Raw genomic sequence first — 71,100 nt, forward strand, 5'->3', positions numbered from 1 at the left:
ACAAAACACAGGCTGGAGGGATGGCTCACGCTTAAGAGCACTGGTTGCTCTTCCAGAGGACCCGAGGTTCAATTCCCAGCTCCCACATGGCAACTTACAACTGTCTGCAATGCCAGTTCCAGAAGATCTCACACCCTCACACAGACATACATGCAGGCAAACCATCAACGCACATAAAAATAAATCTTAAAAAAAAAACAAAAACACAAAAGCAACAACCCTCCCCCACTCCTGACATAGGCCTCTATGGTGATTTACTTCGTTAATAGTTTCAGCAAATTCGTATGGGCCAGCAGACCCAGACCGTGACCCTGGGCGGGCCTAGGAATTCTGTCCACACTCACTCTCTCTACCCCCACCCTAGTCACATTTAGCCTCCAGCCTCTTTGCCAGTTCCTGAAACTCTGTGGGATGTTATTTCCCTGCAGGCCCCTGCTCCTTCATTAACAAGCTAATGGCTGTTTTCACTGGGAATTTGACAAACAGAATTTACTCTGCATACACCTCTAGTTCCCGGTCGGGGTTTGAAAGGACAGATTCCTGCATACAGACTGGCATACTGAAAGTGTGAGGAGGAATGGTCGAGGGATTAGGAGGAGACCCCATGTGTTTCTGTGTGGTTTATGTTACTTCTCTACCTGTGCAGACATAGCAGGAATTATTTTATCACTGATCCCAGCAGGACACGTTTCTACAGTGTCTTCCCTTGCAAGTATAACTTGGGGACACTTGAGGGCGTATCCTGGTAAATACTGAGCACTGAAATTGTTTGCTTAATTCATGCATGCTTCCAAAATGTTTTCCCAGAATCCCACCCTGTCCCTTTTCTTGCTTCTTTTACTGCAAAACTATGTAAAGAACTCCTCTCCCTGGACTTGTCCATCCTGGCTGCAGTTAACATTCGAAGATTTTTTTTGATTCCTGAAAAATAGTATTTTGGGCTGGGCAGTGCCTTTACTCCCAGCACTTGGGAGGGAGATGCAGGCTGACCTCAGTGAGCAAGTGATCTACAGAGCAAGTTCCAGGGCATCCAGGACTACACAGAGAAACCCTGTCTCGGAAAAAAAAAAAAAAAAGTATTTTGTTGTTTGGATTTGCATATTTCACTGTTTCTGGGTGTTTATATTTTGTTTCCTATGCCCTGGCTGGTGGTTCTTACAGTGCCCTTGAATTGGCTTCTCTGGGCTTAGTCTGAATGTCATTTGCTCTGGGAGGTCCTTCCTGGCACTATTTGTCCCCAGCCTGGCTTCCAGCTGGGGCCCTGAACTGAAGAACAGATCCTGGTATCCATTTCCCCCGCCCCAGAGTTTATTTTGCTAACACTGGATTGTAAACTGCTTATTTTCTTGTCTTTCACCCCATTACCCCTGGTTCCCACCTTGGAGGTCTAAAGCCTGTCTTCCAGAACTCCCAGCTTCTACAACCCTGATAGCAGTTTCTGTCTGAGCCAATCAGGAAAACCCCATCCATGGGCCACCCAGTGGCCTACAGAGCATTAAGTCTCAGCCCCATTTTCTAAAATAGGTGCCAGAGCAACACCCTTGAGAAGCCAGGAAGACAGTATTTCCCCCCAAAACCTGAGCCTGGAAAAATAACAAGGAACATTGCTTTCCTCCAAAAATGAAGGAAAGAAACCCCAGTTTGTAGTCATTACTGATATGCCCGGTGCCTTATTCTAAAAAGTTAGCCATGCATAAGACAAGATGATTTGGTGCAGTTTCAGAAGCAGTGGCAGAGGAGGGGTAGTTTGATTTACACTTTAGGAATGTGTGTGTGTGTACACGCATGTGCTCTTGTGCACATGTGATTTTTTTACAATTCTATTGTTTATATTTTTTAGTGTGCATCTATGCGTGTGTGCACATTCCCAGCATGTGTGTGGAAGTCAGAGGACACCTTGCAGGACTTGGTTCCCTCTGCCTTCCACAGTGTAGGTACGCCAGAGAGAACTCGGGTCCATAGGCTTGTTGTGCTCGCAAGCTCCTCTGCCCACTGAGTCGCCTCACTTGCTCCAACTTTCTCCAGCTCTTTTGCACAGATCTTTCCTCTGCCGGTCAAATCGATTAGCTCTTTACTAACCAGGCACCTGGGCTGTGCTTTGCCCAGTGGGGCAGGCCTTGGCTTCCTTTCCCCATTCTGGATAAGACAAGCCAAACACCATTTTAGTTGCATTCCCAGACTCTGGTGAGGGGAAGGGAGAGCTCTGTCTTCACTGCTCACGGACATTGTCAAAGTTAATTGGTCTCAGCAGACAAATGGGGAGACAGGCCCCTAGGAGACAATCAGAAGGCAAGCTGGGCTGCATTCACAGGATCTAGAGGACTTCATTTAAGAGAGTCTTAAGTGGATTTGTATGTGACTGCTTCCAGTGTTCCTCACGGCTCTCAAGGATTTGAAATGGATGAAATGCAGATGAAAGGTGGGAAGCTGGGTGCAAGCCCAACCTGCCATCAGAAACAGATTTAAAAGTCTGTCCTGGTGGTGAACGGCTATCTTTCATGCAAATGCCCAGGCACAGTGACATATGTCTTCTCCTGTAAAAAGTCAGTTGAGCCGGGCTGTGGTGGCGCAAGCCTTTAATCCCAGCACTCCGGAGGCAGAGGCAGGTGGATCTCTGTGAGTTCGAGGCCAGCCTGGACTACAGAGTGAGTTCCAGGAAAGGCGCAAAGCTACACAGAGAAACCCTGTCTTGAAAAACCAAAACAACAACAACAAAGTCAGTTGAGTCGGGCTTCTGACTTAGGGAAATGAAGTGGGAACTGTTTTAAGTGATTGAGTTGATAAGAATTTATAACTTAGCAATGTAGAACTAATGTAACATCATCACTTTTTAAAAATGATTATTGCAGTGCTGGGAATTGTGCCCAGAGCCTTTCACATGCTAGGCAAGCATTCTGTCACCGAGGTATACCTCTAGCCTTTGCAAACGTTTTAGATTAAAATTTTTAAGGGGCTGGAGAGATGGTTTGGAGGTTAAGAGCACGGGTGTTCTTCCAGAGGTTGTGGGTTCAGTTCCCGGCAACCACATGGTGGCTCACAGCCATCTGTAATGAGATCTGGTGCCTCTATTTGGTGCCCTCTTCGGGCACACAGGCATGCATGCAGGCAGAACATGGTATCATGGTATACATAATAAATAAATAAATAAATAAATAAATAAATAGATAGATAGATAGATAGATAGATAGATAGATAGATAAATAAATAAATAAAACCAAAAAAGGTGCATGCCTTTAATACCAGCACTTGGGAAGCAGAGGCAGGTGGATCTCTGTGAGTTCGAGGCCAGCCTGGTCTATTTATTTTTATTTTATGCATATGGGTGTTTTGCACCATATGCATGCCTGCTGCCCAAGGAGGCCAGAAGATGGCATTGGGTCCCCTGAAATTGGAATTACAGATGGTTGTGAGCTGCCATGTTGGTGCTGGGAATCGAACCTAGGTCCTCCTTAACAAGTGCTCTTCACTGCTGAGCCAACTCTCCAGCCCCTCCACCTTGTTTCTGAGATGGGGCCTCCCACCGAACCTGGAGCACACTGATTTGCCTAGACTGGAGGGCTGGAGAGCTTCAGAGATCTCTGCCCCTCCACTCTCCCGCAGAGCTGCGGTTACAGAAGCACTGTTACTCCTGGCTTGTATGTTGTTGTTGAGGATCAGACTCAAATATTCATGCTTTCATGGCAAGCACTTTACTCTCTGAGCTCTCTCTTGTCCCCTAAACTTACAGAAAAAAATTCCAAAAACTTGAAATACCTATTACATTTGCAAATATTTACAAATAAGATTGAGTGGTGCATGTCTTAATTCCAGCTCTCAGGAAGCAGAGGCAGGCAGATCTCTGTGAGCTCAAGGCCAGCCTGGTCTATAAAGCGAGTTCTAAGACAGCCAAAGCTGTTACACTGAGAGACCCTGTCCTGAAACCCACTCCCCCCCCCACACACAAAAGAATAGGGGTTCTCTAATCAGTTAAACACCTTCGTAGACACCCCCTAAAAGAATGTTTCCTAAATCCAGTCAAATTGACAAGGAAGATTAACCATTCAGTGCTCAACAGCTGTGGCTGCTGGGTCGCACATTTGCAGCACGATTCAGGAGTGTGGCTGATGGCCTGTGAGGACCACCATTAGCCCAGGGCGCTCTCCCTGGACTTTTAGCCTGCAGATGTGAAGCAGCAAGTCAGCAGCCCTTGCTACTTGCTACCATTCAATAATTGAAAGGCAGTGTATAACATGCTTCGTTCTTCTGCACACACATCATAATGGGAGGGAAGTCAGGTACGAGACATGGGGGGGGGGCGGGTTTTCCTGGAAGAAAGCTTTGAAATGCATGTGACTCATGTTCACATGCCACAGTCTCAGATGACCTGAGTAAAGGTTTGGTTATCTGGGTGTGGTAGAACCCTTTGGAAGGGAGATAAGCATGCTGGGGCTGAATGTCTAAAAGCAGTGGTTCCTAATGCTGTGACATGTTGTGGTGACCCCAAACCATAAAATTATTTCGTTGTTACTTCATAGTTGTAATTTTGCTACTGTTATGAATTGTAATGTAAATATCTGTGTTTTTCAATGGTTTCAGGTGACCCTAGGAAAGGGTCTTCTGGCCACAAAGGGGTCAGGACCCACAGGTTGAGAACCATTGCCTTAAACGGTGCTGTTCTCTTGGACCCCAGCTAGGAAGCTGTGTATCAGTATATATGTTAGGCTGTTTATGGTTTCCAGGGCACTTGGGGAAGTGAGTACCACAGGGCACAGGTCTCCCTGGTGCATTCAGGGAGCTCAGAAGCGGCAAGCTCTGTGTGTGTGTGTGTGTGTGTGTGTGTTGGTGGTGGTGGTGTTTTCCTCCACAGGGTCTTATATAGCCCAGGCTGGCCTCAAACTTCCTAAATAGCTTAGGATGACTCTGAACCTCTGACTTGCCTACTCCACCTCCTGAGAGTAGGGATCACAAGTGTGCACTGCCACACTTGTCTTTTTGGATGTGCCCAGCCCAGAGCTGCAGCAATCTGTACATGTGAGTTTAGTGCATTACCAACAATTCCTTACACAAGAGTAAACACATTTTGTGTTTTAGAGTATCTCCTGGCTGTTTGTCAGAGGCAACCTCAGCACGCGTGTAAACCTGACCCTGTGACTCTGCCCAGAAGTTAAGACCTCCTGGGGCACTGTTGGGTCAGTCCTACCAGCCAGGAGCTGACCTGGCTACCGCTGCACCAGACTGTGCTAATTCCCGCTTCTTACCATGTGGTCACGAGCCAGCAATGCTGGCATCAGGTAAGGCTTGTTAGAGATACGGCTCTCTGGCTCTGTAGTTGAGCAAGATCCTGCCAGCTCAGGTGTAAAGGCTGGCAGACAAAACAAGGCAATCACTTAGACATAAATTTCAGATTGATGACAATTTTTTTTTTTTTTTTTTTTAGTATAAGTGTATTCTCAAAGTAGTATTCTTATTATAACATTAGGGATTGAATCTAGGGCCTCATGCATACCAGGCAAGAACTGAGACTAAAGGGCACGAGACTCCACACTCAGCTTTCAGGGTTTTTGTTTGAATTTTGAGACTGTGTCTCAAGTAGACCAGGCTGGCCTTGAACTCCATATGTAGTTGAGGATGACCCTAAACTTCTGATCTCCCTGCACCCACCTCCAGAATGCTGGGATTCCATGTGTGTGTCACCTTGCTTATTAGTTGAGGAGTTGGCATGGGGTATTAGTTGTTCTGGGTTGGACTTGAATCAAGTGTAGATAAGGATGACCTTGACCTCCTGACTCTCTGCTTCCCAAGTGCGGGGATTTTGGGTACACTCCAGGACTTCAGATTCAAACCAAGGTGTGTGAGGAGGCCTTGCTGTTATAATGGCTTAGAATCCTGGGCGAACACTGGAGTTCCTTTACTCACTGGGTGTCATTCCAGTGTCTGCCATCGGTAAGACTATTTCCCAAGTAGCAAACGTTTAAGGATACAAGGAACAAGCAAGCAAACAGACAAAAAAAAAAAAAAAAAAAAAAAAAAAAAAAAAAAAAAAAAAAAAGGATGAAATCAAGACTTTCAATGTATTGCTTCAAACATCGCAAAAAAAAAAAAAAAAGTTTACATAACCTTGATCCCTTCCTATGCGCTTTCTAATCATGTCTCGTGTTTGGCTTGTTGCCAAAACCGAGACCACAGAATGCTTACCCCTTAGCTCTGTTTTCTTCTGTTCGCAAGGCTTTCCTAGCTGGAAATCGCCAGCCCTCTGTGGAGGCGTTCAGGGGATTCTGCCTGCCGAGCTCGTTCAATAAGCCTGCTGTGCCCGGGTGCCAAGCCCTTCCCTACCAGATCTGTTTTGTCTCTTGCTAGGCTGAGTCACATAGAATAGATAGATAGTTTATCAGCACATGTCCTCCAGATCATATTATCCGCTTACAAATATAGCCTGTTAGCGCACAGGCACGGTAGTCCTTCCGCTGGGGGTGTTGCTCTGAGAGTGTAAACAGCGCCGAAAGCGGATTACAGGGTGGCAGCCGCGGCCGGGGACTCTCAGCACCACCCGCACAGGGAAGGTGAGTGGCGGGTGGTCTCGGCCCCAGCGGCGGAGGGGTGTGAGCTAGCAGATGGGAGCGCCGGTCCTGCGACTGCGCAGAAGCTGAGTGGGGCGTCGCGGCTGCTTGGGGGACCCGCCACCGCGCCTGCGTTGTGGCTTTGGCTAGTGAGCTCCGGCCAGCAACCATCCAAGCACACGGAGGGGACCAGGCTTTGATCGGTGCTTAGTTCAAGAACCACAACTGAGTGGGGCGACAGAAATCACGTCGGGATGCACGGGTGCCCTCAGGTGGGCTGCAGTCGGGACAAGGTCCTCAGGAATCCTCCTGGTTCTTTCGGGAGGACCATCACGGTGCCCAAGACTGAGTTTCAAAGTGCTGTCCAGGGGGTGATAAATCATCTTTGTTTGTGCCCTCTTCTGATCCTTGGAAAATAGGCTTGGCATCTAACTGGGAGGGAGGGTTGGGGGCGTGGTCCTTTCTTTCACAAAGCTTCGTGCGCCCCCTGGTGTGGGTGGGGCAGGGGTGGAGGCAAGGGAGACAAAGTGATTGGAGACCCACGAGAGGATTGTCCAGCTCTGTTAACAGCCCAGGTGCTGCGGCTTCTTGGCTGAACAGTCACCAGGGCCTGGGGCGTCCTCTAGTCGCCGGTCCGTAGAACCGCCTAACCCAGTCAAGTGGGGAAAAATCCCTTGATGCCCACGGACCTCTGGTGTGTCAGTTTGGTTTCTTGTTTTTAAACAGGGTCTCATGTAGCCCAGGGTGGGGAAGGAACCTAAGGATTTTCTGCATGCCAGGCAAAAATTCTACTAACTGAGCCATACCTCAGCCCTCACCTTTTGTTAACATCTTACGCTTAATTGATGACCAATGGTCTGTCTTGATTTCTTTTCTTTAGTTAATTGACACCCCATCCCCATCCTTACTGGGTGACAGGCTCCATCCTCCCCCCTCCTCCCCCCGGAGCTGAGGACCGAACCCAGAGCCTTGCGCTTGAGCGCTCTACCACTGAGCTAAATCCCCAACCCTGACAGGTTCCATCTTAAGCTGCACTTGATCCCGTGGTCACAGGATCTCTCACCAAGCTGGGTGCTGTGGTTGTATCTTATCCACATGAAAATCCAGCAGCTCTGTCCCCAGGGATTTGTAGCCAGTCAGCCAGGAGGCAGGGTTCCAGCCTGGGCCATCTGACTCAGCCCCTGTTCTTCTCTTAATCCTTTCTGTACCCTCTGTCTCTCCTGACTTGAGCTTCTAGTTTAACAAATTACCCTAACAATAATCAAATGTCCCAAGGGAAACTCAGAGCAGGCTGCATAAAATGAAATTCAGTTTAGAATTCAGCTGAAGTGCAGTGGTGGCTGTTCTGACCTTACTTTAAACTTTAGCCCCTGGCTACCCCACTGTTCTATCAGAAAACCCATTCTGCCTTCCAGCTGTGGAGTGTACAGCTGTGGAGTGTACAGCTGTGGAGTGTAGGGCTCCCCACCCCCCACCCCACCCCCACCCAGAATCCTGGTCTCCTGAGCAGTTCCTATTGGCTGTAGCTATTCCCTTGGAAGGAGCTGGACTGATGATATCTTCCCTTACAGGATACACCTAGAAGGAGCCCAGGGGAAGGCTGGGAACTTGACCCTCAGGTGTTAGGGAAGGAAGGGCAGGTGGGATGATGTTGTTAAGAGTTGTTAGGGGCAGAACCTGGGCGCCAGCTGCGGAACAAGCTAGGCCCAGCTGGCATCCTTGATAGGCCAGTTAAACAGACATCAGCACAGAGCGGAGAGCTGGGTGTATTCAGTGTGGCTGTATTGGAAATGGAACAAAGAGGCTTAGAGGACCCGGTCCACCTTCACAGTCCTGGCATGGGGTTAGAGTTTAAACAGAAGGTAAGAGATACTGCACAGCTAAACTCTCCTGGTCATGTGACCCTGCCCATCACCTGGGCTCCAATCTCTGCTGCAACATGATCTGACCAGTGGCCAGAACTGTGTGAAATCTTCTGAGATACAAGTTTCTCCTTTTCGAGATACAAAGAAAGGCTAGCTGAAGTTTCAGCCTTTTCTTTTCTTTTCTTTTCTTTTTTTTTAAAGATTTATTTATTATGTATACAGTATGTATGACCAGAAGAGGGCACCAGACCTTACCACAGATGGTTGTGAGCCACCATGTGGTTGCTGGGAATTGAACTCAGGACCTCTGGAAGAGCAGTCAGTGCTCTTAACCTCTAAGCCATCTCTCCAGCCCCCAGCCTTTTCTTTCTCCCAGTGTGAGGTTATTGGGGGAAATTCCAGTTTTAGGGAGCAGGTCCGCTGTCTCAATAGTATGATAGTCACAGGTAAGAGGCAAAAGTATCCCTTCAGGATATCTTCATTGCAGTCAGATGGTCACAGGGAGCCAGGTCCGTCCCTCCGTAGCATCCAAGTGTTCCCTGGCCCCTGCTTTCTCTCTCCTTCCTTTGTTCTTGCCTCTCTCTGTACCCACAACGGGAGTATCAAAATGGCGTGGCATCAGTATGGGAGACTTTGCTGGGTCGCTTCCAAGCTCCTCCAGATCTTTCCCATGATGCTCAGAGCTGTCAGCTTGGTACCCACTCCACACCTCCAGCCTCCTAAGCCCTTGACAGCCCAGCTTATCAGTTGACAAGGGAGAGGACTAGGTGACCTGAATGTTCCCCTCCAATCCCCTGGCATATGACTGAGTGGACACCAGAGCTCTGGTGCCAGGGGACACATTTTTCCAGTCATGCCCTTGGCTCCAGGAAGCCAATGCCTTTGTAAAGCGGTTCTGCCATAACTGAGCTGAGGTCGGGGGGGGGGGGGGGGGGGGGGGGGGGGGCGGGGGAGGCATGGAAAGTTTGTCAACTAAATCTGCATTGATGGCTGTGCCCCCTGTCACTCCCAACCCAACTTGCCACACTCTCTGCAAGGCTTCCCTCCTCTTGTGGCTCCGTGACAGTTGGTTCAGCCTCAGATATCTGATTCTCTGATTCAAATGCTGAGCCGAAATATGTCCCTGCATGCAGACGTTTGGAGTTCTCCCTGATAGCCTGTGGACTGACGTGGGAGGTGTGGAAGGGACCTCAGTCTTCTTTCTGTTTCTCTGGCTTCCGTGGGCACTACATGCACATGGCGCACAGATGTAGATACAGGTAAAACACTCACACACAGAAAAACAGTACATTCAGTTTAAAAGTCTGACCTGTCCCTCCAGCCCTGTGCCATTTCTCACCCACTCTGCACCTCCACCCTAGTAAACTGCTCCTCAGTTTCTTACTCTGTAGATGCAGTCAGCTTTACTTGGGCATGTTGGTTGATTTTTATTTCAATTTAAGATGTTATTCGTTATTGTTTTTGTTGTTGTTGTTTTGCAGTGTGTGTGTGTGTGTGTGTGTGCGCGTGTGTGTGTGTGTGTGTGTGTGCGCGTGCGTGCGTGTGCGTGTGTGTGTGTGTGTGTGTGTGTGTGTGTGTACAAGTCACATGTGTGCCATGCCATGAGTCTGAAGGTCAGAGAACAAGTTTTGGGGAGTTGGTGTTGAGCCATGGACCCTTTGGGGTGGAAGAATATAATAAAGGTTTTACGTTGTTTTTGTTCTTAATGGCTTTTTGCCCCCAACAGTAACTTCCTATTTCTTGAAATGTAGATCATTCCTCCTTGTCTTTGTAGCATCTCCCTGTACCTGTCACATAAGACATAGAGGTGACTGAGGTACTCACTCTTACCCCAGTCAATCAATAACTCAGTTATTTCTTTAGAGAAATTGAACTTCTATAGAGGATCTGAGTTTGGTTCCCACTACCCATATCAGGTGTCTCACAACCATCTGAAACTCTGGCTCCAGGGCAACACAAAGTGTCTGGCTTCCCTGGATACTAGCACATATCTACATGCACACACACACACACACACACACACACACACACATACACACACACACCCCATACATATACACTTTTTTTTTTGTTTTTTTGAGACAGTGTTTCTCTGTATAGTTTTGGTGCCTGTCCTGGATCTCGCTCTGCAGACCAGGCTGGCCTCGAACTCACAGAGATCCACCTGCCTCTGCTTCCTGAGTGCTGGGATTAAGTGTTTGTTACCAGACCCGGCTTGTGCGCATTTGTTTGACAAAACACAGTCCATGTGCATATGAAGCTGACATATGTATTTTTTATAGGTAACTTTATGCTGCTCCCCAAATGGGACACAAAGTGGTGGTGTTTGACATTTCTGTCGTCAGAGCCTTGTGGGAAACTCGTGTCAAGAAGCACAGAGCATGGCAGAAGAAGGAGGCTGAGAGGCTGGAGAAGAGCGCACTGGAGAAGTACATTTTGATGCCTGTTATTCCAGCTTGGTGGGAGTGGGGACTCAGGCAGGGTGCTGGTTGCCGGGAGGAAGGAACTCTTCCCTCTGTCCTCCCCAGAGGAAGAGGAGGGTTTCTCACTGTCAAGGCCACTTTCCCCCACAGACTTCCTAACCCGTGTGGTGCTGTACTGCATCCCTTTAACGGTGACACCCAGAGCTGTGAGGAGTTACGTAATGTCCAGACACTGTAGGCACAAGGAGGACAGAGATGGCACAGAAATCCCTCTATGCTCAACCCCACAGAGGCCACTTGCTGCCCTTCACTGAACTCACTAGACCACCTGGTGCTCCTTTGTTCACACATTTTGTCCATCTACTTGAACTTGAAATGATGCAGCCTGACTCTCAGAAACGCATGAAATGGGAGTAAAAGAGTTCTCTTGATGGCTCAGGAGTTAGAACACTTGCTGCTCTTGTGGAGGACCAGGGTTTGACTCACAACCACCTGTAGTTCCAGCTCCAGGGTATGTGATGATGTCCTCTGGCCTCTGTGGGCACTACATATACCTGGCGCACATAGACACAAGTACATACACACACACACACACACACCACTAAGTTGCAGAGCTGGAGAGATGACTCAGCAGTTAAGAGTGCTTGCTGCTCTCCCAGAGGACCTGAGGTCAGGTCCCAGCACCCAGGTCGACCTGCTCATAACCTCCTGTAACCTAGCTCCAGGGAATCCAAAGCCTTCATCCATGGATACTCATATGCAAACATGGCATATACGCGTGCATGTACAGGTACACACACACACACACACACACACACACACACACACACACACACACACACAAATAACAATAAACTCTAAAAAACAAACAAACAAAAACAATACCACAAAACACACAAAGTTGAGGTCATGCTTCTAAAAACTCCGTGGTAAATGGGAGCATACAATCATATCAACACCGTCCAACATAACACAAGGATGGTAAGCCAAGAAGGCTGTAGACCCAGGAGGCTTTACATACGTCTATAACTTTTATTCTCTGTGAAGAAACCAAAACCAGAATTCTTTTTTTTAAAGATTTTTATTATTTATTTATGAATATGAGTGCTTTATCTGAATGTACAACTTTATGCCAGAAGAGGGCATCAGATCCCACTAGAGATGGTTGTGAGCCATCATGTGGTTGCTGGGAGTTGAACTTAGGACCTCTGGAAGAGCAGACAATGCTCTTTTTTTTTTTTTTTAAGATTTATTTATTATGTATACAGTGTTCTGCCTGCATGTATGCCTGCAGGCCAGAAGAGGGCACCAGATCTCATTACAGATGGTTGTGAGCCATCATGTGGTTGCTGGGAATTGAACTCAGGACCTCTGGAAGAACAGCCAGTGCTCTTAACCGCTGAGCCATCTCTCCAGCCCCAGACAATGCTCTTAACCACTGAGCCATCTCTCCAGCCCCAAAACCAAATTCTTGAGGGGTACATTGTGGTTAAAGGCGAAATGGGATTCCAATTGGCTAACTCATCTCAAAGGCAGTTCCTGACCCTACATCCAATTGGCAAATGATGGCGTATTTGTATTAGCTTTGTTTATTTGTTTTGTTTTTGTTCTTCAAGACAGGGTTTCTCGGTGTAGTCCTAGCTGCCCTGGAACTTGCTCTGTAGACTAGGCTGGCCTTGAACTCATAAAGAGCCACCTGCTTCTGCCTCCCGAGTGCTGGGATTAAAGGCTTTCACCACCACGGCCCGGCTGTTTGTTAGCTTTAAGTTAGCAACAAAAGTTGTAAAGTCTCAGTGGTAGAGCGCTTGCCTAGCAAACGCAAGGCCCTGGGTTTGGTCCTCAGCTCTGGGGGCGGGGGGCGGGGGGGGGGGAGAAAAAGGTGTAAAGTATGAATCAGTCAATCAATTTATCTATAATCTATTTTTAAAAAATAATTTATAATTTTACCTTTTTATTTTATGTGCATTGGTGTTTTGCCTTCATGTATATCTGTGTGAGGGTGTTAGATCTTGGAGTTACAGACAGTTGTGAGCTGCCATGTGGGTGCTGGGAATTGAACCCGGGTCCTCTGGAAGAGCAGGTAATACTCTTAACTGCTGAGCCATCTCTCCAGCCCCCTACAATATTTTTTTTTTAAATAATTTGTTGTATGCACTCATGAGTACTCCTGCCACTGCACACCCGTGGAGGTCAGAAGACAACTTGTAAGAGTCAATTCCCTCTTCCATGAGGGTTCTGCGGGGTCAAACTTAGGTCATTAGGCTCGGCAGTGAGTGTCTTCACTGCTAAATCATCTTATAAGCACCACTTGTCTTCAGACCAAATCAGCCTGAGTAACCCAGGGTGGTCTTGAACTTGTGTAACAAGAATGAGCTTGAACTTTTTTTTGTTTTGTTGTTTTGCTTTCAAGACAGGGTTTCTCTGTGTAGCCCTGGCTGTCCTGGAACTTGCTTTGTAGACCAGGCTGGCCTTGAACTCACAGAGATCCTCCTGCCTCTGCCTCCGGAGTGCTGGGATTAAAGCCATGCGCCGCCACCACCACCTGGCTGAGCTTGAACTACTTTTTTTTTTTTTTTGTTTGTTTGTTTGTTTGTTTTTTTGGCGAGCTTGAACTTCTAATTGTCCTGCCGGCACCTCCCGGTGCTGGGATTACAGGCTGTATTTATATGGGTTTGTAATTTGTGATATAGGAAAGATATAGTGTAATCTTCACACTATGTTTCCTGGATCTGCCTTCTGATTTGGTTTCAGAAGCACAAAAAGCTGAGGCAGGGGGATGTCTCAGCAGGAGGAGGCCTTTACTGCTGTGTCTGTGGATCTGAGTTTGTTTCCTGGGACCTGAGTGATGGAAGAGAAATGACATTTTCAGGATGTCCTCTGGCCAACTGTGTTTCAGAGGCTGGCCTTGAACTCCTGGCCCTGCTTTCACCTCTCAGGTGCTGGGACTACAGGCCTGCACCAGCATATGGAGCCCTGCTGGGTGCCTTTCCCCAGAGCGCTTCTTCCTGTGATTGAAACTTTGGAGCTGTATTAATTATTAAGTGTTCCTGATCCCTCAGTCTAATGCCAAGCACGAAACCTCCACGATATCTAACGTGGCTTCTTGTCAGCAAAAAGTTGTACCGGAAGGTGATGTTTACAGAGCAAGGCAGCAGCACATGCAAAGCTGCCTAGTGAGTTCGAGGCCAGGCTGGGCTATAGGAGACTCTGCCTTAATAAAACAGACAAAAAGAAGGTGATGCTTGCAGATAGAGCTGGGAACCCGCTACAGAAATGTGGGGATGTGGAGTCAAAAGCAGACACTGTAATATAGTTTTAAAAGAAACCACACTTAAGCGAATGTGTCGATAATTTTGGTAGGAGGTTTAGCCAAAGATTCCATCTAACTCAGCTCATCTTTTTTAGTTGTGGGAATTAGTGATTCACAGAAGGGTCTCAGTGTTCCCAGCATTCCTGGCGGCAGGAAAGTAAGATCAGGACAGGCCTTTGGCAGCCAACAGTGGGAAACCAGGTTCCAGGGAAGTGGAGGACCAAGCCTGCTTGTTTTCCCAGGGAAATAACAAGTCTTCTGCTTCCTGTCTTAGGATAAAGGAAGAGTGGGACTTTGTGGCTGAGTGCAGGAGGAAGGGCGTGCCCCAGGCACAGTACTGCAAGAACGGCTTCGTGGATACCAGCGCAAGGCTCCTGGAAAAGATAGAGAGGAACTCCATCACCAGGCAGAGTGCATGGGTCAAGGACAGAGACAAACGGAGCAATCCATTTGTGTTTGAACTTTCAGGGGCACAGTGGAAGGTGAGTGTCTGTCTGTCTGTACAAAGTAGGCACTCAGGGTTATGTTATTGCTGAGGTTGAGCCTTAACTTTGGCCAAATGAATGCTCTGGTCTGTGGAGGGCTTTCCAGTGGATGTGAAAGAGCCTATCCTCTACTCTGAGCTGGGTCCTCCTGTCCTTTCGCTGTTGTTTGAGACTGGGTACAATGTAGCCCAGGCTGGCCTTGAACTTGCTGTATTGCTGAGGATGGCTTCAGTCTGACCTTCTGGATCGTACTGCCTCTGTCTCCCAAGTGCAGGGATTCCAGGTGTGCACCGCACTTGAGACTCAGAGGTCATCTTTTAGAAGCCATGTGACCTGAAGCAGTAGCTTATTTCATTTGTATGCATTTAAAAAAATGTGCTCTTTTTTTTTTTTTTTTTTAACTGCTGGGGATTGAGTCCATGGCTTCACACATGTGAAAAGAGCTCTGGGCTGTGGTGAGAATGAACCAAGTGAACATTCTGTGAGCTATAGTTCCCTCAGAATGAGATTGTTCCATAAAGCCTCCTTGCTCTTTCTTTTTTGCATTTCTAATGAAAGCTTTTCGGGTGCCTGCCCGAAGAACTTTCTCCCAGAGTCCATGAAAGAATCTACAACCAGCTAGGAACCTAATCTGAGGGATCTCAAATGAGTCTACGCACGCCATGCTCTTTCAGTCCATCCCCTTTACTGTTCTGAGTAAGCTTCTGATCTCTGCTGTTCTCTCCTTGTTCTCCTGCTTCTCTAACTCTACAGCTTCTTTTCAGCTCTCATTCTTAGCTCCTCTCTTGCCTGACTCCTTACATTTCTAACAGGAGACTCCTCGAAATCCTGAGAAAAGTTTCCAAACCCTCAAGGTCATAGCACGTTCCTAGAATAGATGGTAAGGAGCAGAGCCATTACCATGGTAATGCAAAGTTCCAAGGTCTCAGGACCAGAGGGAGGGGGCACAGTGCCCGGTGCAACAAACTCTGAGACATAGCTTTTTATCAGCAGACTTGGCAAGCGAAGAATTGGCAGGCTTTTCTTAGGGTGTTTTGTGTTAGTAACCTTGGTGAGACACCTGGGACTCAGACCTTGTGCATAACTGTAAAGTTTTAAACTTATGATCTATTTACAAAAGCCTTTAGTCTAGTTTGAACTTGCTCTGAGGTAAAAATGAACTAAATGTTAGGCTGAGGAGAGATTATTATTTTCTGTGTTAGTCTGAGCAAAAGGAACAAAGCAGGCTTTAAGAGTCTACAGTCCACGTGGGACAATGGATCTGGCTGTGAAGCATCTCCTAGTATATTTTCTGTATATCAAAATCACACAGCTAAATGACAAGTCTTCTTCCTGACCACCCACAGATTTATATGCCCATAAGACTGAGATGTAATCATGAGATTACATATACGTATTCTATAAAAATGCATGGTTAATGGGGAGACATCATAGCTGTAATTGCATAAGAAGTTTACAACAAGAAACAGCCAATTCATTCAAAAGGCAATAACTCCAACATATCTTGAATATGGCTTAGTCCTTTACCAGAACCCTTGGTTCTGATAGGTTGATCTTTTGAACACTAGTTGTTAACTGCTGTATACTTTCATGCCCTTTTGCTATGAGCAGCTCTCAATACATTTCCATCATTTAGATCAGTAGGTACACAGATAGTGCCTATTTACTGAGCTCAGGTTATCAGGCTCGGTTGCAAGTACTTGTACTCAGTGAACCACCTTGGTGAATCAGAATGTGTGTGTGTGTGTGTGTGTGTGTGTGTGTGTGTTTGTGTGTGTACATGTGGAAGTTAGAGGACAACTTTGGGGAGTTGGTTCTCACCTTCCCCCATGTGGGTCCCAGGGATTGAATTCTGGTTGTTAGGCTTGGTGGCAAGCACCTTTACTTGGTAAGCCATTCTACTGGCCCTCTACTTTATTATTATTATTGTTGTTTTGTTTTGTTTTGTTTTGAGAAAGGGTCTCACTATGTAACTTTGGCCAAACTGGAACTTGCTATGTAGGCCAGGCTGGCCTCACACTCAGAGAGATCCACCTGCTTCTGCCTCCTGAGTACTAGGATTGAAGATGTGCACCACCACACCCAGCTCACTTTATTTTTTTGAGACAAGGTTTCTTACTGAATTGGAAAATCACCTTTAAGAAATTGTTTTGAAATTTTGCTTTTTATTTTATGTGTATGGGTGTTCTGTCTGCATGTATGTCTGTGTACCACATGTGTGTCTAGTGCCCATAGAGGCAAGAAAAAGATGTCAGATCCTTTGGAACTAGAGTTACAGACTGCTATGAGCAACTGTGTGGGTGCTGGGAACTGAACCCAGGTGTTCTGCAAGAAAAGTTAGTGCTTATAACAGCTGAACCAGCTGTCCATTTCTAGAAAGCCGTCTTTTACTGCCAGGGCTGGCCAGCCCCCAGGAACTGCCGTCTCCATGGGAGATACAGGCATATGTGGGGACTGCACTCACTCTTGCTTTCACAGCAAGTGCTGTTGCCCCCAAGCCGTCACCCTGACCCACTTCTTGTCTTTTGGTGAAAGACCATTGGTATATCATTCTCATGTGCTGTCAGCAGACACAGCCCTGGCCACATATCCACATCAGGGGAGTCTCTGTCTGGTATGTATATGGGTACAGTGTGTGTGTGTGTGACAAAGGTCAACCTAGGGCGTCTTCTCAGTTCCTCTCCACCTTGTTTTTTGAGATAGGATTTCTCACTTTTACTTAGAACTTGCCCATTGGACCAGGTTGGCAAGCTAGTGAGGTTCCCAGGATCTACCCACCACCTCTACCTTTCCAAGGCTGGTATTAAAGACATGAGCCACCACACTTGACATTAAAGTGGGTTCTGGGGAGCAAACTCAGGTCCCCAAGCTTGTGAGGTAAGCATTTTCCCAACTGAGCCATCTTCCCAGCCTCTAGCTTTCCTTCAAATACACCTTGGTGATAATGCCCACTTTACCTGTCTCACAGTCTTTAATGACGTAATACCTGAGTGTAAGGACATTGGTAGGTAAAGCTTGACCACACACAGCAGCGGTGATCGTGAGGTCAGTTATAAGCACAGAGCTGCCACTCTCCATACAGTGCTGCACCACACATTGCTGATGGGAAGGAACATTATGTTCACCTTCATGATGTCGGGGACCCTTGTCTCTCCCTTTACTGCCAAGTACCTCCCACGTAGCTTGGGCTTGGTGGTTTGGATTTCTTCAGTGGGACAAGCTGCTGCTCAGAAGTCTTAAGCACCTTTCCATACCATTATGTTCTTAGCCCAGCACACTTGAACTAGGGAGGCTGTGGCTGCCACTGCCCTCATCATTATTCCTTCAGAAGCTAAAGCCAGGTCTAGTGGTGTTTGTCCTGCCCATGACCTTGGGTTATAGGGCCTGAAGGAGGCGGTGCTTCCTGCCTTTGTACCGGACTCTTAAAAGGAACAGGAAGAAGGGTAGGCCCTATAACCCAAGGTCATGGATGGAGCAAATACCACTACATCCAGGGATATAGTGCAGCTGAAAGAAAGTGGAGGCTGGGTTGGAAGGGGTTTACTGCACACTGCCTGTTTTTCAGAAGCTCTTGCTTCTATTATACTCAGAAACATAAAAGCACTTGAGGGTTTGGTATGGAAAACACTAGTTATTCATCAAATATTTCTTTTCTTTTCTTTTCTTTTTTTTTTTTTTTGAGCCTGTCCTGGAACTCACTCTATAGACCAGGCTGGCCTCAAACTCACAGAGATCCACCTGCCTCTCCTGAGTTCTGGGACTAAAGGTGTGTTGCACCACCGCCTGGTTCAAATAGTTCTAAAAGCAACTACAGAGTAATAGAGTATAAATGTCTAAAACAACCAGGTGTGCCCAACCTGCTCCCTGCAGGCCAAATGCGTCCCGGAATGGCTATAGATGCAGACCAACAATACATAATCATAAGCTTATTTAAAATAAGGGATTTTTTGCAGGTTTTTAAACTCAATTTGTGCAGTTCTCAAGAATGAGCTTTGTAGATGTCAATGTCTGTCATGATGTCAAAGTTTGTACATGCCAACATGGAATATATAGGGCAGATTTTATTTTTAGAAGATGTTAAATGTATGCTGTTGATAAATATTGTGAAACTGGTCATCTGTGTTCACTAGGCTTTACACACACATACACACACACACACACAAACTATTAACTACATGAACTATATATGAGGTGTGTGTGTATTTGTGTATGTGAGTATGTGTGTGTACGTGTGTGTACCTATGCTTGTATGAGCTCAGAGGCCAGAGGAGTATGTTGTGTGTCCTGCTCAATCACTCTTTCCCTTATTCTGATAACTGTGCATGTTAAATAGTTAATATAATTAATTATATTTGGAGACAGGCTCTTGCTAAGTTGTCAAGGCTGACCTTGAACTTGTGATGCTTCGCCTTATCCTCCCAAACAGATGGACTTCCAGGTCTGCACCACTAGGCCTGGCTAGGATTTGATTTTATTGTCACATATCTGAAATGAAGCTGCTCTGCTATTGTAAAATTAATGACAATCACCATGGTGATATTTTATTTGTGCATCCCAATAAAGTTTATCTGAGGATCAGAGGAAAAAGCCAGACACTATATTAAACATAGAAGTCAAGCAATGGTAGCACACACCTTTAATCCTAACATTTGGGAGGCAGGAATCTGTCTGGATCTCTGTGAGTTCAAGGTCACACTGGGAACAGCCAGGCATAGTAGCACACACCTTAAATTCCAACACTAGTTAACCATAAAGGTTTGGAGGTCTGTATAGACAGACAGGAAATGACAGAGCTAGGCAGGAAGAGGAAGTGATGTAGCTGGACAGAGAGAGCAAATGAGATAGCAGAACAGAAAGGCATATAGGCGTGGGTATACCGGAAATAAGGGGTCTCTTTGGAAGCTGAGGTGTCGGCGAGGTGAGGTTGGCTTGTGGCTTTTCCTATTCCTCTGATCTCTCAGGTTTTAACCCCGATATCTGGCTCCGTGTTTTTTATTTAATAAGACTATTTAACAATTCGTCTACAAATCACCACTGGCTTCTGCAGAAATGGCCCCATGCTCTCACATGCCTTTTATATTTTGAATAAATCCTTGGTCTGTTGAGGCTTGGGTACCACTGAGGAACTGCCTCTGACTAACGCTGTTCATTCTGTTTCAGGAGCTGCCTGATTCGCTGAAGGAGCAGACGCACCTCAAAGAGTGGCACATTCACAGCACCCTGATTCAGATCATTCCTACATACATCGAGCTGTTTCAAGCAATGAGAATTCTGGATTTGCCGAAAAACCAAATCACGAGTCTCCCAGCTGAAGTTGGTAGGTTCCTGGCAGGCCTCTTCAGCCCCTGTGTGGTGAGCAGGCAGGTGTAGGGCAGGTGGCACAGTGCGAACACCCCATTTCCTCTTCCTCCTGCTCCTGGATGTCCTCAGTTACTTCCCTGTTCCCAGAGCCACGGTTCAGTGTCCCCTTTGGGACATGAAATCTGCCTGCAAGACTTAGCAGTGATAGAAATTTCACAGTTGCTCAGAAACCTGAAGGCATGTGAGTGGGCAACACTTTAAGAATTTTCTGAGCCAGGAAGCGGAGGTACATACTTTTAATCCCAGCACTCAGGAGGCAGAGGAAGGTGGATCTCTGTGAGTTCAAGGCTAGTCTGGTCTACAAAGCGAGTTCCAGGACAGCTAGAGCTGTTACACAGAGAAACCCTGTCTCAAAAAACCCCCCCAAAAAAAAAAAAGCCGGGCGGTGGTGGCGCACGCCTTTAATCCCAGCACTCGGGAGGCAGAGGCAGGCGGATCTCTGTGAGTTCGAGGCCAGCCTGGGCTACCAAGTGAGTCCCAGGAAAGGCGCAAAGCTACACAGAGAAACTCTGTCTTGAAAAACCAAAAAAAAAAAAAAAAAACAAAAACCAAAAAAAAAAAAATTTTTTTTTTTTTTTTTGCTGGGTGTGGTGGTACACTCCTTTAATCCCAGCACTTGAGCTACAGAGGAGTAAAGACACGCTAGTAACAAGATTATTGACGGGTTAGAATAAAATATATTGGTAAGTTTAGCTTAGCTTCTGTTGTTTTGATTAATCCACATTTAATAATTCTTGGTCATTTCATTGTCTGGTTGCATCATCTTAAAATGAAGATGACAATGATTACCGATGTCTTTCTTTCTCTTGGGGTCTGAGGAACTAGCATGCATGTGTCCAACTTGTGGCCTCTGGGCTACACCAGGCCCAGAGAAGCTATGAATGTGGCCCAACACAGAATGCAAAACTTACTTAAAACCCTATGAGATTTTGTTGCTTAATTTCAGTGCTTGACTCTTGAACTTTGCAGATGACAATGCCGTGTCATAATGTCAAAAGTCTGACCATGCCTGGTACAGGCTCTCAAATGTCCTAGGACACTGGATGGGAACATTATTGGACAGTTTGTCAGAGGCCTTGTCTGGCCTGTTTCTTTGTTACTCCTAGTGTGGCAAGACTAGGTGCTCTGGTAAGATGAGTCAACAGGTAAAGGTGCTTGCCCCCAAGACTGGCAACTGGCTTCAGTCTGCAGTACCTGTTATGATATACTGCACAGTGGACTCTGAGGGTACCCTGTCTGTGCAGGGAAACATGCCGGCATCTGGGCAGATGCAGTGGTGGGCTGGCAGGTGACCCATGCCATGTGGGCATGGTGGCGGGACAGAGGTAGACAATCATTTACAATCCAGACACTGCATCCGCACGGAAATGGTTTATTATAATAGAGAGATGAAGAGAAAGATAGTAAAGAGGAAGAGAAGAGAGAGAAAGAGAGAGGGAGAGGGAGGGAGAGAAAGAGAGAGGAATGGGGGGTCAAGGGTGCACACCTTGTGGGAGGAAAGGCAGAAGAGAGAGAGAGGAAGGAAAGGGGTTTTTCCTTAAAATGAGCCTTTTACGTCAGGATGCTGGGTAGCTCCAAGGGCAGGTCAGAATCCTAACACTGGTTTCCAAGGGTTGAGTCAGAAAGTCAGAATATTAACATTCTTCCATTTTGATTATTACAAAAAGGTGAGTTATTCATAGTAAGTTGAGGAACAAGGGTGCTGAATTCCTGAGACTGCTTCAAGCTGACAAGGGGTGAAGTGGGGAAGGGGAAGCCCGGAGTCACACAGGGCGGGAGGAGTGAGTGAAGACGCATAATTGGCTATCATCGTGGAGGTCTCAGGCGTCTGTTCTGTGAGGTTGCTAGGAGAAAAATTATTATCATTGGCCTTATGACCTGAGCTAGCCATGGGAAGAGTGATAACTGCCGGGAAGAATGGAACAGAGAAGCGCCCTGGTTGTACAGAAGAGGCAAGGGTGAGTGAGTGAGACGTGAGAGCGAATGAATATGCCCTTTACTGGGACATCTTGGAAAACCAGGTTCTGGTTGCTGGGCACGTGCCCGTCTGAGCCTGGAGAGGTGGCACCGGCAGTGAATTGGGGATGATGTGTTCTTCAGGAGTGCAGGAACCATCACATCTGCCGTTTCTCTGGAGGTGGGGGTGCATCCATCCCGGTTGGCATCCTTGGAGCTGGTGCCAGCTGGTGCAGGGGCTGGCGTGTCTGGGGAGCCCCTTGGCCCAGGCAGGAGGAGGGAGACTGCAAAGGGTTAAAAATCCATTTAAGGACTCTTAAGAACTCTTTGTAGTCAATGTTGTAGCAGTTTATCAGGGCTGCATTTATCAGTATTAAAGCTTTGAACCTCTGGAGTTATATCTGAAACCAGTCTGGCCTATACCATGAAGTCTGTGAATGAGGCATTGCCTGTCTGTAATTGGAGAGCATATATATATATAAAATCTTGGGATTGGGGCTGTTAAACTGATACACCCTTGTCATCACACGCCATCAGATCTGAGAAGGATAAATTTAAGAAGTGAGACAGCTTTCCAGCTACCTAGGCAGCAATCCCAAGTCTCTCCATGGTTGTTGGGGGGACAGAAGCCCCAACGGCAGCACTTGTTCAGCTGATAGGCCCAGGAGATCTGACAGATTTTTTTCTGTGTAGTAGAAATTTGGAGAGGTCATCCTACCTGTCTTGGCAGAGAGGACAACCAATCCCTGTTGCTCCTCTTATTTACAGTCTGGACAGGATCTCAGCTTTTCGCTGTGTGGCCAACCTTGGGTAGAAGTTCTTCTGCGGCCATCTGTCTTCTTGGAGGAGATACAGGATGCTGCCAAGAGCTGACATGTCTCTCTGTCATCAAAAGCTTTTATATTAAATGCCGTATTTTCAGATCTCTACAGGTGTTTGAGGACCGGGGGAACAAAATCTGTTAGATGTATAACCTAGACACTGCATCCATGTGGAAATGGTTTATTATAATATAGAGACAAGGAGACAGAAAGATAGGAAGGAGAGAGAGGAAAAGAAGAGAAGAGATGGAAAGCAGAGGTGTGCGTACCTAATGGCGGGGAAGAAAAAGAGTGAAGAGAGAGAGCAAGGGGAGGGTTTTTTCCTTAAAATGAGGCTTTTGTGTCAGGCCGCAGGGCAGTGCCAAGGGCCAGGTCAGAATATTAACAGTACCCACTTGGTGGAAGGAGAGAACTGACTTCTGCAAGTTGTCCTCTGGCTTCCACATACCTGCTGGTCCTCCTGCCTCAGCCTCCTAAGTACTGAGATTGCCAGCAGGCACCGCCACACCTGAGTTAGGCACTGGTGTTTAGAAACTCCCTACAAAGACCGGAAGTAGTGGTGTATGCCTTTCAACCCTGCACTTGGGAGGCAGAGGCAGGCCCGGTCTACAGCCTGGTCTACAGAGTGAGTTCCAGGACAGCCAGGGCTACACAGAGAAACCCTGTCTCACAAAACCAAAACCAACCAAACAAACACCCAATTCTCTACCAGACTCTCATGTGCAGGCAGCACTGATGGGCTCTGACAAAGGAGTGCAGGAGGAGAAGAGAGCCCCAGTCCAGGGCAACTTGGGGGGCCCCTGTGTGAGTTGGGGCAATCACTCCAGACGGCCCGTTTTCCTGTTTCCTTATCTGTAGCATGGAGATCATCGTGTCCTTAATTCACTTAAGTGTAATAAGGCTGGTAGATTGTATTGACTGTCTCACTTACAAAGTGGCAGGAGATGTGAGGATTGAGTGGCTTCTGCAGAAGTAAGCTGTCAGTTTTGGTTTACTAATTTAAAATTAGCTTCAGAATGGTAAAGTATCCGATTCCTTAGGATGTGTGTGACAGGATTTTTCGAGTATTATTATGTATTTATTATTGCACTAGTTTTTAGGTTGCAGCCGGTTGTATATACTGTCAGGCAAGAATCAGAGCTAAGGAACTGGAAGACGACTCAGCAGCTAACGCTCACTGCTCTTGCAGGGGCCCCAGGTTCAATTCCCAGCACCCACGTGGCAGATCACAACTGCCTGTAACTCCAGTTCCAGCGGGGATATCTGTTGTTTTCTGACTACAGAGGTTCCCTGTGTGCATGTGGTACACATACATATATATACAAGTAAAATAAATATTAAAAAAGAATCAGAGACAGGGCTGGAGAGATGGCGCAGCAGTTAAGAGCACTGGCTGCTCTTCCAGAGGTCCTGGGTTCAATTCCCAGCACCCACATGGTGACTCACAACCATCTGTAACAGGATCTGATGCCCTCTTCTAGCATAAAGGCATATGTTCAGAAAGAGCTCTTGTGTACATAAAATAAATAAATACATCATTTAAAAAAAAAAAAGAGGGCTGGAGAGATGGCTCAGAGGTTAAGAGCACTGGCTGCTCCTCCAGAGGTCCTGAGTTCAATTCCCAGCAACCACATGGTGGCTCACAACCATCTGTAAAGAGATCTGGTGCCCTCTTCTGGCCTGCAGGTAGAACACTGTATACGTAATAAATAAATAAATCTTTAAGAAAAAAAAAAAAAAAAAAAAAAAAAGAATCAGAGCTAGAATACAGTATTTTTCAGTCATTTCGATAATTTCCCGTTCTCTTGGATGTGTTCCCATCCTACTTGAGAAAGTCACTTATATACTCTTTGAGAAGCACGACATATCAAGTTGGAAGAACGCAGATATAAAAGGTGGTCTGCAAACAGTTCCCTTCAATCATTTATCACGCATATAGAGTGTTGTACATATCTCTGTATCTAGCTCATGCCCTGTTAGAGCCCCCCAGCAAGCAGCACCAGTTAGTTTCTGCTATCCTCGGAGCTGCTCCAACCTTCATAGTCAGGGCCTATGATTCAGCTCCTCCCGGGGTTTGTGCACTGTGGATGCCTGGATACAGAAGACGAATCCCCTGTACTGACTCTGTGGTGACTGGGTCACAAATATTTCTACAGCCTCTTGTATTGCCTCTTGGTGGTGCTGTTTGGGAGATGTGGAACCATTAGGAAGTGGAGCCTTGCAGGGGGAAGTATGTCAGGGGGGGTGGGCTTTGAGGGTTTGTAGCCCGTTCTACATTCTCTGCTTCCTACAGTGGACGGACATGCGGTTAGTCAGCTTCCTGCTTCTGCTCCTGTGTCATGCCTTTTCTGCCATTATGGACTCTCCTTTTGGAACTATAAACCAAGATAATTTTTTTCCTCTTTCAATTTTTAAACATTTTATTTTTGTATATTGGTGTTTTCCCTGTGTATGTTAATGGTGCACCATGCGCATGAAGAGGCCAGAAGAGGGTGTTGGATCCCCTGGAAATGGAGTTACAGTTTGTTATTAGCTGCCCTGTGCATGCTGGGAGTTGAACCTAGGTCCTCTGGAAGAGCAGTCAGTGCTTTTCATTACTGAGCTGTCTCTGCAGCCCCGAACTACCTTCTCTCTCTCTCTCTCTCAGATTGGTTTATTGCTGGGTGGCGGTGGTGCACACCTTTAATTCCAGCACTTGGGAGGCAGAGCCAGGCAGATTTCTGTGAGTTCGAGGCCAGCCTGGGCTACAGAGTGAGTTCCAGGACAGGCACCAAAAACTATGCACAGAAACTTTGTCTCAAAAAACAAAACAAAACAAAAAAAGATTTATTTATTATGTATACAGTGTTCTGTCTGCATGTGTCCCTGCAGGCCAGAAGAAGGCACCAGATCTCATTACAGGTGGTTGTGAGCCACCATGTGGGTGCTGGAAATTGAACCCAGGTCCTTTGGAAGAGCAGCCAGTGCTCATAATCACTGAGCAGTCCCTACAGCCCTGAACTATCTTCTTTAAGTTGCTTTTGGTCATGATTTTTATTAGAGCAACAGAAAAGTAGCTAAAACACATGCTAACTATAGTGTCACGAGGGAGAAAACAACCAAAAAACCCACAAAACAGCATCAGCACCAAGAGTGAGATGCTCTAACTGAAGACTGACATTCATACGATGAATGGACATTTAATAGAGAATGCTCAAAATACAAACACAAAATTATGTCTTATGTCTTCACACTTTCCCCCCCTTTTCTCCCTTTGAATTGCTTTTTGAGACAGGGCCCTTGATGTAGAACTGTGTGACCTTTCTGCTTGTGTGTTTCAAGTGCTAGAATGCAGGCACTCACTGCCATCTCTGGGATCCCTGTCATTAGGTGAACAGTTCACCCCTGAGATTTTTTTTTCTGTTCTGTTTGTTTTGTTTTGTTTTTGAGAAAGAGTCTCACTGTGTAGACCTGGCTGGCCTGGAACTCACAGAGATCTGTAGGCAGAAGTTTCTCCCCCACCTGCCTGTTCCCAAATACCCAACAGCTGCTTCCCAAATAATTGACCTGGAGGCTTAATATTACTTATAAATGTTCAGCTGGTAGCTCAGGCTTATTATTAATTAGCTCTTATACTTAAATTAACCCATAATTCTTATCTATATTTAGTCACATGGCTTGGTACCTTATCTTAGTAAGGCATTCTCATCTTGCTTCCTCTGCATCTGACTCCTGACTCTGCCCTTCCTCTTCCCAGAATTCTCCTAGTCTGGTTGCCCCATTTATACTTCCTGCCTGGCTACTGGCCAATCAGCATTTTATTAAACCAGTTGGAGTGACAAATCTTTACAGTATACAAGAGCATTATCCCACAGCAGAGATCTGCCTTTCTCTGCCTTCTGAGCACTGAGATTAAAGGCCTGTGTACCATACCTAGCTTGTTTCTGTTCTTAAAAGGCTTTGAAGGACTTACCCAATGGAGGTTGACCTTTTGTGTTACCAGGTCGCTTAAAGAACCTGAAAGAACTCAATGTGAGTTTCAACCATCTGAAGAGTATTCCCCCGGAGCTGGGAGACTGTGAGAATCTGGAGAAACTAGACTGCTCTGGGAACCTGGACCTGATGGAGCTCCCCTTTGAAGTAAGACACACATCTCTGCTCTGTGACTTACTTTTTTTAACTTATGACATGGAGTGTTTTAGACCTCAAGAAAAATTTACTAAAACCTCTAGGTTGTTTCTTCTCTCTCTTTTTTTTTTTTTTTTTTTTTTTTTTTTTTTGGTTTTTCGAGACAGGGTTTCTCTATGTAGCTTTGTGCCTTTCCTGGAACTCACTTGGTAGCTCAGGCTGGCCTCAAACTCACAGAAATTCACCTGGCTCTGCCTCCCAAGTGTTGGGATTAAAGGCGTGCGCCACCACCGCCCGGCCCTCTTCTCTCTCTTTTTAATTGCTAGGTTGTTCTCAGGCTTTACATAAAAATATAGGAGTTGCCAAACAAGTTTGAACTAGGACAAAACTAGGAAGCTTAGATTATGCAATTTCAAAACTTACTGTAAAATTATAGCATCTATTTACATACAGACAGACACATGGAAAAATAGGACAGAATTGAGATTTCAGAGATAAATCTCCATAATATATGCATATATTTACATATATATTATAATTTTATTGAGAGATAGTATTGCTATGTAGTCCTAGCTGGCCTGAAACTTGCTCTGTACTGGGTTGGCCCTGAACTCACACAGATCTGCTGTCTCTGCCTCCTGAGTGCTGGGATAAAAGGTGTGTAACACCATGCCCAGTGATATTGTATTTACAATCAGCTGATTTTTCAACAAAATCACCATGGAAATTCAATAGAAAAAGGACAATCAATTCAGTAGAAGGTTTTGGGGAAATGAAAACCCTTGTCTAACTCCATACATATTATGACATAAATGAAGAATTGAAAAACACTCTAGATGAAAGAAACCAGATTTAAAAGAGTGTTACATGAAATTTCCAGGAAGAAAAATGTGTAGAGAGACAAAGTAGATTTGAGTTATGGTATATCCATGATGGGGATGTTTTGTGGCATGCAAACTCTACCTTGTTGAAATTTGGGGTATTAAAAGGATTTGCCCAAGTGCAAATGACTGACAGGACCTTGGACTGGGGTGTGAAGGGGTACTGAGCAGGATCAGATACAAAGTGTTCTCTGAAGGATTGTGTAAAGACTGCATACAGGACACGGGGCTAAGACAGACAAAGATGACCTAACTTACCTCCACTCTGAACACCTGAGTGAAGCTGGACTTTCTGGACTGGGGGGATTAGAGCATGTACAGATCTGAGTAGGGGAGAGTGGGTCCTGACTGAGCACCATGGCCAAGCACATTCAAGGTGAGATGAGTGTTATCATCCACTATTACCAGACACTGCCCCTCATTTGCTGTGTAACAATCCTTTTCTATAATATAAATATGTATTACTCTCATTTGCTAATAAAAAACTGATTGGCCAATAGCTGGGCAGGAAGAGATTAATCACAAGAGCCAGAACAGGAGAATTCTGGGAAGAGAAAGGGCAGAGTCAGAGAGTTGCCAGCAAATGCAGAGAAGCAAGATGAGAATGTTGTACTGACAAAAGGTACCAAGCCATGTGGCTAAACATAGATAAGAATTATGGGTTAATGTAAGTGTAAGAGCTAGTTAGTAATAAGCCTGAGCTATAGACCGAGCATTTATAAATAATATAAACCTCTGTGTGGTAATTTGGGAAGTAGCTGCCAAGTATTTAGGAACAGGTATTTGGGACAGGAAACCTCCGATTACACCCATCCAGGCAGTGTGCCCAGCCGTGTGCAAGGAATAAGAGAGTCCCTTCTAGGATAATTGGTAGCCAGTTCTTTGTGAGAACTTTGCAAGTAGCAACTATCTCTAGCAGAATGCTGTGGTCAGTTTTTTCCATTCCACTTTATCAGACAATCATTTAAAACTACTTTTTCCATGAATATAGAATAAATTTAATGACTATTTCTAAAGTTCATACATCTCTGAAGTCCTGTCTGCAGGACTACCTCAGCCAGTTAGGACCACATGAAAAAAGATTTACCCCTTTATTTCCAGCTTCATCTCAGTGAACAAATAAATTGGGATATGCATTCTAGATAACAGATATCATCCATTAATAGGCATAAAGTGAAATGGAGATACTTTGTTTCATCTTCTTTTAATAGTATTTCTAGGACTAGGGCTGTTGCTTAGTTGGTAGAATCCTTGTTCAAGATGTGCAAAGCCCTGGGTAGGTTTGATGCCCAGAACTCCGTGAAAACTGGGTTTGGTGGCACAAGCCAGTAACCTCAGCACCTGGAGGTAGTGGCAGGAGGGTCAGGAAGTTCAAGGGTATCCTATAGCAAATTGGTGGCTCACCTGGGTCACATGAGACCTTGTCTCAAAACAAAACAAAACAAAACAAACAAATAAAAATATATGCACTATACAATTTTTATCCTTAGATTAAGGCCTTTGTCTAGCGTATTAATATTTTCATAGACTTTATGATAACAGGTTCAAGGTGATTGATATGTCCAGAAAATATTATGAATTTCATCTTTTTTTAAAAAATTATTTTTTTAATGTTGTTTTTATTTTCTTTTTCTGTGCATCTGATTGTTGGCACCCTGAACTAAACTAATCAGAAGACTTAGTTTAGATTACAGGCACGCAGCACATCTCTCTGATCATTCCCTGGCAGGTGCTGCTTTCACATTCATTTTTCAGAATTCCAGACAAGAATATAATCAGAGTGTGTTCCTTCGGTAGAGTGTATTTGACAACACAAAGATGGGATTCATATTAAGTTAAATATGGGCATAAGCCCAATGCTTTTTCCTTTTGCTGACTGCTACCACCCCTTATTGGTCCAACTAGCCCTGTGTTTCTCACAATTTTTAAATGTCTTTAGGGTATTATTTGTTCTGGGTATGTGCATACCTGTGTTGGTGCACGTGGAAGTCAGAGGACAGCTCTTGGGAGCTGGTTTTCTTTCCATAGTATAGGTCCTGGGAACTGAACTCAGATCATTAGGCTTGGCTGCAAATGCCCTTACCCACTGAGCCACCTTGGTGGCCTGAAAATGTGCTTGGAGAGACAGCTCTAATTTTACTCATGGACTCTCAAAATAAGTCAGTAAAAAAAGTTAACTTTTTTTATGTTTCATAGTAGCTGCCAAACTTTCATAACCAATTCCAGATATGAAATGTTTGTTCAACTTTATTCAAAATTCATAGATTTGCATTGAAGTAAAATGTATCTCCTCATGTACTTGACTTGGCATGTTACAAACAATAACTGTGGATATAAAACCACAGCAGAAGAACCCAATCCTGCTTAGCTACTGGGGCCAGATGAGATGAAGAGATCTTTACCATGTAATGTAAATGTGGGTTTCCTCAAGACTTGTCAAAACTTGTTAATGCAGTCCTCGCCACGCCATACTCTATAAAACTTGAAATTTCTACCTGGGCATAGTGACACACATCTTTAATCCTAGCAGAGACAGGCTGATCTCCATGAGTTTGGGGCCAGTCTGGTCTACATAATGAGTTCCAATACAACCAGGGCTTTGTGGTGAGACCCTGTCTCAAAAAACAGATAAACAAACAGAGCAAAACAAAACAACAACAAAAGACCTGAACTCTCTGTCTTCTGTGACTTTGCATGCACTGTTCCCCACCAGGGAGATCCAAGTCCAATTTTCTGTTCTCCATGAAATCTTTTCGGACCCCTGGCCATTACTCTCTCATACTGCTGGGTAAAATCACCCTTCATTTCCTGCAAGTTGAGACTTGTCGTATGTTCTTACTACATGAGTTGCTTTGTTTATTTATAAAGATATCAGCTCCTCGAGGGCAGCTATAGCATACTGCAGCATCCCCAGCAGAAAGTACAGTGAATGATACACCATAGGTGCTCCAAAACACATAGTCGGTCTGTTTTTTTTCTTCTTAATCTATTTTTATTTTATGTGCATTGGTGTTTTGCCTGCATGTGTGTCTATGTGAGGGTGTCAGATCTTGGAGTTACAGACAGTTGTGAGCTGCCACGTGGGTGCTAGGAATTTTGAACCCAGGTCCTCTGGAAGAGCAGTCAGTGCTTTTAACCACTGAGCCATCTCTCCAGCCCCTGGGTCTGGTTTTTTATTTTTATTTATTTTTTTATTTATACATATATTCATGGATGCTTTGAGGAAGAAATATTATTCTAAATGCTATAAGTTGAACTTAATTCCCATTTCACAAGGCATATTAGTTGCCTGTCTTGATGCCAGTATACAACAGCTGACAAGAGCAGCAGCTCCTGGAGTGACGGGTTTATGTGGCTCACACTCCCAGGGGACTGTCCGTTACGGCAGGGAAGTCGTGGCCGCAGGAGCTTGAGCTAGCCATTCACACTGCGTAGTCAAGAAGCCAAGAGTGATGCACACTGGTGCTGAGCAGCCTAGGACCCCAGCCTGGGGAATGGTGCCACCCACAGTTAAGGTGGGTCTTCCAAACTGACTGAATCTACACAATCCCTCCCAGACTTACCCAGAGGCTTGTTTCCATGGTGATTCTCAATCCTGTCAAATTAACAATCAGGATTAGCTGTCACAGAGGGTAACTAGAATATCCTCTTATTCCTTTCTAGTTGAGTAATTTGAAGCAAGTGACATTTGTCGATATCTCAGCAAACAAGTTCTCCAGTGTCCCGATCTGTGTCCTGCGGATGTGCCGTCTACAGTGGTTGGATATCAGCAGCAATAATCTGAGTGACCTGCCACAAGACATAGACAGGTAAGACTGTTAACACTTTAGATGTGCCGCACACCAATATTCTTTGAAACAACTAATTTTCCGGAGTTTGTCTCTAGGAAATGATAGAATAAGACAATTTCCATTGTGAATCACACATACATGTATGTATGCATTTGAACACGTCTGCTTCAGTTATTTATTTATTTATCTACTTATTTTTTATGTAATGACAGATTCTTTGTAGCCCTGGCTGTCCTTGAACCCACTATATAGACCAGGTTGACCTTGAACTCACAGAGATCTGCCTGCCTTTGTCTTCAAGTGCTGGGATTAAAAGTATCCAACACCACATCTGAATTTTTTTGGTCAGGCTGGTGGCAGGCGCCCTTACCTGCTGAGCCACCGCACTGCACCTTCCTTCTCTCCCTTTTTTTTTTTTTTTTTTTTGGTTTTTCGAGACAGGGTTTCTCTGTGTAGCTTTGTGCCTTTCCTGGATCTCACTCTGTAGACCAGGCTGGCCTCAAACTCACAGAGATCGGCCTGGCTCTGCCTCCTGAGTGCTGGGATTAAAGGCGTGAGCCACCACCACCCTACTCTCCCTTTCTTTGAGACAGAGTCTTGCAAAGTAGCCCAGGTTAGCCTTAAACTCATGTACATATGCCACCACAAACAGCTTAGAAGAGATTTTTACTTTATCTATCTATCTATCTATCTATCTATCTATCTATCTATCTATCTATCTATCCATCCATCCATCTATTTAATTTATTGCTTTTGAGATAAGGCTTTGCTCTGTATCCTGGAAAGGCTCAGAACCCACAATGCTCCTGACTCAGCTTCCTGAGTGCAAAGATCACTGATGTGAGCCCTTGACTAGGCTTCAGTCTTTCATGGAATAACATTGCTAGTTTTACTCCACAGGAATGGAAAAGAAAATTTATTATGTGTAGAGAAGCATCACTCTGCTTAGAACAGTGCCAGGGAGGGAAATTTTTATTACTTTTCATTTATTAATTTAAGGTATATAATCTTTAAACAGCATTGACATGTTAGTTATGTTGCTAAATTGTATCCACGAAGCTATTTCATTTTTAAAAACAATTACTGCCAGGCAGTGGTCACATGTACCTTTAATCCCAGCACTTGAGAGGTGGATCTCTGTGAGTTCCAGGCCAGCCTGGTCAACAAAGCAAGTTCTAGGACAGCTAGGACTGTTACATAGAGAAACCCTGTCTCAAAAAAAAAAAAAAAAAAAAAGTTATATAAAAACAATTACTGGGCTGGAGTGATGGCTCAGAGGTTAAGGCACTGGCTGCTCTTCTAGAGGTCCTGAGTTTGAATCCCAGCACCCACATGGTGGTTCACAATCATCTATAATAAGATCTGGTGTCCTCTTCTGGTGGTCAGGGATACATGCAGACAGAACACTATACATAATAAATAAATAAATCTTAAAAAAACAAAACAAAACAAAAAACCAATTACTATGGGCCGGGGAGATGGCTCAGTGGGGGAGTGTCTGCTGTGCAGCACGAGGACCTAAGCTGGACCCCTAACAGTCCTGTAATAGTTTGTGTGGCTGCTCCCAGCTGTAACCCTGGTGCATGGGTGGGCAAAGACAGGTGGGTCCCTGGAGTTTGTGGCGGCCAGTCTAGCCAATTGGTAATCACCAGGTTCAGAGAGGGACCCTGCCTCAAAAGACAAGGTGGAGGGGCTGGTGAGATGGCCCAGTGGTTAAGAGTACTGCTCTCAGAGGACCAGAGTTCAGTTCCCAGAACCCACATCAGATGGCTCACAGCCACCTGTAACTCCAGTTCCCGGGGATCTGACTCGACAGGCACTCGCACTCATGTGTACATACTCACACACAGATACACGTAACTATACATAATTTAAAATAAAAAAATAAAAGATAAAGTGAAGGGTCTGGGGAGGTAGCTTCACTATTAGGAGCACTTAATAGCCAGGTGTGGTGGCGCATACGTTTAGTCCCAGCCCTCCGGAGACAGGCAGGCAGATTTCTGTGAGTTCAAGACTAGTCTGATCTACATTTAGAGTTCCAGGACAGCCAGGATCACATGAGACCTGGTTTCAAAACATGAACACAAAACAGAAAAGAGCATGTAACTGCTCTTTCAGAGGCCCCGGTTCAGTTCCCAGCACCCACTCTGCGAAGTTCCCAACTGCCTGTAACTGCAGCTCCAGAGCATAGAGCACTCTGACCTCTGCGGGCACCTGTACTCATGTACACATAATTAAAGAATAGAAATAATTCTTAGAAAATAAGGTGGAGGGCAGCAGTGGAAGTGTTATTTATTTACTGGGGCGAGAAAACACGAGGTACAATGGAACCCACTGTAAGAGTTTTTATTAGGGAAGGGAAGGGTGGAGGTAGGTAGGCCTACCGAAAAGAACGGTGCAGGGGGTAGAGCCTGCTTTTATAGGTCACCTCACACATGCACATATGGGCTTATGTAGCTACATCACGCATGCACATAGATTATGTGATCACTGCGTGCAGTTTACATAGGACATAAGGCCCTGGAGTGACTAAGCATTTTGCCTGACTGCTGGCAGTGGGTCATGTGACTCCAGAAGTGGCAAGGAATAATAACAGGAACCCTCAGTGTTGACCTTTGACCTGCATATGCTTATGTGCACATGTGAATGTGCCCCTTCATGCATGTGTGTGCATACACAAAAATAAAAATAAAATTAATTTAAAATGTAACCAGTTCTTTAAAAAATAATTATTGCACTGAAACATAATGTGAGATAGATTGATTCAGTCATTCATGCCACTGATATTATTAGGCTTCTATGCTGGGCCTGGAGAGTGGGCTGGGCTTAATGAATGGCATGTAACTTGTGTACTCTTGGAGTCTACACCTCCCCCGCCCCACACCCCGAGACAGGGCTTCTGTGTAGACCTGGCTGTCCTGGAACTAGTTCTGTAGAGCAGGCTGGCCTCGAACTCACAGAGATCCTCCTACTTCCGCCTCCCAAATGCTGGCATTAAAGGCGTATGCCACCACTGCCTGGCGGAGTCTACACTCTTATTTACAAGGAAGTATAAAAAAACTGTTATGATTCACAGACCGGCCTTGGCTTAGGCCTTCGCATGACATTTCTCAGGTGACATTTCTCTACTCTTGGTCCCTGTGATGAATGAATACCTTCCTGGGCTAAGGAGACCAAATGGGACTTGTTTGTGTTTGAAATGACAGGACTTTTTGAGAGATTTGTGGCATTACGTAAGACTTTGTAAATAAATGAAAAAAATAATCTGGAGGGAGGGTCTAAATGCAGGAGACACTTAGAGGAGTCTGCTGATTTCTGAGGCCCAGTGGGCCGTGTTCTGTATTGTTGCTGAACCCGTCTTCAGTGGGTGATTTAGTCAGTAAAGTAAAATCTTCATAGTTATAAGTTATATGCATAATTAAAAACGTCATAACTCTATCTAAATGTGAAGAGAAAGCTTGTGGTTGCACACATGTTTTGGTGGGATGAGCCGAGCAGGCTTTCCCGGCTGGAGCACCGTAGTCCCCTGTAGTCCCCTGTAGTCCCCTGTAGTTCCCTGTGGAGCCTCTCCTGAGCCCTGGCTTCTCCTCCACAGGCTGGAAGAGCTGCGGGGCTTTCTCCTGTATAAAAACAAGCTGACCTACCTTCCTCAAGCCATGCTCAACCTCAAAAAGCTCACCTTGCTGGTTGTCAGTGGGGATCACCTGGTGGAGCTCCCGACTGCTCTCTGCGATGCCTCCACACCTTTAAAGTGAGTACATGGGAGGGGGAGGGGGGGGGGCCCCCAGGACAGGCACCCTTGACGCCCCTGGGGGATCCTCATACACCTGAGAATCTGACCTGACTCCACTTTCTGCAGGAATTGGGAGGGGGTTGTTTGTTTTTCACATGCCCTGAGTAGTACACACCACTGAATTTCTGGAGCTACAAAAACTACTTGGGAATGGACAGCATGAGGTGGGGACCCAGGCTTGGGTGCTCATCTGCCTCTCAGCTGTCACATCCCTGCTGCCCTGGGTAGGCCAGATACTGCTGTTCAAGGAATCCTCTCTGCTTGCCTCATCTTTCTGACCTCCCTCAGTGAACTCCAAAACAAAGACAGCCATCCATGGAAAGGGGATATGGGCTCCAGTCTAGGGTGAAGTCTTGCTCACTCCCAAGCAGATAGAAAGATGACGAGGCAAGAGACTGTGCCCTCGGGAACCTTTGCATACGTCTTCATTTATCATTATGAAGAGACCAAAACCAAAATGATGTGTTGTGAGCAAGATAAAGGAAAAACGGGATTCTGATTGGCTGACTCGGGTCTTTTAATTTCTATTAGACAGGGTCTCATGTGACTCAGGCACTATGGAGTTGAGGCTGACCTTGAACGTCTCATTCTCTTGCTTCCACCTCCTGAGAATTGGGATTGCAGGCGTGCACAGTTTATGTGGTGCTAGGGATGAAAACCGGGGCTTTGTGCACCTAAGGAGGCACTGTGCCAACTGAGCTCCATCCCTGGGTTATTGATTAAAGAAAAATAATGATAGGCTGCGTGTAGCTCAGTACTGGAATGGAAAAAGGAAAGAATGAACAGATAGGCCAATTAAAGAAACCACTGCTTCAGAAAAAAAAGTCTTCACACTCTTTAAATGTTGATAAAAAAGAAATCAGAGTGATTATATATATGTATATATGTGTGTATGTATATATATTCTTTCTTTCTTTCTTTCTTTCTTTCTTCCCTCCTTCCTTCCTTCTTTCCTTTCTTTTTTTTTTTTTTTTTTGAGACAGGGCCTCTCTCCATAGCCCTGGCTGTCCTAGAACTCACCATGTAGACCAGGCTAGCCTCAAACTCTCAGAGATCCACCTGCTTCTGCCTCCTATATTCTTAATTTTTTTTAAAAAGATGTATTTATTTTATTTTATGTGTATGAGTGTTTTGCTTGCCTGCATGCATTGATCAGAAGGCTTGGATCCCCTGTAACTGGAGTTACAGATGGTTGTGAGCCAGCCTGTAGGTGCTGGGAATCGAACCCTGGTCCTCTGGAAGAACAGCCAGTGCTTTTGACTGCTGAGCCATCTCTCCAACACACTGAAGAGGAGTTTTGCAATTGAACATTCACAGTAAACATGAGCTGCTTCCCATGCTTTCCCCAACAGATTTGTAAGCCTTATGGACAATCCTATTGATAAGACCCAGTGTCAAGACAGCAATGAAATAATAGAAAGTGAACAGGACCGTCAGCATTTTGACAAAGAGTTTATGAAAGCATATATTGAAGATCTTAAAGAAAGAGGTGAGTTGGGAATATTTAAAACCATCCAAAATTATTATATAAACTCCACCTGCTCATGAAATACACACATCAACGTAAGTCAAATTGACAAAAAAATTATTTGTGACTATTTGTGAAGCAATAATGCATTTTCTTAGAACATGAGTTTTTTTCCTCTCATTTTTCTTGGTTCTTTGGGAATTTCTGTAGATGTAACTAACCGTCTTATTAAATAAGAAACACAGAGCCGATTCAGAGAAGAAAGCCAAGAGGTCAGAGCTAAGCACCTTACCCTTCCTGCTTCAGCCGAGAGCTCTCCAAAAGGGACCTGCTTCCTGTGTGTATGTCTTTATATAGTCTAGCTGTTCTGCCTTCTCATTGGTTGTAAACCCAGACACGTGACTGCCTTGTCACTGCCTGTATGTACAGCCCTGCAGGTCCTCTATGGTATTGAGATTAAAGGCGTGTGTCTCCAATGTTGGCTGTATCCTTGAACACACAGAGATCTACCTAGCTCTGTCTACCAAGTGCTGGGATTAAAGGCGTGTACCACCACCGCCACGCTCTTGCTATGGCTCTAATAGCTCTGACCCCCAGGCAACTTTATTTATTAACATAAATTAAAATCACATTTCAGTACAAGTAAAATACCACCATAAATTTCATATAATGTGTTTTGTTCATACACACACACACACACACACACACACACACACACACACACACCCGCTTCACTCCTGGTCCACTCAGCTTTCCTACTCAGTTTAGTTTTCCTCTCTCTGTTAGAAAACCACTCAGCTGTAGTTGTTGTTGCCCATACACTCCGGGCTGTGTGGCCCACTCTGCAGGGGCTGCACCCTGAGGAGAACCGACTCTCCCTTTCCCAGTAGCTCCTAGTTACCCCTTAGCCAGGCGTGGGCCTGCATGCCCGCCTCCTGTGTCCAGGCTGGGATTGTGTCTGCCTTGATCTTGCACAGGTCTCCTGCATGAAACATGAGATTTTCCTAGAATATTTCATGCTTGCTACGTGTATCAACTGTATGACAGAACACAGAGGCTGAGAAACACACAATTAAAATGTGAAGGTTGTAATACTAACTATGTAACCTTTAAATTACAAAAAAAATAATACTTGTGTGTGTGTGTGTGTGTGTGTGTGTGTGTGTGTGTGTGTTTGTGTGTGTGTACCTGATGTGGGGGGCAGGGCTTGTGTGCTTAGGTGTGCATGTGGAGGTCAGGAGACAGCCTTACGGAGTCTATTCTCTCCTGCCTCTGTGTGTTTCAGGAATCAGACTCAGACCACCTCATCTGCATAGTGGAATACTTTTATCCACTGAGCCCTCCTGCCTCCTAGTAAATGATCTTTAAGTTAATTATGTTGACAAAATAGTATTCTAAGTTAATATGATAATAAGATTCCATTTCAAAAATTGATTTAAAAATCTGAAAACAGGGACTGGAGAGATGGCTCAGAGGTTAAGAGCACTGGCTACCCTTTCAGAGGTCCTGAGTTCAATTCTCAGCAACCACATGGTGGCTCATAGCCATCTATAGTGAGATCTGGTGCCCTCTTCTAGTGTGCAGGCATACATGTAGGCAGAACACTATATATATAATAAATAAATCTTTAAAAAAATTTTTTTTGAAAACGTCAACTCATCCAAACCAAATACCTGTATAAATATCACAATTAAAGGAGAGCACAGTTGGCCAACCAGGGGATGGTTCACTTAGGTTTGTTTTTCCACAGAATCTTGGTATCCTGAGGAATGTATGTGGACAGATAATTCAGGAGAGGCTGGGAAGGGTTTTGTTTCTTGGGTTCAAACTCAAGGTCGTGTGTATGATAGACAAGTTCTCTACCATTGTGCTCCACCCACAGTCCCCAACTTGACTGCTACTTATGGTTGGCATAGGCCATCTGTAGATGCAGCTTGGCTATAAAGGGACAGACTGGACCCTAAACACTTGGAGGAGCAAGGCTAAGTTTATTTAGCAAGAGCATGCTTGGTTTAGAAATATCCCTGATCAGGCTGGAGAGATGGCTCAGTGGTTAAGAGCACTGGCTGCTCTTCCAGAAGACCCAGGTTCAATTTCGGCACCCACATGGCAGCTCACAACTGTCTGTAACTTCAGTTCCAGGGGATCTGACACCTTTACATCAATGCACATAAAATAAATTTTTTTTTAAAAGTATTTATTTATTATGTATACAGTGTTCTGTCTGCATATACACCTGCAGGCCAGAAGAGGGCACCAGATCTCACTACAGATGGTTGTGAGCCACCATGTGGTTGTTGGGAATTGAACTCAGGACCTCTGGAAGAACAGCCAGTGCTCTTAACTGCTGAGCCATCTCTCCAGCCCGCACATAAAATAAATTTAAATAAATTATTTGAAAAAAAAAAAAAAAGAAATAGCCCCGGTCTCTTATAAACCCTATTGTTTCCCACCTGCTGTCTTCAGCCCCATGTCCTTTACCATCAGTCTCATCAGCTTCTATTATTATATGGTCATACAGTTTCCAGAGCTTAGAGGGAGCTGTGTGAGATGGTTGGAAAGATTGTAAAAGAAAGAGAATGAGTATTAGCATCTTAGATCTAAATGCTTCTAAACTTGGCTACCCACTGGTGATGCCTCATACACTCCCTCTATACTTAAAATATGAAGCTTCAATACTTTGTGTATTGATGCAAGCCACTGCATTGTGGTTATATTTCATAATAAGACTGAATTACTAAGAGGCTGGAGATATGGGTCAGGGGTTAAGAGCACTGGCTGCTCTTCTAGAGGACCCTGGTTTATTTCCCAGCACCCACACGGCAGCTCACAACTGACTTCACTGTAACTCCAGTCCCAGGGACTCAGACACCCGCTTCTGACCTCTAGGAACACAGGGTATGTACGTGGTGCACATACATACATACATACATGCTGACAAACACACACAAACACATAAAATAAATTGAATAATTAAAAAGAGTGAATAGCTAAGTATATATTTTTTCTTTATTGCAGAAGCTGTTCCCAGTTACACCACTAAAGTGTCGTTTAGCCTTCAACTTTGACTTGACCCACCAGAAGACCACAAAATCTTGCTGCCCTGTGCTCTACATCTTTGTATATGTGTTACATCTTATAGGAATTGTGGCTTGTGCTTAAGGACAAAGTCTAGAAACTACATCACTGTTAAGAAAATAATTTTCAAATTTCAAATATGGGAAGACTGATGAATTTGCTTATGTAATAATATTAATAGACTAATTGTTCTAAGTAATGCACATTTAATATTTTAGGAAATACATTCTTTAAAAAATGTAGCATATAGAACAAGTTTTGCAATTGGATGCATTATTTTCAGGACTCAAGGGCTAGAGGGTTGTAAATGAAAGAGAATTTACCACCTTGAAAATGTTTTAGTATACTATTTATTTTTAATGAGAATAATGCTCCTTGAGTTTAAACAAGTTACTATTTCCACATTTTAAATTGATTTTGGCAAGTACATTTAAAATTGTATTTTAACTCTCAGGAGAGACTGAAGGTATAATTTGGGTCTTGAGGGTGGAAAGGAAGGGCTGGTGTGTGGAGTACATTGGGCACTGGATGCTCAAATGACGTGGGCCTAGGGAGGTCTGAACGGTGTGCTTGGGGAGCCATCCTGCCCTGACTGGTTACCTGGTAGAGCTGGGACATCACAACAAAAACCAGAGGCAATGCCCTGAAGGCTCCTTCCTGTAGGTGGCCTGGTGAGTGAGGAGTCCACACTGATGACCCCTGGAAAGGCTTCTCTGGGAACCATAGGAGGGCTCTGCCCACCTGAGTGCAGCTGTGGGCGAGCAGGAGCCACTGGGATGTATGCATTGGTGAAGGCAGGGCTGACTTTTGGGCTCTGTGCTCTTCTGTCACATTATACCCCTGGAAGAATTGTATAAAGCTTCTATTTTTATACCAGTGTCTTAGATTAAAACAGACAGGAGATGGCTGGTTGTCTTGAAGACAGGAGGAAAAATGCACATGGATCACTTGTTTGTATGTGTGGACTCTTCCCTGGGGTAGTCCAGGGTGGCCGCTACAGCCTTTGCAGTGGGGGAAGCACTCTGTATCTGGGTTGTTAGACGCCATACCATCCAGGCACGGAACACTTGCTGTCTGATGACCCTGGAAAACTAAATTGTAAATGCAGTGTACTTCAATAGCCGCTGTGGCTACCATACTGTATGGCAAGGCCTAACCTGTTGGCTTGGGGTAGGAAGAGGTTATCTGTGATTTAAAAAAAAGGGTGGGGGGAATTTTTACTTTTTCTTACCTGAAGAACTGATTTGCTCTCAGAATCATATAATTTAAAAAGGTTGCCACATACACAGTTAATTAAAACAAAACAAAACTAAACTAAAAACCTAAAACAAAGGGTTAGTAGGGCTGGGAGATGGCTCAGCAGTTGAAGTTGTTGCCACCCAGATCTAAGGACCAGCGGAAGGCTGCTGAGAAACCCATGGAAATGTCAAGTGGGCATGGGGGCCCACCTGTAACTCCAGTCCTGGGAAATGGAAATAGGATGTGTTCAGAGCAAACTGGCTAGGTAGCCAAGCCCACCGGAAGCTTTTGTTTCGAATAGGAGACCCTGGCTCAGTAAATAAAGTGGAAAGATGATAGATGATTCAAACTCAGGCCTCTCCGTGTGCACGCGCATGCACACACAAAACACACACACACACACACACACACACACACACACACCCTACACACATGCAAAAACTATGTAACGCATACATAAACACTCACAGGAAACTGAAAGAAGACAGGTTAAAATCAGCGTCTTGATATTTTGCCTGTGTCAATAGTTTGAATTAAGTCCAAACATTTTTATCCTTCATAGATATAAAAGAGGTAGCATCTTCCAGTCACAGGGAGATGTCTCAGTAGAGGGTTCCTTCAACAAAAAGCAAACAGTGAGACGTGGGCTAAGAGGTGCAGAGTCGGAAGATGAGGACTACTTTAAACTTCATGCCTTTCTTCTCAACACTTAAAAATGTTTCAAGTTGATGAGAATTTTATTTCATACTCAAATACGTGTTTTATATCAAGATAGGAAAATTGTATGTGAAAAGACGGAAGTGTAGAATTTTACACAAATAGACCGTTCATAATTTAAGTTTTATTTAAATAAAACCAGCCTTTTGTGTGAAATCCTTGTCCCGGGTGTGTGCGGGTTTGTGTGGAGCCCAGATGTTGACACGGGGTACCTTCCTCACTTTATCACTGTGTCGTTGGTTATTGTTATTGCTGAGGCAGTGTGTCTCACTGAGCCTGTAGATTGTTCTTTTGGCTACACTGGCTGGCCAGTAACTCCCTCCCTGAAGCTGTCTGTCTCAGCTCCCCAGCGCTGGAGGGACGACAGGACTCCACACCTTGCTTTTTCCTGGTGCTGCCAAGCTGAACTCAGGTCCTTGCACTTTCTGGGACATCTCCCGAACTCCCTAATTGGACTTGAGAAGGCATCTCTCTTCCCAGTATCTTTTCCCCATCACAGAATAGCTGCATGCACCTCCATGGAGACCATTGTTTGAGAAGCCAGGCGTTCAGTTTACTGCTTCCGTCTCACACCAGACCGACAGTGGAGGGCCTGAGCAAAATTTGCTGAGGAGATCACAGGTTCAAGACTTCCAAATGGTTCTGAGTCCTCAACACTTCAGACTCTGTTCCGTCATGATAGGTCAAAACCGTGTATTCTTTTAAATGTATTCAGGTGAGAGTCGTAAGAAAATTAACTGCTGAGCATCGTGGTTCATATCTGAGATTCAAGCAGTTGAGAGACTGAGGCAGGAGGATTGATGGGACCGTGAGACTATATGATCAATTCACATGAGTCTATTAAATGGGTAACAGAATTTATTAAGATATAAATTGAGGAAATACACTTACAAATACAGAACGGAGTAGACAGCTAAAGTTGTCTGATCTGGCCTGGAGCGCACCCACCTCTCAGGCAGGAGCAGGGAGAAGGGGCATATGACCCTTTTCACCGGCTCCTTGGGACCCTATAGCCCAAGGTCATGGGCGGAGCAAATACCACCAGATTAGCCTAAATTACCTAGTGAGTTTCAGACCAACTTTGGCTGCATCATGAGATCTCAAACCTACCTTAACTCATCCCCATGGGAAAAAAGGTAAAGAAAAGAAAATTCGCCGTATTTTTTTTTTTTTTTTTTGGTTTTTTGAGACAGGGTTTCTCTTTGTAGCTTTGCGCCTTTCCTGGAACTCACTCTGTAGCCCAGGCTGGCCTCGAACTCACAGAGATCCGCCTGGCTCTGCCTCCCGAGTGCTGGGATTAAAGGCGTGCGCCACCACCGCCCGGCGAAAATTCGCCATCTTAAGATGAACAAATTCAGTCGCTTTTTGTGCGCTGACGGAGTTGAGAGACTGTTGCCATCTCCTCAAATTCCCAAACATTTTCATCACCCTCTTCCTCACAAGACCCACATTGGTTAAACGGTGGCTTTATACTTTTCCCTTCCTCCAGTCCTGGTAGCCACCTCTGGACTCCACTACTAATTTTATTGACATTTCATATAAAGGGGTTACACAATGTGTGACTTTTTGGGGATGTTGTGATTTTTTTTCCCATTCAGCATTCTTTTTTCAAGACTCATATACCATATTTTAGGCAAAGTGTCACAATAAAAGCAACAGTGAATAGGAAGACCAAAAATTGACACGGTTTACGTGACATGCAATTACAAAAGCCCCTGCAGCAGGCCCTGCGGCACTCACAGAAGTCCTGGCAGCAGGCCCCACAGCAAGCTTCACAGCAAGATTCACTTGGTGGATGGATATGGCTGCTTCTCTCTACCTGGCAGGCGGTGTTTGCTGGTGGTCTCCAAAAATCGGGCACAACATAGGAGCGAGTGGGCGGGACAAATGAGGAGGAAGTGGGTGGGACAAATGAGGAGGAAGTGGGTGGGACAAATGAGGAGGAAGTGGTTGGGACAAATAAGGAGGAAGTGGGTGGGACAAATGAGGAGGATGGGGGCAATGCCTTTGGGGTCTTGGACCTGGTCTTCTTTCCTGCATCTGCTGCTCTGCTGCTCTTGACGGGAGAAGGCATTTGAGTGACACATGTTGGGGTAGGTGAGCTTACCCGTGACAACGGTTGGGTTGTCAATATTGTAGTTGATGAGTGTGAGATGTGGCTAACCTTGAGGGCAGCTTTGGAAGGGTTACTGGCTTTGGGGTTCACTTTTGATGCTTGGGGCTTTTCCACTTTAGAGGAGGTCTGTGAGCGGGGGTCGTTGCTGTAAATGGCCGTGACCTTAGGCTCCCTAGTTGTCTTAGAGGGGGTGGGAGATAATGTGCGCGCTGGTGGTTTTGAGGCTAGGCCTAAGCCACTCTGAGCACAAAAGCCCTGCAGACATGCCTCACAGTTGTTGCTGTCATGTGGTCCTTCAAGACTGGTGTCTCCAAGCAAAGGAATCTCATCCATTTGCTTAAACCCTTCTCCATAGCACTTCTTCAGAATTCTGAAGAGCAGGTTGTTCAGGATCCTTGAGATGTTGTCCCAAGTGAACTCTGGAGCCTCAAACGGAGGCTCAGGGCACTTGTTACATCTCTGAGCGAAGACCCTCATCTTCACCTGGCCCTGGCCCTTCTTCTCACACCAGTGCATGTGGAAGATTGTCAGGACGCAGCCAGAGGCCCAGCTGCGAGAGCAGCAGGAACAGTGGAACCTGTGGAGAAGAGGCCAGAGTTTCAGCCGAGCTGTGGGCAGCTGCCAGAGGGCAAAAGGAGTCTCTCACAGCAGTGAGAGAAGTGAACCAGCCCCTCCTGCTCATCTCCACCGCGTCACCAACCTGCCCTGTGACCATAATCAGATGCTTACTGTGCAAACACTCGTCACAGGCCATCTGACTCAGAAGGGGCCTAGGACATTTTCTAAGTCCGGTGTGTACATTGCAGAGGTAAGGTAAGGCACACAGTGGAACTTCATCACACCCCAGGACTTGGGGCTCAAGAGGCAGGACGGGAGCTCTGGGATCTGAGTCCTAAGCCATGGTTTCTTCAAACACTGGTGTAGATGTGTTCAAGGCTAAACGTGCAACAGCCCCGCCTCTCCCCAAGGACCCTGTGCTGAAATCAACAAGTGGATATAAGTGGGTGCTGGGTAAGTTGCCAACACAGATCAGGAGAGAGCTGCAATCTCCTGCCTCAGAGACATCTTGCCTGCTTTTGTTACTCAGGCCCCATGATTTGTAGAATCCCCAGAGATGATGGCCTCCAGCTCTCTCTTCTTTTGTGGTCCCCTCCTCCAACTTATTCTTTTTCTTACACACTCCAGAGAATTTTACATGATTTCTGAGTGCTTGCCTCCAATAGGGTGCAGAATGACACCCCGTCTCGGCAGAGAGAGCAGTTTCTCCAAGATATTCACACAAGTATCTGTTAGGAACGGTGACGAAAAAAACGGAGGAAGCCTGTGCTTCCTAGAACAGGAATTGTGCAAAGCCAGAAGATGGCAGTGTGGCAGAGACATTTATTGCTCATCAAATACCCCAGGAACTTGCTCTTATTCAGTCAGGTTGGGGCCATAGCGGTTGAGCCTAACTTTGCTTGAGACGGGCATCTGCAGTCTGAGGTGGGGAGTTGGAGGAGCCTGGACAGAGTGAGGTCTAGGTGCAGAAACTCGGACTTTGTGCATGTTAAGTAAATGCACCTGGAACTACAGCCCCAGGGCCCTCTTTTCTATGCTTTGATCTTAGCCTGCCCTCTAAGGGCAAATGTGGAAATGAACCGAGGGGGGGAGAGGCTGAGAAGCCAGCTCTGAGTCCCACAGAATGCACTGGCCGGAAAATCTCCCTCAGTTTTGCACTGAGCTGTCCTGAGCTGTCCTGAGCTGCACTGAGCGGTCCTGAGCTGCACTGAGCGGTCCTGAGCTGCACTGAGCTGTCCTGAGCTGCACTGAGCGGTCCTGAGCTGCACTGAGCGGTCCTGAGCTGCACTGAGCTGTCCTGAGCTGCACTGAGCGGTCCTGAGCTGCACTGAGCTGCACTGAGCTGCCACCCATGTGGCCTGGTCTCATCACTCTAGCTCCACTGTGTGCCAAGCCAGAGTTCCAGCTTCTCAAATAAACAAACTAAGGTTTTTCTTTCTCTGGAGCTTCCCAAGTTAGCTACAGCCTGGGAAAGGTGCAGTCCCCTCACAGAGGTCAGTCGGCATGACGAGTCCCGGGACTCTACCCTCTGTGCCATCCTATCTCCACTGCTAGGCTGTGGGGCACCCACTTTCCCTGGAAAAGAGAGGGTGAAATGTTGGGTGGCCTCTGAAAGTCCTATTTAAGAAAGAATCTATTGGCTCATAGTAGAGAGGGACACGCGCCTGCGGGCTGTCTGGAGGAGTCTCCTCACTGTAACCCTGTCTCTCTCCAGGGGCTGCAGGAAGTGGGAGTCTTTCAAGGCAGGGAGCAAATGCAGAGCCCCTGGAGTAAATGAGCTCTCCCTCCCCCACCTCCCCTTCCTCGCTGTCCCACTTCCCAGCCTGAATTCTTAGTGTCTAGGCCTGGCGCTGTTTTCAGTTCATGGTGATGGGGTGGGGGTCCCCAGTCTCTACTGAAGCTGGAATTCCTTCCTGTATTCCTCAGTGTGCGAGCCTGGACAGAGGAGAAAAGTGAGAAACAAGCAAGGACCTCTGGCATGAGACCATTGTACCTCTCTCACCTGGCAAAGGTCTTTTGCTGGTATTGCATCCATCCTGGCTTCAGAACATTAGGAAGAAGGCCCTTGTCTTGTGTGAGGGTCCATTTGTGCCATGGTTTCACTTCTTGAATCAGCTCCTGGAAAACTTGTTGCCATAATTCTATGTCTTCTTCCATCATGGCTGCAGTGCTGTGCCTAGGCTGGGGTAGGGGTTCCTGAGTGAGGGCAGGGCTTCCTGAGTGAGAGCAGGGCCTCCTGGGCTGGGTAGGGTCTCTTGGGCCTGGTCAGAGTTTCCTGGGTAGGGGTAGGGTCTCCTGGGCTGGGGTAGGGTCTCCTGGGTGTCCCAGGGTCTTTTGGGTGGGGGCAGAGTTTCCTGGACCCGGACAGACCTGTGGCAGGAGGTAAGGTTGTCCACTTCAGAGAGTGAGGGCTCAGGCTGGCAATTCCGAAGGCTTGAATTGGAACTGTGGTTCAGCTCCCTCTGTCCCAGGGACAAAGGTCAGTTGAATCTGTTCCCAAGTTAAGAGGACAGCCGTTGACACCACAAGAAATCACACAACTCTTTGATTTTCATGTCTCAATATACTAGTTGGAGTCCAAATCAGGAAGGAACTGCCTCTGGCATAGAACCCTCAGAATGGTGGAAACCACACTTGCCTTTGCCCATTCTAACGTATGAAAATCTTCATCCATTGGGCCGCTGGACTCCTGCTTGGGGCAAAATGGGCTCCCTGGGATTCCCACAGCCTGTGAAGTCCTTATTCATACCTAGTTCCTCAGGATGGTGAGCTGCAGACACCCAGCTGTCCCTGTCTACCAAGCATAGCCTGAGCAGAGGTCTCAGGCCCGATTCTCCACTTACCAGAAATCAAAGTTGGTACAATGTGTGTGCCCAGGAGGTTAGGTGATGTGTCCCTAGGTGGGTGGGAGGCTGCTGGCCCAAGACCAAGAGGGATCCATCGCCTTCCTCCACGAGAAACTTCACTACCGCCCCAGACTGAGGAAGGGAAGGAGACCAGGCAGAGGCCGGCAGCGTTGGAGCACACAGCACTGAGCAGAGGCAGACAAGATTCCGAGTGTCTACACCAGAAAGCTCCATCCACAGATAGGTGGGTCTTCCTATACCACCCAGCTGGACATTGACCTATCACCCTGGCTGTTTCCCAGCCTGGAAGCTCCTCAGCCTGGAAGAAGAGAAGGAAGCAAGGGGAGGGGCTTCCTGTGACGTTTGGAAACCAAGCTGGGGTGGGGGTGGAGGTTCCCTCCACTGTCTCCGCCTGAGATCACAACAACCTCCCGTCCAGATGCTGATCACAGATCACAGTGGGCCCATTCCTTCCCGCCCCCATTTAGTTTCTCAATGTTATTTGCTCAGTTATAAATTAACTACATTTGGGGAGGTGGTTCAGCTTCTTTTTTCTTTTTTCTTTTTCTTTTTGTCTTTTCTCCTTTCAACCTCTTTCACTCTGTTGTGTCCACCGGCTGGCTGCCTGCTTACTCCAGCTTTCCATAAGTAGGACTTCTCTATTTGTAGTCAATGGTGCCATGTTCTTCCCACGTTTGGGCTCTTTCATAGGGCTTCACCTTGTAAGACAGACCCCAGGGCTGGTGCTGACGTGTTCCCGAGAGAAAGAAGGCCTCGGTGTTTCTAATATAGAAAATACAAGCGTTAGGGAGCTTTGTTCAGGTCCCAGTTACCCAGTGTTGTCGGCCATGGACTCAATGTTAAGAAGTCAGCAGCTGCATACGAAATAGGGCAGCTTTAAACAAAGAGGGCACAGGGGCTCATGTTGATCACGTGACTGAAATGTGATTGCAAGAACCCAATGGCAGTCCCCATAGGAACAGTGACTTTGTATTCAAGACAACATTTGGGACCGCCGAGTGCTGTGAGAACACACTATGCTCTCTTTCGTCCACCTCGTGGCTGGCCTTCTCTCTTGCGTTCTATAGGAGAGCTGAGTTGGGGGAGCTAAGTCTCTGCCTTCAGAAAGTTACTAACGCCTAGTACGATTAGCCAGCAACCCTACATCCTGCAGGGTTCCCAGGCCCTCTGTGTCTTCTAGTTCTGTCCCCCAAGATCCAAGTCCAAAGCCCCCCTCTCTCTCGTCAGCCTGTGGTTAGGAACTGGTGTGGGTCTTCTCCAAGTGGGTTGAATTGTGACAGCCTGAATGAGGGGCGTCTACTTGTGGATGTGTGTGGAAATCCTGGTGTTTTCAGATGTGATCAAGGACCTGAGAAAAGACCTGCTTTGGAAGATTTAAAGTTTCTGTGACCACCAGGGTACAACACAGGAGCCAGGCAACCAGCCCAGCTGCTTGTCACTCACAACCCGACCAGGAGAAGGATGGTAGGTGGAGCCCACACAGGGTGTCCAGGGACAAGGGACAGCGAAGTGTAGCTGTAGGGCACAGCTTCGGTGTGACACTGGCGTGAGGGTCCCTAGGCTTGCATTAGCCTCTCCTGGGAAAACGAGGTCACCCAGCTAGGGCAACAGCCGCAGACCAAAGCAACCCTTTCACCAGAGCCGGTGAGCCGGGGGTCTACGGGGATTACTTAGGAACACGGGTGAGGGATTGCTGGGCAGTCACTGCAAAGTCTGACCCCAGCATGGGTGACAAGTTCCCCCTAGCTGTACAGATGGCACTCCCCCTTCGGTTAACTTTCCATCACCTCTATACTGTGACACCTCCTGAGATCGTGTATAGTTGGGGTGGAATTATGTATGGCTGGGAGGGGATCCAGGAGGGAGAGGCTGGAATCTCAGTCGAGGGTCTAAGGACCTAGTATCCCTAGTATGAGGGAATGTCAGTCACAGTTACTCTGATTAATGGCAATGGATGTTACACTCGGAAATCGGGGTTTCTTTTTGTTGTTGTTGTTGTTGTTTTGTTTTGTTTTTTGAGGCAAGGTTTCTCTGTGTAACAGTCCTGGCTGTCCTTGTAGTCACTCTGTAGACCAGGCTGGCCTTGAACTCACTGAGATCCACTTGCCTCTGCCTCCTGAGTGCTGGGATTAAAGGTGTGTGCCACCACCGCTCGGTGGAAATTGGGGTTTCTACAGCACTAGTCTGTTTAGGATTCTCATGGATAGGCTCATTTGAATAAATTCGAGGGTTCTGGAGCATCAGGGCTATCCCTCATCTGTCCTTAATTGTCTTGCATCGGGGCTTGAGGCTGTTGGGGCAGATAGACAGTGGTTCACAAGGTGATGAAGAACGGTTGGAGCATAGACATGACCAGCTGTTGAAGAAGGAACACTGGGCAGGCCCTCCGCTAGTCAAAGCTAGGTCAAAACACATTAAGCAAAACTGTATTACAAGATGATTCTGACACTAGGTCAAAAATCCAAGAGCAGGCGTCTTTACAGTGGGGAGGCAGAGGGAGGCGTGGCACTGATGCATAGGCAGGCCATTTAGAGACAGAAGCAGAGAGTAGAGCAAAGGAATGCCTGGAACCTGAGGAGGCAAGTAAAGTTTCTTCCTAGGGCCTCTGGAGGGATAGAAGGACTGCAGACAGCTTGATCTTGAACTTCTGGCTTCCAGAACCGTGAGATTAAATTCTTATTGTCTTAAATCATCCAGTTTGTGGCCTAATTGTGACAGGAGACAGGAGCGGCAGATATGGGCTCTTGTATTCAGTTTTATACGGGCACATTTGTATTTCACACTGTCAAGGAATCTGCACATACACACGCAGATGGCTCAGCATGGACACCTGCCCAACATTTGTTTGTTCTGAGTTAACCTTTGGCTTGGACTGCTCTTCAAGAGGAATGCAGGGAGTACATGAACGCCAGCTTCACAGAGAGACACAGTGATGAGGGAGATGTGTGGGGACCACAGGGAGCTGAGGAGACCAGAGCCTCAGAGCTCAGAGCCAGTTGAGCCCTGACCAGAGGATGAAGACTACACTGTAGAAACGATTTTGTTGCCATTCCCTATCAAGTCTGTTACCTGGAGATGAGGCCTCAAGCAGGAGCACTGTGGGATGTCTTTCTGTACGCTGTGAATAGGTGTTGCTCTAATTGGTTGATAAATAAAGCTGTTTGGCCAATGGTGAGGCAGAATAAGGTTAGGCGGTACATTCCAGTTGGAGAGAGAGGAAGAGGAAAGGAGAGGCGGGAGAGGCGCTGCAATCCGCCGCCAGGAGAAGCAAGATGTTAAAGTACCAGTAAGCCATAAAGTCACGTGGCAACTTACAGATAAATAGAAATGGATTAAGTTATAAGAGCTAGCTAGCGAGAAGCTTGAGCCATAGGCCATCCATTTTGTAAATAATATAAGCCTCTGTGTGTTTACTTGGGACTAAGCAGCTTTGGGACGCGAGTGGGAGAGATTTGTCCTGACCGAAGGCCGGCTGGGACACAGGAAAACTTCTGACTACACAGCAGCACTCTTCCTCATACAGTGTTTTTTTTAGCGCCTTCTACCAAGAAAACTTAACAAGCTGCTGTAGACTCATAACCAACCACCAGTTGTAGATGAAACCAACCGTCTTATTAAATAAGAAACACAGAGCTGATTCAGAGAAGAAAGCCAAGAGGTCAGAACTAAGAGCCTTACCCTTCCTGCTTCAGCCAAGAGAGCTCTTCGAAAGGAACCTACTTCCTGTGTGTTTGTCTTTATATAGTCTTTCTGTTCTGCCTTCTCATTGGTTGTAAACCCAAACACATGACTGCCTCGTCACTGCCTGTCTGTAGAGACTTCCAGGTCTTCTATGGTTGGGATTGAGATTAAAGGCGTGTGTCTCCAATGCTGGCTGTATCCTTTTACACACAGAAATCTACCTAGCTCTGTCTACCAAGTGCTGGGATTAAAGGCGTGCGCCGCCGCCGCTGCCGCCGCCGCCGCCGCCGCCGCCGCCGCCACCACCACCACCACCACCACCACCACCACGCTCTTGCTATGGCTCTAATAGCTCTGACCCCCGGGCAACTTTATTTATTAACATACAATTAAAATCACATTTCAGTACAAATAAAATACCACCATAACCAGTCACTTCAGTTTCAGAAGATCTGATCTCCAAGGACACCAGGAATGTATATGATGCACAGATGTACATTGAGGCAAACACTCATACACATAAAATAAAAAGAAATCCTTAAAAATGTTTTTATTATCATATGTTAATTATACACACTAATGTATTTCATTATGACATTTTCATAGATGAGGGGGTCACTGCCTCACTGTCTTTAGTTGTGGACCCTCTGCTGAGCCCATGAGGCTCCAGCAGATAACTCCAAATTCACAGTCACACAGATGGCCCTCAGTAGCGTTGGTGAGTCACAAAACAAAACAAAATAGTCATGAACTCGTGAAAAAGATTTGTGCGGTGGAGGGAAGGTGGACACTGGAGGTGAGAGTGGCCAATATGCAGTGTACATATGTGAAATTGCAAATAACAAGAATTTTAAAAGTCTTTATTAGCATCTATGATTAAACATCATAATGGATACCATTTTGACATTTTCACATACATTCATAATGCATTGCCACCATAGTCAACTCTTGCTTATCCTATCTTGATCTCTCCCTGCTCTCACTATTCTCTCCCTGTTCCCAGGGAGCGGTGGTTCCTCTATTTTCATCCCCACCTCCTGCACCTCCCCCACTCCCACCCCCAGGCTCCATGTGTGTCCCTATGACTTTATTAGGTCGTTTGTAGCATGAATCTTAAAGGTACTTATTAATAAAATCAAACCTGAGGCCAGTTTGGGTGAATGCTGGAAGATCAGAGAAGCAGAACAAGCCACAGCTACCTCACCTCACCAGTTCCTCAGCTAATCCCATTTCCTCAGACTGGAAGCCTCTGAGTCCTCATCCAAATGAATCTCAACTGAACTGCTTCTCGAAAGCCTGAATGCTTAACCAGCCTAGTTCCTGGTTTTCACGCCTTATATACCTTTCTGCTTTCTGCCCTCACTTTCTGGGATTAAAGGCGTGTGTCACCATGCCTGGCTGTTTCCAGTGTGGCCTTGAACTCACAGAGATCCAGACGGATTTCTGCCTCTGGAATGCTAGGATTAAAGGTGTGTGTGCCACCATTTTCTAGCCTTTGTGTATAGTGGCTGTTCTGTTCTCTGACCCCAGATAAGTTTATTAGGGTGCACAATATTTTGGAGAACAAAATACCACCACAGCTGTTCACAGGAGCGTGGGTGGGAGCTTGCTCACTGGAGCATGTGCATCTTACCAATGGCTACATCCCTGAAGAGCATATCAGGAGAGGAGATATTCTAAACAGAGGTGTGTGTGTGTGTGTGTGTGTGTGTGTGTGTGTGTCCGTCCCTCCCTCTCGCTAACAGGCTATTGAAGTAGGAAAACTAAAACAATAGGTCCCACAGGACAAGAACTTCCCGGGGCACCCAGCCACAGGAAGGATAGGTTAAACAGCCCGGCACCAGCAAAGTGCTCAGAGGAGGGCTGTTCTCTCTGACAGCTCACTGAACAGTGAAATTGGCATACGTGTAGCAGACTGCTCAGAGAAATTGACACACACACAGTTCTCACCTTTTGGTTCATGTTTCCTATAGAATTTAAACACTGGTTTCGGAGAGGTGGAGAGATAGTTTTTCTCTTCCTAGTTTGGCCAAACTATATGCAAATCTGTTTTTTCTTATCAATCTCTGTTTCCTGATTTCTTTCAAAATATAAGGAAACCACCGGGTGGTGGTGGCAGTGCATGCCTCTAATCCCAGCACATGGAAGGCAGAGGCAGGTGGATCTCTGTGAGTTCGAGGTCAGCCTGGTCTACAGAGCTGCTTCTAGGACAGTCAAGGCTACACAAAGAAACCCTGTCTTGAAAAACCATATATGTGTGTGTGTGTGTGTGTGTGTGTGTGTGTGTAGACTAGGTGATGGATTATGGTGTGTGTGTGTGTGTGTGTGTGTGTGTGTGTAGACTAGGTGATGGATTATGGTGTGTGTGTGTGTGTGTGTGTGTGTGTGTAGACTAGGTGATGGATTATGGTGTGTGTGTGTGTGTGTGTGTGTAGACTAGGTGATGGATTATGGTGTGTGTGTGTGTGTGTGTGTGTGTGTGTAGACTAGGTGATGGATTATGGTGTGTGTGTGTGTGTGTGTGTGTGTGTGTGTAGACTAGGTGATGGATTATGGTGTGTGTGTGTGTGTGTGTGTGTGTAGACTAGGTGATGGATTATGGTGTGTGTGTGTGTGTGTGTGTGTGTGTGTGTGTGTAGACTAGGTGATGGATTTATGGATCCAAGTACCTGGTACTGGCAACTTCATGACAACCACAGTGTCACCGGGCAAAAAGAAATTTCCAGTCTGTTATAAGCTCATGAGAACATTACTACATGTGGCTTACTGTTGGTCAAAAATTTGGTAATAATACACAGGGTGAATATACTTATTTATAATTTTTTTTTTTTCGAGACAGGGTTTCTCTGTGTAGCTTTGCACCTTTTCCTGGAACTCACTTGGTAGCCCAGGCTGGCCTCGAACTCACAGAGATCCGCCTGGCTCTGCCTCCTGAGTGCTGGGATTAAAGGCGTGCGCCACCACCGCCCGGCTTCTTATTTATAATTTTTAAAAAAGATTTATTTATTTATTGTGTATATAGTGTTCTATCTGCATGTATGCCTGCAGGCCAGAAGAGGGGACCAGATCTCATTACAGATGGTTGTGAGCCACCATGTGGTTGCTGGGAATTGAACTCAGGACCTCTGGAAGAGCAGCCAGTGCTCTTAACTGCTGAGCCATCTCTTCAGCTCCTATATATCTATAATTAAAATGCTTATTTTACTTATTATTATTATTGTGTGTGTGATGACTCAGAGGATAATCTTCAGGAGTTGGTTCTTTCTCTCAACCTGGGGCCTGGGATATAACTCAGGTCATCAGGTTGGGCAGCAAGTGCCTTTACTGAGCAGACTCACTGGCTTTCATATATCTATAACTTCGTACATATATATGTACTAAATTGTATATATCTATATATCTATGTTCTTTCCCACTGTTTGCTGACAAGTCTTAGAATTAACAGCACCCCAGCAGCAACAAACACACAATGTTGTCTCTTTGTTTCTAAACATTGTTTCCTAACAAAATGAGTGAAGATGGTGTTCCCCTGGAGGCTCCACCTCAGCCCCTGGCACCCATATACCCAAAGACTCTAAAATGTTCTGGTGGAGGCTCCACCTCAGCCCCTGGCACCACATAGCAAAGACTCTGGAATGTTCTGGTGGAGGCTCTACCTCAGCCCCTGGCACCCATATACCCAAAGACTCTAAAATGTTCTGGTGGAGGCTCCACCTCAGCCCCTGGCACCCACATACCCAAAGACTCTGGAATGTTCTGGTGGAGGCTCCACTTCAGCCCCTGGCACCCACATACCCAAGGACTCTGGAATGTTCTGGTGGAAGGTCCATCTCAACTCCCCCCACATCTCTCTCCCCAAACCCACCCCCTCAAAGCCCACCATACAGCAGCCCCTCCCTGGGGCTGCTCAAGACCACGCCTCCAGGGTCCTTAAGGCCTGGTAGCCATATTTGCCATGTGACCCTTCCTCTGTGACCTTTCTGTGACTCTTCCCCTGCCTTCCCAAGGGTCACCCAGGATTACTTTGCTCATTAAACTTTGATTTATTAATTTGGTTTAATTGGCTTGTTACATCAGTGGTGGCGGGAATTCAGCAACCAGGGATTTAAAACTTATCAGATGCCTTTGAGAAATACCTGATTCTAGGTCTGGGTCAGGGGAGAGAAGAGCCTGGAGCACTGGGAAGTCCCCAGAGGAGAAGAAGATCTGGGTGAAGTGTGTACATATGTAATCCCAGCACCCAGGAAGCAGAGACTAGACGTTTGCTGCAAGTTTGAGGCCAGCCTGGGCTACATAATGAAACTCTGCCTTCAACAAAATAGAAAATTGCTCAAGAAACTCAAGTGTGAGCGCAGAGGGACCAGAAGCCAACTTGGATGTTTTATTGAGTGAAGCTGGAATGATTTGTGCAATAAAATAACAACAGCACAACACTTGTGCTGTCTGGTCAACTTGTCACAAACTAAAGTCACTGAAAGGAGGGAACCTCAATTGAGAAAATGCCTCCAGAAGATCCAGCTGTAGGGCATTTTCTTAACCAGTGATTGATGGGGGAGGGCCCAGCCCATTGCAGGTGGTGCCATCCCTGGGCAGGTGGTCCTGGGTTCTATAAGCAGGTTGAACAAGCCAGGAGAAGCAAACCAGTAAGCAGCTCTCTTCCACAGCCTCTGCATCAGCTCCTGCCTTCAGGTTCCTGCCTTCAGGTTCCTGCCCTGCTTGAGTTTCTGTCCTGACTTCCTTCAGTGATGAACAGTGATGTGGAAGTGTAAGCTGAACAAACCATTTCTTCCCTGTAGTTGTTTGAAAGAAAATGGTCCCCAAAGGGAGTGACACTATTAGGAGGTGTGGCCTTGTTGGAGTGGGTGTGGCCTTGTTGGAGTGGGTGTGGCCTTCTTGGAGGAAGTACATCACTGTAGGGGCAGGCTTTGAGGTCTCATGTATATATGCTCAAGCCACACCCAATGTCTCAGTTCACTTCCTGCTGCCTTTGGATTGAGATGTCAAATTCTCCAGCACCATGTCTGCCTGCATGCTGCCATGCTCCCCACCATGATGATAATGGACTAAACCTCTGAAACTGTAAGGCACCAGCTCAGTTAAATGTTTTCCTTTATAAGAGGTGTTGTGGTCAAGTTGTCTCTTCACAGCAATAGACACCATAACTAAGATACTCTCCAGCTTGCTTTTTGGTCATAGTATTTTGTCATAGTAACCCTAACCAAGACTGTATTGGATTATAATCTAAAGTATAAATAAATACATCAACCCATACAGTAGCTTTATTAACAGTGAAGAAATCTCAGAAACGAAGGTTGCATCTCCTATTCAGGAAGCACACACTCTCTGATAGGACATGAAGTGGGAGGGCCTTCACCTCTGTGGTAATCTTTCCCCAACCTATCAGCAGATAAACAGAAGACAAACCCAGCATGGGTCTGGAGAGGATGCCCAAAGATGGGTGAGGTCATGGACCATAATAAACAACACAGGAGACCAAGGAGACTTTGGCGACGGAACACTGGACCGCAGGGTGGCTTGCTGGATGCCATCCTAGACCAGAAAGGGGATTTTAGTGGAAAAATTGGTGGGCTCCAAAGAAAGCCTGGAGTTTAGTTAGTAGTTGTACACCAATGTCAGCTTGCTATTTTTTCTTAATTTGTTTATTTTATTTCATGTGGATGAGTGTTTTACCTGCATGTATGTCTGTGTGCCACCTGTGTTCCACGTGTGTGCCTGGTGCCCCCAGGGCATCAGATCTCCTAGAACTGGAGTTACAGATGGCTGTGAGAGCCATGTGGGTCCTCGGCAGGAACAAGTGCTCTTAATCACTGAGCTACCTCTCCAGCCCACAGCTTGTTTCAATCAACAGACCTGGGGCAAGGATGGTAACCCCAGGAGATCCTGCTGAGGGAATGTAAGGGCCCTCCTAACTTAGCAATGTTTCTGTAAAACTATGCCAAAACAAAAGGTTTGTTTTAACCAGTGTTTGTGGCTGGGTGTGGTGGTGCACACCTTTAATTCCAGCCCTCAGGAGGCACCAGCATGCAGATCTCTGAATTTGAGGCCATCCAGAGCTACATGATGAGACTTTGTCTCAATAAGCAAACAAACAAAACAGAGCAAAAACAAAACCAGGTGCCTGAGGGCTGAGAAAGTGGCCTTCCTGAACATTAGTTTCTGTAGATTGGGAGAAATAGTCTCTTCTGGGTCTGACCAGACCATAATGAAGAACAGGACCCACACGTGTTGCCTGTCTACAGGAAGAACAGGGACACAGAGGTTGCAAGCTCCCACCTCTAGAGGGCGCCTTGGTTCTGCCCATGGGGCTGAGCTGGACTCCCTCTTTCCCCTGGCCGGGCTTCTCAGGAATTGTGGCTGTTGGCTTAGAAGTTACCCACATCCCCAAGTCCTCTCAGGGCCTTTCAGCTCAAATACTTGCGATTCTAGGTCTAGGGCAGGGAGAGTCTTCAGTGCAAAAGCTCGCTGTGAGAAGCCAAACCCCGACACTCCCTTCCTTCCAAAGCTGGTCCATCTTCTCACCTTTCTGGTTTCTCCTCTCAGGATGGCCACTGGCCTTAGATGAGTCTGAGGCAAGTTCTCTGGGACACTGGCTCTTGCAGGTCCCTCCTGTGTTCTTTCCGGGGAAGTGCACAGTGGCTAGGTGGCTTTCTGAAGCTGTTCTCACTGCGGTCCATCCTGTGACCTGGGTTCTCTTTCTGGGAGAAGTGAGTGTGTGGTGTAGGCTGAGGAAGCTCCTCACACAGTGGGCCACAGCACAGGCCCTGATCCACCCCAGCAGCCAGGCCAGGCCTCAGTGGCAGACCCGGCTAGGCCTTCACTCCTATAACTGCGGATGGGAGCTAGAACCAGCAGTATACCAACGTCAGCATTACCTGAGTGAAGCCTGAACCCCAGGCTTCCAACATGACGTTATGGGTGTGACTAAGGACACCCGTGGGCAGCAGCAGAGCCAGCCAGCGTGAACGGGCTCTGTGAAGAGTGAGGTCATGGACAGGGAGACAGTTTGGGTTGAGGCTTCTAGGGCTGAGGCACATGCTGCTACCTAGCTGGGTGGAGGCCTGCCATTTCCCTAGGGGCTGTGGTGTGCCCTCTGCCTGCCTCTCCCTCCCTAGCCTGGATGCGTGACCACAGTGCCCCTGTGACTGGCATTGGGGGGCACGTTGACCTCCCTTGATGCTTTCAGCTGTGACAATGGTGGTTTTACACTCCTGCCACAGAGCTTGCTCTTTTTCACTGGTCCTCCCCGAGCCCTCGGGAGAGCCTCCCATCCCAGCCCCTTCCCTCGGGAACTTCTGCTCATTCCTGGTCCCCAGTGAGGTATCATGAGTTGGTCCCCATTAAGCTCTGTCTCACAATCTTCTTGAGCCACAAGCATAGTGGACTGGAGGAGGACAAGATTTGGGGTCCAGCCCCCAGGTTTTGTGTGTGTGTGTATGTGTGTGTGTGTGTGTGTGTGTGTGTGTGCACGTGTGCGTGTGTGCATAGGCATATGAGTGAAGGTACAGGGAGGTAGCTAGAAGTCAACCTTGGGGGTCACTCCTTAGGAGCCATCCACCTTGGTTTGCATGCTGCATGTCTGACTTTAAATGTAGGTCCTAAGGGATTCAACATGGGGATGCTTTTGTGGCATGCTCTTTGACAGAGTGAGACTGCTCACCAGCCGCCAGTCATCAGACCTTCTTTCTGGTCACCTGCCTCAGAGCCTGCTAGCCAGGCTGTACCCTTGAGCTCTTGGCTACTAACTTCCCTGATTCCCATTCCAGCTTGGACTCTGGACTGGGGCCTGATTGTTCCAGAATCCAATCAGCCTTCCTTCTGGGGAGAAGAAAGACTCATTTCTCCTGTCAAAATGCAGGGACTGGCTATGCCACGGAATTGCTGGTTCCAGATACCCGAGACAAGAGACTGCCAGGCAGGGGGCATCATTTAGAGGTCAGGCTTCTAAATCCTGTGACCCTTTGGCAGCCCCTGATGGTGTTGGGGGAGTGGAACTCTGTGCCCCAAGGAAATGATGGGGTGGGTGGTATGAGAGGAGACCAGCCGGGTGGCCTCAGTTCTCAGCAGGCACCAGGAATGTTTAACTTAGTTTTCTTCATTTCTGAATTCCTCCCGGGAGGCCTCTGATGTTTTTGTTTCATCGAGCACAGCTTATTTTGACCAACAGCTGCACTGGCAGTATTCTGGGGTCCCCAGATCATAGGGGCTGAGTTCTAGGGTGGGAGGACGGTGGAACATTGTGAGCTCTTCCTGGCACTGCCTACCTAGTAGAGACACACAGGTTTCCAGGGTGGGGTGTGGAGAGAGGAGAATACAGGCGGGACTGGGTGGCTTTACCTCACTTCCAGCCTCGGTCTCATGATCTGTGAGATCTGGGGGATGGTCACAGGACTTCCTTCTTGGGGAGGCTGGGTCTTGCCCACTGAGTATTCAGAATGGCACCCAGGCTCAGAGGGCACTCCCCCAAACATCCTTGTTCCTTCTTGGTTCCTCCTCTCTCTTTTCACCTCCAGTTTGGATTCCTACCCCATGGGGACTTGGCTGGCCACAAGCACTGACTACCTGTTCCTTGGGCCCCTCCTGCCATTCCTTCCTTCTTTAGCCATTGGCAAGCTTGGCATTGGAGGGAGAGGCTTCCATTTCAAGGAAAGCTTTGTGGGTTCCAGAGGACAAGGAGCGCAAGGACACAGTTCACAAGGCTGAGGTCATCTGACGTCCACCCTCGGTGGCTTTTACAAGCAAATGTTTATATCCACGTGTAATATGTATCTAAAACCACACACAGCTCATATTCCTATAGATAGATGAATTGCCACAAAATGAACAATAACCAAGTAATAATACCCCAAGTCTAGGAATACAGACCTGAATAAAACAAAACAACATCGTTACCAGCTCACAGCTTGACTCCTGCCCACCCTGTCAATCATTTTCCTGCCCCTCCTTCCCAGGGAGGTGGTGTTAAACCACCCAGAGCCTGCCGAGCTCTGTGCCCCTCTGACCGTCCCTTACCCACATTCCTATGATTCTTGAGGCTGCCTGAGTCAATTGTGGCTGTGTGGTGTGGAAATGATGGTGTGCAATTATTTATCTGTTCCCAGTTCAGTGGTCACCTGTGTTGGTAATCGGCAATCGGCCAAGGTGGGGGGTTTTCACACCACAGTAATTGGCAAATGGTAGGAAGTGATTTTTTACATCTATCTACCTATCTACCTATCTATCTATCTATCTATCTATCTATCTATCTATCTATCTACCTACCTACCTACCTATTTATTTGAGACATGGTTTCTCTATGTAGTCTTGGCTGTCCTGGAACTCACTCTGTAGACTGAGCTGGTCTCGAACTCATAGAGATCCACCTGCCTCTGCCTCCTAAGTGCTGGGATTAAAGGTGTATGCCACCACCCCAGCTAATTTACTTATTTATTATGGAGACAAGGTCTTGCTATGTAGAGCAGGCTGGCCTAGAACTCACACATCTCTGATTGCTGGGATTAAAGTTGTATGCCACTGTGTCTACCTGTTGTTTTTTGAGACAGTGTCTCACTATATAGCCCAAGCTAGCCCAGAATTTGTGATTCCTGCCTCACCCTCTGCTGTCATTACAAGCAAATACCACCACACTCAGCTAAAACAATACTAGTAAAATAGTCACATCAAATTAAATTATGGATGGCTTATTAAGAATCTACCAGTCAGGGATGGAGGGATGGCTCAGTGGTTAAGAGCATTGGCTGCTCTTTCAGAAGAACTGGGTTCAATTCCCAGCACCCATATGGCAGCTCACAATTGTCTGTAACTTCAGTTCCAGGGGATCCAACACCCTCACACAAACATACATGCAGGTAAATCAATGCACATGGAGGAGGAGGAGGAGGAGGAGGAGGAGGAGGAGGAGGAGGAGGAGGAGGAGTCTACCAGCCCATCACTGTTCACAACCCCCCCTTTCTCCCTGACTGCATCTTTTGTGAGGTCTTCATGCCGATGGACTGTCTCTAGTTCATTTATGGAACAGAACAGCTTGTCTTTCTGCTACAGCAGCTTTCCTTTCATCAGGTTTCTGGACATCTGTAGCCTTTCACCCTAAAGCTTCTTCCTCCTCTTGACATCACAACTGTCTTCCTTTCTAACTCTCCACAGGCTTCTTGCTTGTAGCTCCCTGTGTGCAGCCCCTCAGCTGATTTGGTTACCACCTTCACGTTCTTCAACCAGGGTTTCTGCTCTAGCGTATGGTGTCCTGTGAGTCGTCTTTGCATGTGGACTCAGCTTCAATAGGATCCCGATCCCTAAGTGGCTCAGCAGATTATTCTAGACTCTAATGAGGTGAGGTGCTTGGGGGGCTCTTTGCATGTCTGGGCTTTTCAAGGTTCTGCTAAGGCCTGCGTCCGTTATCCTGTGAGTGGGTTATAGTTACTCTGGGTTATAATTTCTCTTGAAGGAAGCAGCTTCGGGACATGCCCTACTTGCTCTATCTATCTAGATGCTCTACTTGCTTTACACAAGGCCAAGAATTACCAGGGATGTTTTGGAAGGCCTTGGTGATACTATTGTCTTTATTACGGATGGCACAGGGACTCTTGTGATGGACATGATGACAGTGTCTCATTTTCTTTTCTTTCTTTCTTTCTTTCTTTCTTTTTTTTTTTTTTTTAAGATTTACTTATTTGTTATGTATACAGTGTTCTACTTGCAGGCCAGAAGAGGGCACCAGAGCTCACTATAGATGGTTGTGAGCCACCATGTGGTTGTTGGGAATTGAACTCAGGACCTCTGGAAGAGCAGCCAGTGCTCTTAACCTCTGAGCCACCTCTCCAGCCCTGGCAGAGCCCTCCCTGATGTCATCTTAAGCAGCAGCATAAGGTCTTCTTGCAACCTTCATCTTCAACCACCAAAGGCAGTTCAGAAACTTCCTCAGGACGATGGCCTTTAGACGTGACCAGAACTGGTAAGGCAGAGACAACCGCAGCAGAGTCCGTGGCATGTTGCTTTAGGTTTATGTTCACTCTGTGGTGCCAAGGACTGCAGGTTTTGTTTAGTGAAACATGCAGCCTCTCAGATTTATATTTCCAAAGGTACCCTAGCCAGAAGGGTGGGTCACATCACCTCAGACTTGAGCCACAGCTCTGCCAGCACCATGAGACTCAGCACTAAGTCTAAGACCCAGGATCCGGATATTCTGCTCTCTTGGTTCTCGGTAATCCTGGATGTTGGATGGTAGACTGAGGGAGTTCTCCAGAGAACAGCGCTGGACTGCACTTCATCTCTTCCAGACCCTGTAACCTATCTCTTTACTTGTTGTAAGTAAAAACCCCAAATAAACCTCCCTTTTAACTATGTGGAATTGCCTTAATACTTCCAGCAATAGGGAATAATGTCACCCACAGTGCATTGGGTATTCTTACATCAGTAATTTTAATTAAGGTAAGTCCTCTCAACAGACATGCCCACAAGCCTATCCAATGTAGGGACTGTAGACAACCCTTCATTGAGACTCTTCCCAGGTGATTCTAGGCTGTGTCAAGTCGACAGTTAAACCTGAAATCATACGCCTCAAATCCATCTTCAAGGTCCTGATATGACATCCAGATTCAATAGAAGGCAAGAGACACACATGGCTAAGCAGTCCTGGCTGAGGTGCAGTCCTGCCCACCAACATTGTGTCCGTTCCAATCTCTCATGCAAGATGGTCTGAAAAGCTGCCAGAATTATATGAAATCTTTCTGAGAAGCAAGTCTTTCTCTGGATGGTACCTGGTTTCAGCCTGTCTTCTTCCAGTGTGGGATCATTGGGGACATTCCACATTCTGGGGGTTCATTGCTCCACGGTCTGACAGTCAAAGGGAGAAGTACTTTAAAATGTCTTTATTCTTGCCAAGGCAGTAACATCCTGGCTTCTGTTTCATCTTTTCTATAAATCATAACACTGCCCTGGGCAAGGCAGGGACAGATTTGAGGTCTCTCTCTCTCTTTCTTGATTTCTGGCCATGGACAAATCCATTTCCTCACCTATGTCTGCTTCTGGGCTTTTGGTGGAGTGCCAATCAAAGCTTTGTTTCATGTTTCATCACTCATGCCTATTATTTTGTCCCCTGACACCTGTAGACAATGCAGAGTGGCCTGCAGAACAATAATTAAAAGCTATCTGAAACCTGTGCACAAATCCTTTTAAGGGTTATAAATGTGTCTGTCCATTGTTCTTGCAGCCAGCACATCAATTTCCTCCATATTCTCTCACAAACACTCATTCAAGCTTGTGTTGTGAAGTCCCCAGGGGCAAGTTCATCATCAGATGTGGCCCACAAAGAGAAAAACCTCAGCCTGGCTCTGAGTCCACATGCAAAGAAGGGACCATGCACAGAAAAGGAGGTGGACACAGGTTGGTGGAGCTGAAGGATTAACTGGGAAGTTGGCCACACATGCTATTCCCACAAGCATGGTATGTGTTATCAGAAAGGTCAGAGTTGATGTGAGAACCATCCTCGGACATGGTACAGACTGTCTGTGACCTCCCATCTTATATAAACAGGCATCTGCATTGTTCGAGGGAGAAAGTGGACCCATGGTTGGAAGAATTCAACTGAAGTTCCAGATGTCTCCTTTAAAAATTTTTTTTTTTTTTAAATTAAACAGAGTCTTATATTGCCCAGGCTGGCCTCAAACCCCCTATGTAGATAAAGATGGTCCTAAAATTCTAATTTTCCTGCCTTAACCTCCGGAGTGCTCAGATTTGGGTGCCACCACACCCAGCAGAGGCAGAAGCCCCTTCCTGCCCGACTTGCAGGTGTCACCCCTCAGGCCTCTTCTGTTGCTGTGGTGAGAGTGTTCTCATCACCTGTGGTGGGAAAGTGTATGTGTTCTTGTCTGTTACCCTTGAGGACAGAGACTGAGTCTGACTCATGGTGGTGTAGCTAGAGTTTTCCTGCCTTGCCCACAGTCAGGACAAATCTTTGTCACCTGCCAGTCCCACAGCCGCTCAGACCCAACCAAGTAAACACAGAGACTTATATTGCTTACAAACTGTATGGCCGTGGCAGGCTTCTTGCTAACTGTTCTTATAGCTTAAATTAATCCATTTCCATAAATCTATACCTTGCCATGTGGCTCGTGGCTTACTAGCATCTTCACATGCTGCTTGTCCTGGCAGCGGCTGGCAGTGTCTCCTTCTGCCTTCCTGTTCTTTTTTTCCCTCTCTGTTAGTCCCGCCTATACTTCCTGCCTAGCCACTGGCCAATCAGTATTTTATTTATTGACCAATCAGCAACACACTTGACATACAGACCATCCCACAGCATGGTGGTGACTCTGATCCCTGTCAGAGAGCTGCCTTATTTATTCATTGTGCATGTTCATGTGTGTGTCGGTGCATGTATGTACATGTGCATGTGGAGGCTAAGGGGCAGCCTCAGGTGGTGTTTGTTCCCCAGGCACTGTCCACCTTATTTTTGGAGACGGTGTCTTTGTCTTTCACTGACCTGGAGCGTGCCACGCAGACTAGGCGGGCCATCTGTCCCCACCTGTCTCTATCTCCCCAGTGCTGTGATTACAAACATGTCACCATGCTGAGACTTTTTTTCTTCTTTCCATATAGGTCTGGAGACTGAACTCAGGTCTTCACACTTAGAGCTTCACTGACTGAGCCATTTCCTCACCTAGGGTGCTTTTAATTAAAGAGCCCTCACCCCCTCGGGGCAAGTGAGGAAGTCCAAAGAGAGCAGTACCGGCCAGATTGCCTCTTCTGGTCTTAGAGACACTGTTTGCAAAATGGCATCAGAGGAAAGACTCAGCTCTGAAGACTCTTGGATTGTCTTGGTTAAATTATTTCATAGGCATAACCTCAAGCCATAATATTTCCAAATATCCTGGAAATTGCTCACTTTCCTGACTCTTTCCTCTGTGTCCAAATAGACACCAGGTTCTGCTTCACCTACTGCTTCACCACTTCACTGCTCAGTTCCTCATTCTACAGGTCACCTTCTTCCCGTTGGCTTCCTGGGCTGCTTCAGCAAGGTGCGCCTTCCATGATGCACCAGGCAGACCTGGCATTTCCCACAACTCCCACTGGAGTCTTCTTATTGACCTGAGTACTTCGCCTGACCCCAGCTACCATGGCAGTGACCTTCAGCTGCAGCGGAAGTGGCTAGGTGGCAACATGGTTCTGGAAGAGCAGTCTAGAGGATGCTGGTAGAGAAGGATGCTCTGGAGCAGAGGCTGGACTGAGGCTTGGGAGGCAGTTGCCTGGGTTACAAGGTAGACAGTGCCAAGGGGAACACTGAGGTGATGGGAGTAGCCAAGGAAAGAGGGTAGGGTGGGGAAAGAAGAGCAGAAAGAGTGGGATGGTTGAGGAGAGATGATAGGGGAGGAGTGAGAACAAGAGCTAAGAATGTGAGCGAGAGAGAGATTATAAAACAGAGAGGAAGAGAAAGCCACAAAGTTAGACACCAAGACAGAGACAGGCTGGGGGCAGGTCCCCGGGATCACAGAGACAGATGCCTGGAGCACACGGTGCTTAGGTCAGCTCCAAGAGGGTTTCTATGGAAAAGTGGTCCCCATTCTAATCCCTGTTGAGTGCACTTGACTTGGTCCGTAACAACTGCTCTCAGGATCCATGACCCGTCTGAAGCCCATGAGAAGTGGACCTCTGCAGATCCTTGGCCTCTACATGGTCTGGTTCATAGCAGAGCTCAGAAATGTCTGGAAACAATTACAGTGGTAATGAGTATTTGCTGAGGTTTCAAAATATTGTTTGCCCTTATGCTGACCACCCTATAGTCACTCATTAGCCACTCATTAACAAATATTCATCGAGAGTCCAGGCTGCCATCTTGGACATAGTCAGTGAGGCCTGTCCTTTTGGGGTGTTTGGGATTTTCCTTTAGACACAGCAGTCTGAATCTTGTAGCTCTCAGATAACATACCAACCGTCGGTGGACTGAAGTCATGTTGAAGGGTACCAAAACCTTGGGGAGGAGAAAGGCTCGAGAATCACGTGATTAGATGTTTCTAGTAGCCTTCATGTCTGTTCTTGGACCCGCAGAAGTGTCCTTGAAGGACAGTAGAGAGGACTGAGCATTTTGGATCCCCGAGCAGCTTTTGCATGCCATTATCAGCTGATGGATGTGACATTGGGGATGGAACTCTGACCCTCTGCACAGACAGTCCAGGAAAAGTGTGTTGCATTGTGGAAGCCCTCCTAAGGATTGCTGCTGTCACCAAAACAGTCAAAATGGAGACCTCAGGCACCCATACAGTTTAATGAAAGGTGGAGGTCAGATGTTCTCTCAGATATAATTCTTTCTTTTTCTCTTTCTTTTTTCCTTCCTTCCTTCCTTTCTCTCTCTCTCTCTCTCTCTCTCTCTCTCTCTCTCTCTCTCTCTCTCTTCTTCTTCTTCTTTTTTTTCTTTCTTTCTTTCTTTCTTTCTTTCTTTCTTTCTTTCTTTCTTTCTTTCTTTCTTTGAGACAGGGTTTCTTTGTATAACAGCTCTGGCTGTCCTGGAACTCACTTTGTAGACCAGGCTGACCTGAAACTCACAGAGATCTGCCTGCCTCTGCATCCTAAGTGCTGGGACTAAAGGTGTGTGCCACCACACTCAGCTGTCAGATATGATTTTTTATACAGCTAATCAGTATGTGTTTCCTGGAACTTTACTGGCTTCATAGAAAACAGCAGAGTGATAGGTATTGGCACCTAGATGAGTCAAGATGGGAGTACAAACATAAGATGATTTTGCTCCTGAAATACTGACTTTTCATAAAGTAGTGAGGGAATAAAGGAGACCTAATGAAGGTACAATGTGAAACCCCTGAAGACAGTGCACTCCTGCCCTGAAGAAGCCCTTTAAAAGCTCCTGTGCACCTACTATGCTTCTTGCTACTAAACATACAAGAAAAACCTCAAATTAGTAGTTTAAGAAATTTTTGTGATAAATTTGTGATAAATAAATCAATAAAATTTACCCTAATAAAGCTGTACAGGCTGGTTTCAACAACAACAGTAACAACAACCTTAACAACAATAACAACTGTAACAACAGCAGCGTATCCATCAAGCAGCCTCATACTCAACACTGCTCTAAGCACATTCACATTTGCTTCATTAAATCCTAATACTTTCATAAAAAAAAAATAAACACAAAACGCTTTTTTATTTTTTGGTTTTTCAAGGAAAACACTTTTAATGTTCCCATTTTTATGCAAGAAAGCTAAAACTAAAAATGCATAATGATTTGCCTAGATCTAGGAAATGGGTAAGAGGTATGGGGCTGGGTAGATGGCTCAGTGGTTAAGAGCACATGACTGCTCTTCCAGAGGTCCTGAGTTCAATTCCCAGCAACCACATGGTGGCTCACAACCATCTGTAATGAGATCTGGTGCCCTCTTCTGGCCTGCAGGTGTATATGCAGACAGAACACTGTATACATAATAAATAAATAAATCTTTAAAAAAAAAGAGGTAGAGATATTTTGAGTTTTAACTACTCCTACATATATTTCTAAATATAAGAATATGTGCATGTGTGTATAATTGCATGTATATATAATTAAGGAAATAGAGGCCATGAATTTGAGAGAGAGCAAGAGAGGTACACGGGAAAGGTTGGAGAGAGGAAAAGAGGAAATAATATAATTTATATATTGTGGAGGCCCAAATTACTCAGGGTCAGAGAATCCGAGCCTGCTTTACCCAGCAGGGCTGTATAAGGGGATGATTGGACCACAGGGGCGTGGTTACCAGGTATATGGAAGGGTCTGCACTTGGCTGTGTGGTGTGCTTTGATCTAGCAAGGGAGAGGTTTTTTGCCCTGCCCCTTGGCCTTGTTATAAAAAGCACTTTGGAAGAGGCAGAAGGGGCCGTTGGGTTTTGATCCAGGTCCTCCTGAAGCTATCCTGTGTTTCTTTCTCCTCTTTGCTATCTTTCTAATATTTTCTTATCCCTCTCTCCTCCTCATAGGAACTCTGGTAAAGGTGGGAGCTGGCCTCCCACAATATATTTAAATGTTATATTTTAATTTCAAAAATAAAAACTACGCCGGGCGGTGGTGGTGCACGCCTTTAATCCCAGCACTCGGGAGGCAGAGGCAGGCGGATCTCTGTGAGTTCAAGGCCAGCCTGGGCTACAGAGGGAGTTCCAGGAAAGGTGCAAAAAGCTACACGGAGAAACCCTGTCTCGAAAAACCAAACAAACAAACAAACAAACAAAAATAAAAACTACACATAATTGACCCAGAACTAGAAAGTGGACTGAGAATCAGTAGTCATCTCTCTCTGTGACTGGTTGTCTCGTGACCCTGCCTCATGATGGACGGAGCCAAGGTCAATCGATTCTTCCTTAGATCGCTTTGGTCAGGTGCTTTGTCTCAGCCATGAGAAAAGCCACCAATCCCTAGTCGTCACAGAGTACACCTTCAGAGGTGCAGTGATGAGTGGCAAGGCGTCCATTCGCTGTGGGGTGTCCTTCTGCTGGGGGCGGTGGGGCGCAATCACTGTCAGCACACAGAGGGCTGGCAGTCTAAGGGAGGGGACAGCAGCTATTCCTCAGGGGAAAACACAGGAGATGAGAGTAAGGAAGCTTCCTTGTCTTCAGGGGTGGACTGCATTGGAGCAGCCAGGGGCCAGGGAGAATAGTGAAAAGCTGAGGCAAGAGCCCTGGCTGTCACATGACCATGGAGCAGACAGGAACAAACTGGCAGTGAGCACCAGGTGGGATAAAGGGAGGAATGGGTGCCCTGGAGCCCTGTGCACACACAGGACAGACAGACAGAAGGGGTTAGTGAGAACACAGAACCTAGAATCTGAGGTCATGGCACCAGTCCTGCCTAGCTAGAGTGAAGAGGCCTCGGGGAGAGGAAGGGGCTGGAGAGAGGGAGAAGGAAGATGTAGTGAGTGGGCAGGAAGATTGGACAAGTAGAGAGCTCTTGGATTGCTGGGTTTCCTTTACAAACAGGAAAACATTTGGCAACAGTGTTATTGGGCCAGAGCCATTGCTTCCCTGGCCTCATCCCACCCCCAACACCTTCTGCTTCTCCAGCATCTCCAATGGCAGGCTCTAGCATACGCTGCTGGGGAAGAGGGTCGTCCAGGTGGCCAACCTTGGAGGATTTTCCGAGATTTGTTTGGAAGTCAGTATTCTGTGGACAAAGACTTTGGTGAGGAATCAGGCTTACTCAGGGAACCAAAAAAGGAGATGTCCTGCTGGGCGTGGTGGCCCACGAATCTGAGCACTCGGGAGGTCAAGGCAGGAAGATTAGAATTTTAGGACCATCTTTATCTACATAGTGGGTTTGAGGCCAGCCTGGGCTATATAAGACTGTCTAATTAAAAAAAAAAAAAAAGAGGAAAGAAAAGGAAAGAGTATCCTTTGTGTCAACAGGTGAGGTCTCAAGGTTAAGGTCAGGAAGGCTGGAAGGAAGCCTGTTTGGTGCTTCAGGTATCTCCAGAGGTCAGCTTCTCTCAACTCCGGGAAGGTGTGAGACTTTCTGGAAGGCGTTCCATGGCGGGATCCTGTGAGATATTGAGGTTGGGAGAGAACCGGTGAGCTCTCTCTTCACCTCTTTCTTGTTCTTGCCATGAATTAGGGTAATAACCAAAGGATCTTGGAGGCTTCTCAGCCTCACAGCTCTCTGTTCTCATCAGGTCAACAGCCCATGGTGAGGCCCTGGGGATGCAAAGATGGGTCCGTCACAGACTCTCTGTCCTGGAACTAGGAGTTAGGGAACATTGGGTGGCAGTTAGTGACATGGGAAGGACGGGAGCTAGAGGCAGAGACCCACAAAAAGGAGACCAGGTGTGGCAGCAGGAAGTAGGTGCTGGGACAGCTGTGCTACCATCCATATACATGTCAGCATCAGGTTTTAACTCCACTTACATGGGTACCATTGGTGTTAATTTTTGACTTTTGGGGTATGTCCTCGTTCCATTCTTGTGATAAAATATCCTGACAAGTCCAGGGAGAAAGGGTTTATTTGGCTCACAGTCTCAGGTTGTAGTCCATCATTGCAGCAAAGTCAAGGCAGGAACGTAAAGTATCACATTCACAGTCAAGAGCAGAGAGCATAAACATATGGATCTTTGCTCTTTCTGTTCTTACACCCCCAGGGGTCCAGCTTAGTGTACGGTGCCACCCATGGTGAGCTGGGTTCTCCTATGTCAAGTAAACCCATTGTAGGCCTGTCCACGGGCCAACCTGATCTAAGTAACCCCTCCCTGATGTTTCTTTCTTAGGTGGTTGGAGGTTGTATCAAGTTGACAATTAAAGCCATCACAGGGTACCCCAGGCTTAGATGAGTAGAAACACTTGGTCCAGGTCTAGGGTATTGATTAGGGAGGATTTGGTTCAGACCCAGACAGCCAACCTCACCTCTGGTTTTCTAGCCATTTCTCCCCCTGCCTTCCTTTGGCCAAGAAGCAAATGGAGGGATAAGGAAGTTTGAAGGAGCAGCAGCCTGGGGACTGGGGGTGTGTGTGTGTGCCATCCTCAGCCTAGAGAAGCTGGGGTGAGGAGCCAGGGTTGCTTTACCTTCACGTGGAGAAAAACTTTGGTCCCTTGCTTTTCTGTGCTCACTCTGGCTTTCTCAGTTAAGAGCCTACCTAACTGTGTCTTTGTAGAGTGCAGAAAGAGACACAGTCTCTAACGACAGTCTCAACTCCACCCCTGGCCACGGGCAGTCCCAAAGGATGGGCAGCAGCATGAGCCTCGGGCTCCGGTGCTTTCTGCCTGGGGCTTTCCCTGTTTCAGACTCATTCCTCTGGGCCAGCTGTAGCAGCCCTCCAGGCTATTTACTTGGCACCTTCCTTCCCAGAAGACTCTCCCTGGGTCTAGTTCACTGCACATTCTTCGTTTGCATGGACGTGGTGATTGTGCTCCCAGGGTTCAGTTGTCTTCAGAGACACGGAAGAACTGAGAATCCAGAAGGGGGGGGGTAGGGAGGGGAGACGTGAGGGGGGCACGGGAGGCGGGAAATAGGATGGGGAACCCGAGACATTCCTGCCGCCCCTTGGATCACTGGGGATTGTGTACAGTGTCTTTGGAAC

General features: G+C 46.5%; 2 protein-coding genes across 2 annotated transcripts; one reads left to right on the plus strand and one right to left on the minus strand.

Moving 5' to 3' along the window:
• The first annotated feature begins 10,687 nt into the window (after positions 1-10,687).
• Positions 10,688-40,015, plus strand: Lrrc2 (leucine rich repeat containing 2). Its single transcript, XM_059267138.1, has 8 exons — positions 10,688-10,830; positions 14,409-14,616; positions 19,780-19,936; positions 26,740-26,876; positions 31,409-31,554; positions 35,132-35,287; positions 36,682-36,818; positions 39,816-40,015. Exons 1-8 carry the CDS (start codon positions 10,706-10,708, stop codon positions 39,863-39,865), a joined length of 1,116 nt encoding a protein of 371 aa, XP_059123121.1. The 5' UTR covers positions 10,688-10,705; the 3' UTR covers positions 39,866-40,015.
• Positions 40,016-43,206: 3,191 nt separating this feature from the next.
• Positions 43,207-46,669, minus strand: Rtp3 (receptor transporter protein 3). Its single transcript, XM_059267139.1, has 2 exons — positions 46,508-46,669; positions 43,207-44,524 (listed from the first exon to the last, which is right to left on the minus strand). The coding sequence occupies exons 1-2, from the start codon at positions 46,663-46,665 to the stop codon at positions 43,447-43,449; spliced, it is 1,236 nt and encodes a 411-aa protein (XP_059123122.1). The 5' UTR covers positions 46,666-46,669; the 3' UTR covers positions 43,207-43,446.
• Between the last annotated feature and the right edge of the window lie 24,431 nt (positions 46,670-71,100).

Source organism: Peromyscus eremicus, chromosome 7, assembly GCF_949786415.1.
Source record: "Peromyscus eremicus chromosome 7, PerEre_H2_v1, whole genome shotgun sequence".
Classification (NCBI taxonomy): domain Eukaryota; kingdom Metazoa; phylum Chordata; class Mammalia; order Rodentia; family Cricetidae; genus Peromyscus; species Peromyscus eremicus.

What these genes read in the sequence shown, in the direction of transcription:
- Lrrc2 (XM_059267138.1), top strand. Translation starts at nt 10,706, where the DNA reads ATGGGACACAAAGTGGTGGTGTTTGACATTTCTGTCGTCAGAGCCTTG. An exon ending in GAGAAGAGCGCACTGGAGAA is followed by an intron (nt 10,831 to 14,408) that starts GTACATTTTGAT and finishes TTCCTGTCTTAG; the next exon opens with GATAAAGGAAGAGTGGGACT. An exon ending in TGATGGAGCTCCCCTTTGAA is followed by an intron (nt 26,877 to 31,408) that starts GTAAGACACACA and finishes ATTCCTTTCTAG; the next exon opens with TTGAGTAATTTGAAGCAAGT.
- Rtp3 (XM_059267139.1), bottom strand. Translation starts at nt 46,665, where the DNA reads ATGATGGAAGAAGACATAGAATTATGGCAACAAGTTTTCCAGGAGCTG. An exon ending in CAGCAAAAGACCTTTGCCAG is followed by an intron (nt 44,525 to 46,507) that starts GTGAGAGAGGTA and finishes TCTTCTCCACAG; the next exon opens with GTTCCACTGTTCCTGCTGCT.